General features: G+C 40.2%; 1 protein-coding gene across 2 annotated transcripts; it reads right to left on the bottom strand.

The window, feature by feature from the left end:
* Positions 1 to 12,004: 12,004 nt before the first annotated feature.
* Positions 12,005 to 71,121, bottom strand: SH3BGRL2 (SH3 domain binding glutamate rich protein like 2). Of its 2 annotated transcripts, XR_006789301.3 has the most exons (5): positions 70,898 to 71,121; positions 34,197 to 34,382; positions 18,456 to 18,536; positions 15,260 to 15,403; positions 12,005 to 14,013 (listed from the first exon to the last, which is right to left on the bottom strand). XR_006789301.3 is itself a non-coding variant. In XM_045867141.3 (4 exons), the coding sequence occupies exons 1-4, from the start codon at positions 70,940 to 70,942 to the stop codon at positions 15,392 to 15,394; spliced, it is 324 nt and encodes a 107-aa protein (XP_045723097.1). In that variant the 5' UTR covers positions 70,943 to 71,121; the 3' UTR covers positions 12,005 to 15,391. The 2 variants fall into 2 exon arrangements, 1 of the variants encoding a protein (XP_045723097.1); XM_045867141.3 differs by having other exon boundaries at positions 12,005 to 15,403.
* Positions 71,122 to 72,089: the final 968 nt, after the last annotated feature.

Genomic DNA, 72,089 nt, shown 5'->3' with positions numbered 1-72,089 from the left:
TACTTCTCGGGGTGGTCGTTCATTTTCTGCTCTCTAGGACTTCCTGAATTATCTCAGCCCAGCCACTGTGCCGTCCGATGGTAAATTTCACCACCTGGGTAGTTTCAGCTGCATGTTAAACTCAGCACCTGCAAGCAGCCTCATTATTTCCCCCGTTTTAGTTAATTGCATCCATCAACCAAACCAGAAAATACAGGCGTCACCTTCACTTCTCCCTCTCCTCGACAGCTAATGACACATCTTCCCCGCCATGACCCTAGTTCCAGTCCTCATCAACCCTGAGTTCACTTCCTACTTGGTCTCCACCTCTAGTCTTCCCCAGATCACCCTTCCCCACAGCCCATCTTCTCCTCTCATTGCCAGCTCTGTGATTTGATACAAATGCAAACATGATTCTCGGACATGCTTGCTTGAAATCTTCCAGAACGTTCTACTACCCAGGCGGTGCATCTCAAGCTCAGCGTGACTGAATCAGTAGGAGCTTGTTGAAATGTGATTTTCACTGGGGCTGGGGGGTGGCAGTGTTCGTTTGTTGCTGCTGCTCCTTGGACCACATTTCGAGTAGCAAGAGTTCCAGACTGATGGCCAAATCCCATAGCCCCATATAGTCTGCTCCCTGCTTATTGTGAAGCCGCAATTCCTGACGTTGTCAGGAAAACACCTGTGATGCCTCAGTCGCTCCAAACCATCATTCCACCTTGATCCCCTGACCCTCACGGTCTTCTAGCCACATTTCTCATTTCTTTTGTAGGCCAAGGCAAGAAGCACCAGCTGGGGATTAGTCTATATTCAGAAGATAAAAATCAAATAAAATTTCCATAATAGCAGGGAAATACATGTTTTACAAGCTCTTTAGTGTGAAATGGTTCAATAATATCACATTTGTTTCACATTTCTTAACAATTCACCTTTGGGTCTTTACCATGGCAATCTTTTTTTCTTAATGAAAATCTCACTAAAATTTTCATGAGGCCAGTGGTGAGAGAACAGAACTATATTAAGAGTCTTATGAAAAATATATTATATATCTCTCTCTACATATTGTCTTTTAATATTTTCATTGGATTATCAATTGCTTATCTTCATTCTAGCTTTATGACTCCTTTTTCTTTTATCATTAGAAGTGGCTAATAAAAAGGTAGATTAAAATACATTTGGCTGTTTGATCAGGGTTGAACATAATTTCCTACACCACAGACACTGGGAAGTAATGTTTATGTGAGAGAAGATCGACCTCCTCTTTCTCTGAGCCCAGAACAGATATTATCATAGGAAGAACAATCTCTCATAATGAAGCTGAGCCATTTAGGTTCAGCCTCATCTCCTGCCACTTCCAGCAGCACAACCCGACGTCTTATTAATCATGGAAACTGCTGCGCTGTTTTACACATTTCTGTACTTTTGCATATGCTGTTTGCTTTGCTTAAAACTCCCTTCCTCACCCCCGTAGCTAACACTCCCTGATCTTTCAGAGCTAGGTCAAATGGCACCTGGAATAGGAAGCCTGAACTGATTGCCTCAGCTGAGCTGGCTTCTGACTGAGTTCCCTACATAACCATTGCTGGTCCTGCTGAAAGATCTGATTTTTTGCACACTCCCCATCCCCACCTCATTAGAGGCAGGGACCTTACATCTCCCGTGCCTGTCTGGCTCAGTGTTCACCTATGATGTGCTGTGGTAGGCAGAATAATGCCCTCCCCCCTTGCAAAGATGTCCATGTCCTAATGCCCTGAACCCGTGACTGTGTTGCTCTACGCTGGCAAAAGGGAATTTGCAGCTGGAATTAATGATCTTGAAATGGAGAGTTTATCCTGGATTATTATGAGTGGGCCCAATGTCATCACGTGGATCCTCTTAAGATGGAAGAAGTGACAGAATCAAAGGAGATGTCAAGTGAAAGCAGAAGCCAAGTGATACAGCCCTGAGCTAAGGCCTGCAGGCAGCTTCTAGAAGCCTTTGGAAAAGGCAAGGAAATGGATTTTCTCCTAGAACCAGCAGAAAGGAACGCATCCCTGCCAACACCCTGATTTTAGTCTATAGGAACCCATTTTGGACTTCTGACTTCCTGAACCCCAAGACACATCTGTGTTGTTTTAAGTCACTACGTTTGGGTAATTTGCTGCAACAACAGCAGTAGGAACCTAACACAGGGCTCAATTAATATTCTTTTGTAGAACGCATGAATTAAAAAATGCCTCAGGGTCATCTTCTCTGTCCTTGTGTTCTTCTCTATCTGCTCTTTCTCCCCGAGCTGCGAGCTGCGAGGCCAGCTGCAGGCAATGGCTCTAGGAGATCTGTTAGCACAGCTGGGTCAGGGCTGGGCAGGGGGGCTTCCCAATATATCACTCCACCAAAACACAAAGTCACACTTAATTAGATATTTTCTATCACCTACTGGTGCAAGATCCTGTGGTTGGTGCTGTGGGAAATATTATTTGGCCCATAGTTTACTTTTAAGTTCCCTAGAACACTGAGAATGAGCACTTCAGTAAGGTAAATTCAAACATAACACGCCTGGCAATCAGCTCCTGCCTCCCCACCCCCAGCTCTCTCCCTGCCAGCCCCTAAGATGCAGGAATGCCCACCTCCTTTGAGAACACGTGTTTCCTGACCCACTTAAGTAACTTTCTGAAATACTGCAGTTTCCCCTTCCCCAGGCCTTCATTTCCAATTTAACATACATAAATATATACCGAAAAAGACTTTTTAAAAGGTAAATTTCCTTTTCACCATTATCCTCACAGGGCTTTTTAATCACTGTGGTGACAAGTGAAATGCAAACAGTCCACTCTGTAACTTGTACTCAGCTGTCAGGCCTCTAGGTGTCGCCACCAGCCAAGTCCTGTTGAAGGGTGCCTGGCCCTGTATATACATGCAGAGCATGGAGTATTTTTTTCAAGATTATCCGGAGGGAGGGGGGAAATATATATATATAATATATAGTTTTTCACCTGTTACATATAAATGTATATATTCCATTATAGCTCTAGTTTTCTGTGCAAAATTCAAACTAAGAGAATAAATGATATACTCAGCGACTTCTTAATTTTATTCTTTTGTTCTATTTTCCACATCAGCACTGGAACATGGGGGATTTTGTTGGACTCTCAGAATATTCATTAAAGATGCACCCACTTCCATAAATTCACAAAAAAATTGTTTTTCTTGTACAACACCATTTTAATGTTTTCCCTTCCTTTAGATCTGCAAACAGTTTTGGAGACTACTGAGTTGATTTTCAAAGCAAGTGAAAAGCAGCAAACACTGAAGAGAGGAGGCATTTAGATCTGGAAATACTCTGAAAGTTCACTAGTCACTAATATTTGGTTCTTCTCCCTTCTGAAATTTTACAACTTATGAATGTAAATATATGGGGCACCTGGGTGGCTCAGTCGGTTAAGCGTCTGCCTTCAGGTCATGATCCCAGGGTCCTGGGATCGAGCCCTGCATCGGGCTCCCTGCTCAGTGGGGAGTCTGCTTCTCCCTCTCCCACTCCCTTTCACCTTGCTCATGCTCGTTCTCTCTCTCAAAAATAAATAAAATCTTTTAAAAAATAAATAAATGTAAATATATAGTATTTCAAAATCTGGGTGGGAGAATTCAGAAGGGCTCAGGAAGATTGAAACCCTGCCCTCCAGTACTGCTCCTTTCTGATTTCATCGTTTTTCTCCATCTTGCCAAATCCAGAAGAGTTGTCTGTTTTGACTTCAAAACATGTGACAGACTTTGACAAAAATCATCAGTTCCGTTGTTCCCTTTTTTCTCCTTATGCTAGAATTGCCTCTGTTCACATGTCCTTATTTGTACCGTGGCTCCACCACCACCTTCTGCTGTTCTGCTTGTCACTCTCTCCCTGTGATTCTTGTGCCTGACTCTCTAATCACTGCAGCTTGCTTCTGATGGCTGCTATGGGTCACATTTCATAGGCTAGGGCAAGACTTACTTTGAAGAACTGGAAAGAACATTCCGTTTAAAGATACTTCTTGCCTTGTTTTTCTTTAAGCTAAGATTTAGTAGAACTAAAAATTGAGACAAATCTCCACTGAGATATATATAGATGGATGTGTATACACACAAAACCACACACACATACATACATATAAAGAAAATGAGAGCTTTCCAAATCTTGCATTTAATATTTATACAGTCATTTTCTGAAAGCTTTGAATATAACCAAAGCTACTGTTAGGCAAAGAACTTTGACTATAATGAAGGTTATTGTAAGACAAGAGAACATGCTGTTTTTATCATCCACCCACTTGCTCTCCCCAAGAAAAATACTGAACAGCAGTTAGCTCATTTTAAGGGCTATATCTAGTTACTGCTAAACTGGCAGACTTCTGTCAGGCTTCTAAAAGCGATTCGTATTGATTTCTGACTCTAGGGCTAAAATGAATAAGGAGCCCAGGAAGGCCAGGGGTTTTCCTTGAACAGAGAAACAACCCAAAGGTTATGTTAGTGACTGAATTTGCTGTGCTAGTTAAGGATTAAAAAAAAAAAAAAGTACACATATTAAAGAATATCAATCACATTGAAAAAATGGGTTGTTACATAATAAAAGTGAATATCAGATTTTGGTCCATTTTTATTGTAAGCCAGCGGTGACCCTTCCATTTGCCTGTTAGAGAAATTAGAATGTTTCATTACCTATTCGTTCTGGAAAATAATACCTCCCGGTGTGTGTATTAATGGGTGGCAAACTCTGGGTTTGTTGAGTAAGAGTAATTAAGTCCTGGAACTAAGACTAATGTTACTACTGATTTATAGACACTTGTAAAATCTGTGCCATAGAGCCCAAGAATTAAAAGGGTGCAGAGTCTCTCTAGTGAGGCTCCTCACCCACCACTGCAGAAATCCTTTCTGTGGGTGGGTTTGGTGGCACCACCATCACATCAACACTGGAAGCTCCTAATATGACAGAGCCGCACTGCAAGCTACTTCTATATTCCCAGTCAAGTCCAGAACGGTGTTGGTACTCTGAATATCTATCTATTACTCTTGATTTAGTAAACATGTCTCAGTGTCACACAAAACCCTCAAATACTGGTGAGAAAAATCAAAACAGAAAACAGGGGGCAAAGCAAGCGTTCCAGTAGCAAGGCTAGAGAGAGGCACAGGTAAGGAACGGAGTGTTCTGGAGTAGTCGTCCTTGGAAGCCAATTACTTTCTCAGCGAAATTAATTTCTCTTTCACTTCAGGTTCACTTAAAAGTTAATAAAAGGAAGAATATCTGGCAGAATCATCTATCTCTCCATCTACCCACCTGCTTAATCACTAGCCACCATGAACTGAGAGTCTGGGAATGCACATAATCATTGGATTTAATTGGATCTGGCATGTTCTATTTCCTAATAACCTCCTGTCTTGTCTTCCATTAGAGGTAAAATCTTTTAGGGTAAGTGAATAGGTCAGACTTTACAGAGAAGTTTTTCAATTTTCCGTTTGCCACAGGAGTAAATTAAAAACAAAAAGATTAAGAGCCAATAGCTATGCCCTTTATGGAAGTATTGGGTTCTTGGTGTTTATTGTTGAGGAATTAGAGATTCTAAGTTTTTTTTTTTTTTTTTTTTTTTTTAATGTATTTGATAGAGAGAAAGACACAGCCAGAGAGGGAACACAAGCAGGGGGGAGTGGGAGAGAGAGAAGCAGACTCCCCGCAGAGCAGGAAGCCCGATGCGGCACTCGATCCTAGGACCCTGGGATCATGACCCGAGCCGAAGGCAGACGCCTAATGACTGAGCCACCCAGATTCCCAGAGGAATTAGAGATTCTAGTGCAGGGCTAAGACCAATGCTCTAAAAATAGGTTGGTGCATATCCTCTGATAACTGATTACATGAAGAGTCATTTCTAGAAGCTTTAAATATACACTTCAGCATCATGCTTTTTCCTTTAAATAATATTTCAATTTCAATATGAAACTGAGAACCACAAAGTAAGGATGACTAGAAGTCATGGTTACGTCCTAAGATTTGCATCTTTCTGTAACATTTGTATTTGTGACATGATTCACCAGCTTAGTTAACAACTGAGTTGCCAACTTCCCACAAGGAAGTTTTGGATACTTGACAGCAAGGCATCAGTATTGCTCGTAATGTAAATTTTCACTTAAACTGCCTAAACTTCACAAAACACTGATAATCCTTTTGCTCTTAATGAACATGGCTAATTCCCGAAGCGAAGTCACTAAGAGAATTCATTTGTGATACATGCCAGCTATCGGTTTATCACGTCTTAGCTCCAAATTCACCCTCCAACACGTGTTCTGTAATCGTGGACAGAATTCCTTTAAGCACGTCTCCCTCACAGGAGTACGACATTGAGCTTTCTCAGCTGGAGGTGGGTCGGTGGTGTGGGTCTAATGGTGCTGCCTTCTCTCGGGGGTCGCAGAGCACAGGGTCCCACAGAGACCTGGAGCTCTGGCCCGGCGATCACCTCCCTGCAGCCCCCTTGACGTGGACACCCGGGTCTCCCGGTTGCCCTGGCATCTTTAGTCCCTCTGCAAGCGCGCAGGCCTGCCCATGGCTCCCGGGCCCTCTGACCGCACTCGGGTTGTTTGCTGTTGCACGTGACTGTAGACCAGCCCTGCCTGGGCATCCAGCGAACCTCTGTGCCCTCCAGTGAGCTACAAGCAGAACTCCCCCAGGAGCTCTGAAGCCCCGCCCCCTTCCCAAGTTTGTCCTTCTTGGGTATTCTCCCTTAGCCCCAGCGGTAAAATATACTATTCTTACATCTGATAATCACTCCTTTATCAGTGCTTGGGAATCCTTTATATTTAATTTCCTGTGCAAATAACCATGTGGTGTTTACCTCTTGCTTGGGTACAGACTGATAAAAACACACTTCACTTAGCAACTGGTAATTGTCAGCAGAAAGGACACAAGGAATAGACGTTACTAGTGATACAATAAGAAAAAAACTAGACTTTTCAGTTCATGGCCATACTTTTAATTATCAACTAGACTGTTGAACACATACTAATAAACCATGTATTTTATTTGACTGTAGGGTCAGCTTTTACGTAACAGATTTATTGTTTACAAGTTAAAAAAGGACATACAAGTAGTTTGTCTCTCTTAATACAAAGCTGACCCAAACCAAATGGTATAAAATAAAAAACACCAAGAAAAGCAGCTTCTGAGATACTAAGCAGGGAACATTTATGCTCACAGGTAAGTTACAAAGAGTACTACACTTTCACCAACATCATGCAAACATAAATATCAATACTGGGTATCAACAAACTCACGTAATGGTCTTCATACAGAAGAGATAATGGATTTGGTTTTTATAACATCATATTTGGGCTTAACTGACTGATGGTTATACCCTCACTGAAATGGGAAAGTGCTATTCTCTTTCTCAGATGTTTACCAGGTAAAAAATACAAGCTGAGGTACAAAGGGGGAAAAAAAAAAAGACTATTAGCACAGAGTTCTTGGGCTTTGGCTGGACAGCTTAACCACTGAGCCACCCAGGTGCCCTCTGGCTGGACAGCTTATTTGGTGACTCTTAGTTCTACCATAAATCATGCAAAGGATGCTCTTCCAATCAGCAAAAAATTAGAATGTAAATTATAACGCTTTTGAAAATACTATTCAATAAAGAGCTATTTGTAACGAAAATGCAATAAAGGTTTCAGTAATGGCGAAAACGTCGGAGAAAACAGATCTCCACCATTATTTAAAATCTATTCTCTGCTGAAATGACCCATTTTCAGGAAGACGGCCATCTCTTGAGGTAGACACCACTGCCACCCAAACTCCCCTATCACAACTTGTCCTTTTGCCTGCATATCCGTCTGATTCCAGCAGTAGGTCTGTTCACCCTCACTGCAGATTAACATTTACTTGTTGGGGTCTAGAGGATGGAGCCTCTCTGGAATTGTCTCAGACGCAGCCTGGTCTCTAAATGAGTCAATGATAGGGAACAGGTTTCCTGCTGTCATTCAGAAGCCACCCACAAGTCTGAATGCCATAGTCATTTCACTTGCCAGATATGTAACTGATAAAATTCTGTTTGCCCGGTCACCTCATGACTAGGATGGAAACCTGTCAGGATTCAGTTTCTCATTTGTGATTGTGATGGTGCAATGATAAGTACTTACTAGGCATGTAAAATCGAGGGAAGCTGCAGCTGGAGGCATTCCTTCTGCCTGCCAATCTGGGGGGTAAAAATATCACTGTTGTCATCCCTTCCGCTACCTGTACTAGTTGGTTAGGATGTGGCTAGGAGCAGATTGTTTAAGAGTGGTTTACCACTAAAGACAGGTGGGGAGAGAGAAGAGGGTAGGTTTGGTCTAGGATAACAGAGTCAAAGCCGAATTACTGGTCTTTTTGCCCCACCTATTGATCTCAGAGTCATCTTTCCATCTGGCTTTGAATCTAGAGCCCAGAATGTGTATTTCAACCTAGTGATGTTATTAGTATGTGGCATGAAATGGATTGATATGAAGAAAAATACTACCCAATTTAACAGATTGGGATAATAATATCAATAAGCTAAATCAAATTAACATGAGAAATGTTTGCCTATAATTTATCTCAGACAGATTCCATGGGGTCATTCCATCTGTCTTTGAAAGATAAATCCTATATACGTACGGTAGTTCATGAGAATGACAAATAATGAGCCCCAAAGCAACATGAAAACAGCTACGTGAAACACAGATAGTTGGCATCTGTTGACTTACAAGGGCTATAATACAAACACTCTCATTGGGAAGGGAAGGGTCCCAAACAAAATAATAAAAAAAAAAACACACAAAACCCCCCCAAAACCCAGGGTGCTGTTTGTCGGTTAAGCGTCTGCCTTCAGCTCAGGTCATGATCCCAGGGTCCTGGGATCGAGTCCCGCATCGGGGAGCTTGCTTCTCCCTCTGCCTGCCGCTCCCCTTGCTTGTGCTCACTCTCTCTCTGACAAGTAAATAAATAAAATCTTTAAAAAAACAAAACAAAACCCATTCTCCTACTTAACAACTACTGTCACCATCAATTATTTTAATGACAAAAGGGGTTCTCCCCCCAAAACTATTTTGCTGAGAGTAGCAACAAGAAAATGATTTAAAACCCTGGGCAAAAAAGGGAAGATATTTTTCCTTAATACTCACATTCTGTTTTAATCTTTGGCAATGAGACCAGAAAGAAACGTTCAAAAAGTAGATTATCTGTATATTCTTATGAGCTCAAATGAGTTTTACAGATACAGACAATTAACATTTTAGGAAATCTAGGATAAAATCCTGTTGATATTCATCACTGTTTTGCAGATTATAGATTCATCTGTATGGTTCATTAAATTTCCTCTTTAAAAAAAGGAAAACACACACACACACACACACACAACCCACCAAGACTCTGTTCACAGATGTGGACCAATTCAGCAGGAGACATCAACTTTGTAAGGCAATAAAGGAACAAGAGGTTGGATACACAGAGAGATGCCCCATATTACAACACACACAGATTACTATTTTTATCCCAGGAAAAAAAAGAACCTCCCTCTTCACTACAAAAGTGCTTCAAGCTAGAAGGACAAAAAAGCAAAATGAGAAAAACAGTTCTCTTGGCAGTAGTATTAGAAAATTATATTCCAAAAGATGTTCACATTTTCTTTCATTTTACAAATGAAAGAAGGAGCATTTTGCCAAAACCCCCAAAACCTTTTAAAGGTTTTGTAAATTCTATTGTTAAATTCAGGTAAAGAAGATGGTACAGAATAGTACTGTCCAAGAGAACTAGGTACAGAATAGTACCATCCAAGAGAACTATAACAAAAGCCATACATGTAATTTAACATTTTACAGTGGCCGTATTAAAAAAAAAAAGGTGAAATTTGTTTTACTATTTAACCCAATATATCCAAAATATTATCATTAAAAAATGCAATCAATACAAAAATTATTAATAAGATATTTTACATTCTTTCTTTCATAGTAAGTCTTCTAGTATGCCAGGTCCTTAGTCTATTAAAAATGCTGTTCCTGGGCAGCAGGAGCCTCAGAAGGTAAGACTACATTGTAGTTTCTCATTCTTATACCCACCAGTCAGTTCACACACATGAAAACATGCTATCAGCACAGCACACTGGGTTATATTTGCAGACTACAGATCTAGCTCATTCAGCTTAAGGATTATTTAATTACGAGTGTAGGTTCAAAACAGTCTCCTATGACTTAAGTGAACTTTTTTGATGTCCTTTTCAGTGTAACATCATTCTGTCCTAGTGTAAGTCTATGACATGTTGGTAAGCTAAGGAAATGTGCATATATAAACATGCAGTCTATATAAAGATTTCCTTTCGATAAAATTTTATAGCAGAAAACCTAATGTGACAATCTCCTACCAAATAACCAGAATTGATGGGCCTTAAGATAGCTTCAAAGAAAGAACCCTGCTAGAGCATAGAGGGGTTTCCAAAGTACATCTTCTCTGGGACAATATGCTGACAAGTTGAAAATTAGCACACAATAAGAACACACAATATATGCATTTAACTTTATTTTCTCCAAATAGAAGAAAGTTTCACATGCTTTTCATACTTCTGGAAATTGCTTCAGAAGATTATTCTACTCTAAATATAGTTTCTCTTTAATAGTTAAATATGCGTTAACCGATAAAAGGTTAAGTATTAAGAACTTTAAAAATTAATAATTAAAAAACAAAACACAATAGAAAAAAAGGTAAGAGACACGAAGAATTTCCGAATTCCTACTTAGGAATTACCATAATAAAACATGTTCAATTTATTAGTAATCAAATATGTACAAAATGAAACCACAATGAGATACCATTTTACATTTTTTGGCTTGGCAAAAATTTGATTCTGATGATCCTGAACGTTGGCGAGGATCTAGAGTACTGAAAATTCTAGGATACCAGTGAAAGTGTAAGCTGGTACCATGACTTTGGAAAACAATTTGGCCTTATCTGTTAAGAGTTGATAATGTGCTTTATTGTTCGACACAGCAATTCTATTCAAGGTATACATCCAGTCTTGGTTATGTGCACCAGAAGTCATATAAAAGAATGTTCATAGCAACACTGCCTTTTTCTATTTCAAAGAAAGATGCAGTTGAATACCCAGTGACCGGAGAAGGGAAAAACTGTGATACAGTCATACAGTGAAGTAGTACTTAGCCGTGAAAATAAACCAGGACACTTGTTACAAAATGATAATGCCCAACTGCAATGAACATAAAGTGATAGAAGAATACAGTTTAATGCCATTTATTATTATTTAAAGTACATATGATAAAGGAGGTAAAATGATAAAGGAGAGAAAGGCTACGATCCACAGAGTTCATGAGAGGGGCTCCCATTCTCAAACAGGGATGGGATAGGGCCCTAGAAGAGCACTCAGTGCCTCAGAGAAAAGGCAATGAGCTGGTGGCAGGCACACAGGGGTTTATTACTCTTTATATTTTAGTGTGTGTGTGTATAGATGTATGCGTATATATTTCACTGCATGAAATAATTTTAAAGCCTGGAAGGGTTGTAACAAACAAAGATTACACATAACGTCTCTCCAGATGACGAACGGAGCACTACGAACTGACCTCAATCATTCATCACTTGGCAGTAACTGCTGCCCTTGATTCCGTTTTTCTCCTTCTTCAGGATAGAGACTGCTGTCCTGCTCAAACAGTACCCATTACATTCCAGGAGCTCAACACATGCTGATTGAAAGGATGACCAAACCAACCTGACCTGCATTTCTAGAAGAACTAGGAAAACTGAAAATCTGGGGTATAAGTGGGCAGTGATTACCTGGCTTATTTGGTTTCACAATTTAGCACATTTCCTTCAAACTTACAGCCTGGTCTCTTTTATCTCCTCCTTTACCCTCCTTCGGTCTTGCTGTTTAAGGTCTGAAATAGTTCAGTGACGAGATCAGCCTCCGACTCTGCCTTCAGAAGTGTCTTCTGCTTTCAGAGAGGGCTACCTCAAGGGGGACCCTGCTATCTAAGGGTGGCAGCTACACTGTACTTGGGTTTTTGCACCCAATTAAGGGAACAAATCCACCAGTCCGTGGCTTCAGTGTACTCAGGAAACCACAATCATCTATTGGAACCAACCAAGGGAACAAGAGATTTAATGCTTCCCTGGCCCTGGTCACTGCCTGAGAGCATTCTGTGATCACCTCCCAACACACATGTACACAGGACCACACACATGTTTGTCTCCTCAAATGGGCAAATGATCCGTCCGCATTTTTACAACTAATCTGCAGCATTCAGGTATGAGATTCATGAGTGGGAGTAGAAGTATAACATCCCAACTAAACAGGAAGGTTTCAACCAAACACAGAACTAAAATTAGAAAAGGTATAAGAAATGGTAGGGAACAAACACTCCATTTTCAGAATATGTGTTTTCTGGAATTTATTTCTCTTTAATGCTGAATATAAAATCTGAGATTGCACCAGTGCCTTTAGAAACAAACGCATACACACTGAAATCTAAAAACAATTATGCACATCAAAGTGGGCCCTGACACTTAAGAAATGCTGTTAAATGGAAAGTATTTCTAGAAAAAGCAAAACCCTACATAGCAAAACCAAATTAAAAAAAAAAAAAACCAAACAAACAATAGAAAGAGGCTTTGGTACCTTTCAATAACAGAAGACAAAAATAAATTTAGTTCATTTTTAAATTCATGTAATACAAAAACAGCTAGGTGTCTGGAGGAATCTATAAAACAGAAACAAATCTAAAATATATTAGAATCTGAGAGAGAAAAAAATCTTCCTTTTCTCCTCTTTGATTTTAATAGAACACCAGAATTTGGAAAAATAAGTATTTCCCCAACTAAATTTTCTTTTGGTCTGCATATACCTAGCAGGATGGCACTCTGTATTTTATCTAATTTTAAACTGGCATAATTTTATTTTTAGCAGCACATTTCCTTTGTCCCAATAAGCCTACTACAGGAAATAAAAATTCTGTCTTGAAATGCCTTTGATATTACATCTACGTCTGTAACTCCCACCTAGTTCTTTCCTAGGTTTTTAAGACTGTGAATATTCAAATCTAAAGGCAGCTAGTTAAAGAAAGGAACAGGAAATCATTACATGTTTGGAACTTAGCGGGTAAAACAGTACAAGGAAAGAGACCGTATTCTCTGAACACAATGTGGTCCCAGAGGGCAATACCTCAGTACTCTGCAGAGCCTGGGTATTGCAGGAAATGCCACACAGTGTGCTTCCACCTCACTCATAACAAGTACAGTACCAGCCAGGGCTGGTCTCTCCTATTTCTATGCTGATTTTAAAATAATAATAATAATAATAATGATGATGATGAGCTGAGGGGAAGACGATGTGTGACTGGTAGCAATTTAGCAATATCCTCCATCTAGTCTGTTTAGGAAACCATTCTGGTCCTACAATAACCACAGTAATGCAAAAGCTTTAAGATGAACAAATCTGAATAGCTATCTTTGTCTAGCAAGTATCATGTTGATCCCCCAACCCCAGAATTTAACTTCCAAGGCCTCAATCTTACCAAGTTGGTTCTTGGTGCTCATTGGCAAGAATAGATTAAATGTAAGTTAGATCACTGTAGCATTACATTTTTAAAATTGTTGTATCTGCAAATGAAGTTCTAAGTCTTATCAGAAGACACATTTACTCAAACACAATATCCAGTTCAAAATAAAAGATTCCTGGATAGTCCCTGGGATTTCTCAAATGGAATTTGACCTGGATCTTATTTAATGCCAACTAAGCAGTAATACCCATGATTTCACAACAGCTTTCCTTGGAGAGAAAATTGTGGATCATGTATTGGTTCCAGTCAAGTTGAAATCTGTGGCATGTTCTTCTTCTGGTTGTAGTCCTGGGCTGCAAATCTCAGGCTGGGATTTCAGTGTCCGCATTCAACAAGTCCTTCAGAGTGGTCCGCATTTACTTAGTTGAGGGTGAGGGAACACAGGGGACAGGACTTTCATTCTTATGTCCTTTCAATTTCTTACATCCTGCTCAGCATCTGAATGACAGGTCCAGCATCAGGATGCTGAGAAAAGCAGAATATTTTAGGCAAACCTCTAAGAATTTATCCTATTCAAGACTGTTTATGTATGGCAACTAAAAACTCTAAAGACCATAAGGGACAAGGATGGAGAAAAGCAGCCTCTGTCTGAAGGAAGTCGACATGTTCAGCATCCGCTCCAAAGGGAGTAGAGATTCTGCATGCCAAGTACAATTCAGAGCTATTCTCTGACAGCCCCTTTCTCATATACACTGCTCTGAAAGCTCACTGGTATCCATGTATAGAATGGGAACATGTATCTGCAGTATTCTGAAAAAGCTGGGACTGTACATTGGCCAGAAATAAGAGCAAGCCGTTAGAGGTCCGGTGAAAAGCAACTGAGGAAAAAAATGAACATTGTACCCCAATATTAGTATCTTTTCATATGCCTCATCAAGGGCTCATAAAATATATCTAACCAAGATCTTCCTTTCTCAAAAAAAAAAAAATATATAATCCATTCACAAAATAGAATAAGCAGCTGTTAGGGAAGCTGCATTTAAAAATATGTTACTTGTGCATAAATAAGTTGCTAGAGCTGAAAATCCCTTCAGATAGGAGTCAGATCATTTCCCTCTAAATTTACTGTCTAATTAGTACACCTCCTAAAATATACCTTTTACTCTGTCTTTTACATTTAAATGAAACTTTTCCCTTGCAAGAGATGCAGAACCCTTTATTTTCCAAAATACCAACTATTTTTATCCCTGTACCTTGGTCCTGATCACACATTGTTGTGACAGTGATTTTTGGAAACATCTGGAGGAGTTTGGAGGATTTATGGAAATAAGAGTGTCCATTACCAAAGGAGGCTAGAACATCTTTTTCTATAGGTGCTATTACAAAGCACTGGAATAGTGATGGCTGCGACTTTTGCAGCAAAACTCTTCAGCCCTTTGTCAACCAGCATTGCTTTTTTTCTGTCTGATCAAAAGATTCTAATAGTCTGGCAAACTAATTTCAAGGATACAATCCAGGCCACTTAAAGAGAGGCAGGTCTGAGCAATACTGCCACCAGCTACAACCTAGCGCAGATTCAGCATTTTCTCTCCAATGGTGCTACCCATTTATCTTTCAGTCATTAAGGAAGCACACCTGTAACAGGTTAGAGTACCTCCAGGTGAATGAGGCAACTGCAGGCAATTCTGAAAATAAGAAAAAAACCACCACAGTCCTGATTTGGTTTAAAGCAATCATGCAATCCCATTATACCCATGTCTTCCAAAAACACCTTTTCCATGGCAAGCAGTGTTACTGATGATGCACGTGGCTTTAGTCACAGTGACGTATTAGGTAAGCAGGTGTGTGCTGAGTACCAGGGGGCGCTCCAAAATACATCTCTGTTATCTTCCACTGGTCTTCTCTAAGGTTCTGCCTATAATTTAAAAAAAGAAAAAAAAAAAAAAAAGGTCAGTTGTTGCATTGGGTTGACAAGAAAATTCAGCCTGGTGATGATATTTTAAATGTCAGGAATGGAGATGTTGGAAATCACAATAAATCACCCCCATGTGATTGATGACAGCAAATCCTAGGTTTCAGGAGCAGCACAGATTTCAATCACAGCCACCCAACCTGCCAAATGTCAAAGTGGAAAGGAAGCCACATGTTTCCAAAGACTGAGACTCCTCTCAGAGGCACTACTCCCCCCGTACCCAGGTGAGTGGGGTGTGTGTGGGTGCTTCACTTGGGGCCTGCGGAGGGCCACCAGAGCTGAAGAACAGCACCGGTATGGCCAAAACTCTTAGTAAATAAGCTGCTGCCCCAATCCCCCCAGGGCCACCTCTGGCCCTCCTCCCAGGAGAGCTCCATGTTTCAGCCACTAAACAGACACCTGCCATGGCGGGGGGTGGGGGAGGGTGGGACTTCCAAGACATGCTCAAGCTAGCTCTGGCTGGTCAGTGCCCAGGATTTACTAGCTGTTACATTACTTTGAATATCACCCCTGAATGGTAGGGATCGCAAAGCAGAAACTTCTACTCCAGGTCCTGCTTTGAGTCTAATTAAACAACAAACTTGATGGTTTTCTACCTGAAAATTATTGGTGAAAAGGCCTCCTTTTCTCTTAGGTATGTACCATGATGGGTTGGCTTCTACTGGCTCCAATCAGCCAAAGGAGGAAGTGGGCTCCCCCAGGATTTCCATACTTTCAATTTCTTGAGAAAAGTGAGAAATCTATATTTTAAATATTAGCAACACATTTAAATTCTTTTCAAAGTTCTGTGTAGGAGAGACGCATCCAGAGCCAATGTGGCCTATAGGCCACCATTTTGTGACCTCTTACCTTCTTCTGCCCTGTCCATTTTTGAGAACTGCCCAGAGTCTACCTTATACCTGGGCCTGTTGGGCTTGTGAACATTCTTCTCCTACCATCTCTCTACTCTCTCCTCACTGTGTATGAGCAATTACAGATGCTAATGTTGTTTTATATGTTCATTGGCAGGCTTTCTAGCCCTATTGTTTATGTATGTATACTGCAGAGAGTGAGGGAAAGGAAAGGAGAAAAGGGGGCTTCCACCTTTTAGTATATTATACCCGTGAATACTCTGTCTAGGCCTTTGAGTGTGGACTGTGGATTGAGTATGTATTACTACCAAGGTAAAAAAATAAATAGATAATTGGGGGGTGGGGCGGGGAAGCTGAATTGCTCTTAAACATATTTTCACCTCTCTCCTATGCAGTGTTAGTTGCTATTAACCCTTAAGGCCCTGAATGATTCATGAGAGAGGGTTGCACAAACACTGCACCATGGACTTCCACTCTGGTTCCATGTGCTCCTGCTCATACGATTGACTCAGGGGCTGGAATATGGTGTGCTGAATGGGTGGGGTTGCCCAGAGCCTTTAATGCCCTTGGAACGGTCTACTGAAATCAAGTAGTTGTCAATGGCATCAGAAGACCAGCTTTAATACTGTGACCACAAGTCATGTGAAAATGCATATTTTATGGATTATAGGCTTCCTGGGAAATTTATGAGAGAATAAATATTTTTAAAGAGTAAAAAAATCAGCCTTCAGAATCTCTAAGGAATCTACATCTTCAGGGGAAAATGAGAACAAAGACGGCAAGCGCACAGTTTTTTTTTTTTTAAGGTTTTTGCATAGATAATGATGTCCACTAGATTTATGCATACTTTAGATTACTCCTACCCATGTTTTTTCCAGGTCTTTGAAGATAAATCTGGATTGTTTAATATCTTTGGATGAAATATGTTATAAAAATACTACAATTTTCCTAACAAGTATTCCAATGTTCCATCTTTATAAAAATAGTTGTAAGAACCTTTAAATATTATATGTGTGGGTTTTGCCACTGTTTAAAACATATGCATGGAAACCACCCACAACCATCTGTGGACTTAGTAATGTAAAAACAAAGCAAGATTTCACATCGGCTATGAACTGCGGGTGCTGGTGTATAATTTATATTATTGATAGTCTCTGCTTTCCTCCCATAGGTGTTCCAGAAACGGTACAGATCCTGAGTAGCCTCAAAAGACCTATTGCTGACAGACATCAAAGTACCCAGTAATGTACTTTCATTTCAATTCAGTGTTAAAAATAGATACTTTAGAATTCAGTCTCAATGTGAAATATGGCCAAAACCTCAACTGCCTTGTATATAAAGATTACAAGAAAATACACCCAAAAAAGTTAATATGCTTATCTCTGGGTGGTGGAATAATAGGTGATTTTTATTTTCTACTCTATACTTTGGTATTTTCCTAAATGAACCTTTCCTAAATAAGGCTACTTTCATAATCAGAAGAAAATAATATCTTTAAAGGGGGAAATAATCAAAATATTACCTTATTTAATAAAGAAATTCTGTTTTTTATTTTGAAAGTGAATCTATACACTTCACAAACTTGTAATAATATATATATCTTCTGGTCTAAATATTAGAAAAGCTTGAGCCTTTTATGTTCCATCAAAGACATATGACATAATAAAGTAGCTTCAAAAAACATTTTGACTTAGTTCAGGAATTATAGTGTTTTTTTTTAAGGTTGACCATTTATTATTACAGGCCATCTCCCTTCCAATGTAAAGGAGTTAAATGTGCAAAAAACCTTAAAGATATGGCTTTGATTCTGCTATTTCAAAAAATGTAAAGTAATGTAAACTTGCACTTTAAAACAGAAAGCACTTACTACCTTAAATTTTTCTTGGAAGAAGGGGGGTATAGATTTTAAATAAAGTAAATGATAGATAAAAATAAACTCTAATATACAACAATTGAAAATTAGAGGAAAATACCCTGGGCTTCTTCATGCATTTTTACACCAGGCAGTCCCTGACTATGCATTTGAGCGAGTGAAATTTAAAAATTTAGGAGACTTACACATGCATTCTTCTAACATCTTCAATCTCAACCCCTCGAGACAATTCAAGAAAGATGAATTTTAAAAAAAGAAAAGATTTACCTACCTTTGATGCCAACCGTGGTTTCAGGCCTAAGAATGAATAGACTGTGTTGCTTTCCTTTGCTTCAAAAAAACTGTCATAATCCTAGAAAAAAGAGGAAGAGAAAAGAAAAAAAAAAGCAAAAATTATCAGTATTTGGTGCTTTTGAAAAATTCTTTATGGAAACAAGAAAATGTACCATTGCTCCATGCAGGCCAGGGAAGGGCTACATAAATCTACTGGATTTGCTCTGCTTGAGCATAAAAATTTCTCTGAGTATGATGATGTGTGTACCGTGTTTTTAATGCAAGGCCTGTGATAGGACTAAAATGTAAAACACTGACAAGACCAGTGAAATCGGAACACGTTCCCTTTCCCTCTTGTGCCAAACTAGCATTTATTTGTGTGAAATCACTCTGATCAAAGATTTCACTTCTAGTGCTTCAATATGAAAGGCTGACTCCCAATTCCATTCTTGGTATTTTGTTATCTAGGGCTTTAAAAAAAAATCACTGGGTAAACAGAAAGCCATAAAGATCTCCATGTGTCAGAACAAGTGCTTCTATTCTGCTTTTGAAGTTTTCCACATTCTTTCAGACTATGTCTTCAGAGAGAATAAAAAGATCAAATAAAACCTAGAGGAAACTATATCCTCTGTAACATTTATCTTTGCCTCAGACACAGAATCATCTTTTTCTTCCTACTTTCACAAGAGAGACCAATAAGGAATTCTGGTCAATGTGTTCATCAATTTTTTCTTTTCAAATGTTTGCCTAGATATAACTCTATGGTTTCTAAATTGAGGTAAAGCAGTCTTAAAATTTGGTAGAAGTCCCTTTGATCACTTTATCCGAAGGATAAATCCGAAGGATAAATGTAAGCAGACAATGATCAGAATCATTTGTAGCCATTTGCTCTGTGCCAGGCGCCTTACAATCAGTACTTCATTTAATCCCCACCACAGACCACCAGGTTGGAGACTGGCTCGGAGCAAAGAAATATTTTGCCCAAGCTTAACAGGCAATCCGTGAAAGAGCTGAGATTTGGGGCCAATTCTCATTGACATAGAAATCAATGCTTTTTGGACTCTGTGATGCTTCTTGGCCAAGAGGAAACCAGGTATGGGGCACCCTGTATATCAGTCACTGAGCTGAGCCAATGGATCCACTGCTGAGCTGAGCCAATGGCATCACAAATATTTTTGAAACCTGTCTAGGAATCTAAATGAGAGTCCATGACTTAGAGAATGGAGATTTGCTTCTTGCAAAGGATGCCTCAATGATGAAAAAAATCTTTGAGTTATTTCACTCTGTATAGAGACTCTCTTGTTCAAATGCTTTAGCAAGTTGAATCTCACGTGGTTTTGGAGGTAGCTTGATTTTAATTCACAATCATCTCAGCCTCAGGCCTTCCACTCCCTGCTCCTTCCATAGATCTTCAGGTGGTAGCTCCCTCTGCAATTCAGGAGTGGGCCTAATACAGTGCACCGCCAAAGAGAGCCTTCTTGACCTGACGAGAAGGAGCAATTCATCTGAAAAGGGAGGCTCAGCAAAAAATGTACTTCAAAAATGGCATTTTAAGCTGAAATCTGAAGGGGGAGAAGAGTTGACCAAGCAAAGGGTTGGGACAGGGGTATTCAGGACAGAAAACAGCACTGGTGAAGAGGGAAGCTGGCAAGTCTGACAGGGACAAGCATATGCCAGACTGTATCAAACCAAGAAAGAAATTTTGAATTTTATCTTAAGTACAAAAGGAAATCATGTATAGGTTCTGAGCAAGGGAGCAGAATGAGCTAGTTTTCCTTAAGAAAATAGCTAAGTTAGGGGCACCTGGGTGGCTCAGTCGGTTAAGCGTCCAACTCTCTTGATTTCAGCTCAGGTCATGATCTCAGGGTCCTGGGATCGAGCCCCACATTGTACTCTGTGCTCAGAGGGGAGTCTGCTAGAGATTCTCTCTCTTGCCCTCTGCCCCTCTCCCCTGCTCACGTGCACACTCTCTAAATAAATGGATAAAATCTTAGGAAGAAAGGAAGGAAGGAAGGAAGGAAGGAAGGAAGGAAGGAAGGAAGGAAGGAAGGAAGGAAGGAAGGAAGGAAGGAAGGAGGGAAGAAAGAAAGAAAGAAAGAGAAAGAAAGAAAGAAAGAAAGAAAGAAAGAAAGAAAGAAAGAAAGAAAGAAAGAAAGAAAGAAAGAAAGAAAATAGCTAAGTTATCTGTGTGGAGAATGGCTGAGACAGGCCAACAAGAAGGAAAGCAGGAAGAAAAATCAAAAGAGTATTGTGGTAATCCAGGTAAGATGGCAGCCTGAACCCGACCAATGATAATGGAGATAGAGAAAAGTAGACAGACTAGAGATAGATTTTGGAGGAAGAACTGATCATACTCAACTGTGGAACTGACCTTTGTAACTTGACAGGAAAGACCAGAGAAAAAGCAGATGTGAGAGTAAGGCTGAAGCTGTTTCAAAATGTTCAGTTTGAGCAACTGTATGAGACATCTAAGTGAAGAAGATACCAGCTGGGCAGCTGGAGGTTTCTAGTGACTCTAGGATATTACAGATTTCATACAATTTTATGGAGAATTTTACAATTTTTTATAAAAAAAATTATGTCACAAATAATACAGGTCTAACAGAATTTAGGCAAAATCCTATGAACTGAAAATGTTACGAATATTCTTTGTAACAAAGGTATTTCCAAATAGTTGAATACCATTTCACTGATCTGGGTTCAAGAAATAATCCTGTTCAATGCCTACTTTCTCTGCCTTTAACATCACTATGGCTAGGGGATTTCCTACCTGCATATTGAATTGGATCCTCCCAACAGTTTAGAAATTGTCACTTCAGGTAATTAACTCCTTTCAGAGCAACATATATAAGATTTGGTAATTAACTTTAAAAGCAGAATAATTTAAAGTCATTAATTTTTAAAAATGAACGTTAGAATAGTACCTGACACACACCAGATTACCAATATTTGTCAAGTGGATGAATGAGTTGTGTTTGCCAATTAATGACTGATGTGTCATGTTTTAGGTAATCTCATGCTAATAACGTAATTTGAGTAACGGGTTTTTAAAAACTAAATAAAAAATTTGTTTTTTGATATTTAAAGGTCTGATGAATCTCAAAGTGTAAAAGGTTTTATTTTTTTGTCATATTTAGGCAAAGAGTAGGTGGTTGATAATTTAAAATCTAGGATTTCTTACTAGTTAATACCTCCTCTTAGAGATAATAAATTAAATAGTATGACTGAAATAATTTAAGCATAAAATTGTATTAGAAATTTTAAAATCACATTCTATTAAGATGTAAGTTCTTATGGCCTTAGGCATTCCCCAATAAAAGAGAAAGATCTGCTTTCTTATCAAGTTCATTTCACTTATGAGGCTTCTACTTTTAAAAATGTATTAAGGTTTATACTGAAAAAGTTAAAAGCATCGTATTTTAAAAACTCACTATAAAGCTTCGAAATAGGCTTGCTGAATTCCTTATAGTCAAAGACACTCTCTCTGAAGTGTCTGTAAATACACATCTGCAAATTATACATTTCAGCACAATCAACCTTCTGTAACTATACAATATAATGATCAGTTAATATTACCTTTGGAGAAGGTTACAAATATACAAGGCATATTCAAGATAAAATTGCCCAGTTTCAGAAGCTGGTACATTTGTATTACACGTAAGACAAAAGATGAAAAGAGAAATTTCTGGACTACGTAGGTATCAACATAACTGAGCACTATTACTAATGGAACATCTATCTAAATGCTGCAATTTTAAGAAAAATAAAGCAAACTGAACAGCCGTTAAGAAGGAAAAAACAAAAGCTTCTGTCACCTACACTTCTGTGTGCGTTCAAGTCAGAAAATTTAGAAGCTCATGATAAAATCTACAACAGGTAAAGTGTACAATAGCCTCATTCTTCCACAGAGCTCACGTAAGCACATTACCCGTATACCATGATGAGACTATTATGGACTAGACAAGCATTTGAGACAAAGACGTTAAAGTTCTTTGCCCTCTCAGTGTTCCCTAGGAGAACCGTGAGGAAAACCCACAGCAGCCACACTGCTACGCCGCATCACTTCCCACGCCATGTCAATGACAATTAAGTGACAGACCTGTATTATTTCTACATGCCAAGGGCATATCCAAACAGGAGGCTGTGGGGAATAAAAACAATACATGGCTTATAAGGAAATGGTGGCAGCAACTGGTCCTAGCTGAGCCAAAGCAAATTTGGTTTACCCAAAAGAAGAAAAAAAAATCTTAAATTCTTTCTAAGACGACCAGCGTTACTGCTGCTGCAGCTGAAAAAATGCACAGAGGCTCCTTCTTAAAATCTTTCAAGCCTGAGGGTAGCCTCTGAGCAGCATATCTTGATTCAGTGGTTAAGGACCATGAATGCTATGTTCTATTTTGTAAAATCTTGGTATAGAAGGAAAAAATAGTTGACAGTTCCAATCTTGGTAGGGTATGTAAGATGTATTTTTCTGAAACAGCTTCATTCAGCAATTTCTATGCCAAACACCAAAAATATGGGTAAGCCCAAAGCTGAGGATTTTAAGTTCCTAATTCCTGTTTAACATTTCTGACCATGCTGGTACAAGATGGCAGAGCAAGCACATACATCTACCCAAGCACCAAATGAAATTGAATGGAAAAAAAAAAAAAATTGTGTTGAACATAGGAAAAGGAACCAGCAATAACATTTTAAGAAATACCCAAAGCAGTTAAGTGAAGAGGCTAAAATTAAGAGAATCTCGTGGATATTGACATTTATGTCATTCTCCTTTAAGCCACAGGGATTTAGTAAAATAGGATAATATACCCTCCTCTATGACTACGCACACAACTAAACAGCTCTATAGAGATTAGCATTTTTGGTTTATAACAAAATAAATGTTTATATATTATATTTTATAATAATTATTACAGTCACAGAGGAGAATGTGATGTATAAACTTAGCAATGCTGTGTGTGCGTGTGTGTGAATCAACATGGGGAGAAATGAGAGGAGCTATTAAGAATGATTTCTCTTCATCTTTCAAAGAAAAATGTGCTGTCTAAAGCTTTAAATCCAGGAATATAGGCACAGGCTGGTGATAACTAAGAAAACTACAAAGCAGAACCTCACAGGAGAGGCTATCTCTTGGGAATCCAAGGGAGGGCACATATAGCCGGGCAGAGGAAACGTGACTTTTCACTTTTGACCCTCCTCTATTGTCTTAACATTGATAGTATTAACATGGCCTTAGTGTCTTAACAGTTTTGTTTTCTTTTCATTAACTCTAACTGCATAAGGCTCAGAAAGAGAAACACTTTAACCTAAAGAAAACCTCCAGTGTGGACCCTATTTAAGATACACCATGAAACATGCAACTGGGGCAGCCTGAGCCTGTCTGAATGAAGGTTTTCAATATTCACAGCACAAGCCATCGTTTTCATGAAAGACACGTCCCAGGGATTCATCACTGTAGAATATTGCAGCAAACATCTCAGTGAGGTGAAAATGGGAGATTAAACATTTATAGACAGAAGAATAAAAACTGCGATTATATAAAAGAGATAAAACCGCAAAGAATATCTAATTAAATTGTTATGCTTCTGGGCATACAGCTGATCAGCAAGCGATAAAGAGGAATTTATATCACCCCTTCCCCACCCCCGGACTTTTTCCTTTCCTAGTATCTGTGAGGATGTCATATAAGATTATTTACAGTAAAACATGTGAAGAAGATTCTCCTTGATTAGATAAGTTATCTTTTAGACAGGAGGCCTTGGAATACAGATCTTCAAATTCAAATTAAGTTTCTTAAGGAAATTCTACCTGTAGGATAGGTGAGTTTCTAATAGAGGTGATTTTCCCAATAGATTTCATTGTAAAATTTAGAAGAAGGTTCAATGAGCTTCCTCTTCAGACATCTGACTGACTTTTAGTAATAAAATGAGAATGCAAATGCTCAGAACTTTGACAAGGCAGGACCCGACAGAACAGGTTAGCTACCTGCTCAGCTGAAAACATCTGTGTAGCTAGTCACCCATTCACATAACCAATTTTTGGTAAGTATGTTCTGGGTTCCTAGCATTATGCAGAGACTAAGATAAATGTGCCACAGAGCCTGCTGAGGTGAACACAAGGAACCTCAGAAAGGAAAGACATGAAAAAAAATTCTATGAGATAAAGGTCATAATAGGAATGAGGCACAGGTTTGCTGGGCTTAGGGGAGGGGCAGTCCTAGTTAGAGAAAGCTCAATAACAAGGCCTGTTTGAATTGAATTCTGAGAGAGAAATAGGGTGGAATTACACAGGAGACAAAAATTACAGGATTTGGTAACCAAGTGGGTATTGAGGTGAGGAAAATGAGTTTGGGGTAACTTTCAGGGCTTTGCCTTACTATCATATAGATGATGTAGTCATTAAGCCTACAAAAATAACATCCATATTTTAGAGACAGAGCACAATCTCCTGTGAATAATGAAAATTTTAAACTTTAGCTTTCCTTTTTTTCTTTTCCTTATTGACTCCAACAACCAGAGTTCTAGTAACACAAAATTACTGCAAGTCAGGCTTCAACATAGGTCAAAATTCTCTGACCATGTTCTACTCCATCCTGCCAGAGGATATACTTTATTTTCACAAAGGAGACTTGGAAATCAGCTAATCCTGTGTTTCTCAAATGTGACCACTAAAGAACTCCGGGAGGTGGAGGCAACATTGGACCATCTAGAAGGGGAGTAAACTATGGAGGGGGCCTCTGAGCTAAGCATGGTTTGACATTCTTAAATGGTTAGAAAACAAAACAAAGAAAACCAAACAAAAAAGAAGATGTAGCAGAGAACTGGTGGTCTGAAAAGACTAAAGTATTTGCCAGGTGGTCCAACCCCTGATCTAGAACACTGGAGGATACATTTTGAGGCAGCCCCTATAAAAGTGAAATTTCTTTGAAGCCTTGTTCAATCTAAAAATTCATGGAAATCAGGCATCCTGCCCGATAATATACCAGTGTTTCTTTGGCTATTAAAAAATGTTTTGCAATGTACTCAAAATCTTCAAGCCAAATGCTGCTTTGGGCAGATAGGCAGTCTTTATTCTATGACTTTGGGCACCCCAGAGCCCTGAGAAACTCAACTTGTTTTAACTTTTACTAGTTTTCATTTCACCAAGTGATTTTTTTCTTCACCTTGGACCCAGATTCTGGGGCCACCAACAATAACCCTTCGTATCTTGATAACAGTACACCCCAAAATATTTTTGTTATTTGACAGAAGACTCTTAAAAGAAAGAAAAATGACTTTAAGGAAAAGAAAAAGTGGAAGAGCTTAAATGAGAATGTACCTTATGAAATAACATTCAATTTAATGCATTCTTCAAAACAGCTTGCCAGTTGCAAACTATTATTTCAAGTGACTGGAAACAAACTAAATAGCCCACACTGAGGGAATGATTAATTATAATATTCCACCCAAGGGAATAAGATGCAACTTCTAAAAAATAAGCTTATAAGGACATGGAAACTATTTTTGTTAGAGAACAAAGCAGGGCACAAAATGGTATATATAGTATGATCAACAAATGTGATTTTAAAAATTTAAATCAGCTTGTAAGAAAACAGAATGTGCATAGATCAAATGTTTACAGTTGTATTTGAAAGGTAGTATTTATTGTTCCCCCTTTCTCATTCTCATTTTTTAAATATTCTCTACTTCCATATTCATTTTAGTGCTGGGAAAAAAAGAAACAACAACAATAATAATGTTGGATAACCAATTCAGTATGAAAATCTCTTTAAATATCTCTTTTTTAAAGATTTTATTTATTTATTTGAGCTAGAGAGTGAGAGAGAGAGTGCGCATGAGACGGGGGACAGAGGGAGAGGGAGTAGGGAACCTGACTCAGGGCTTCATTCCAGGACCCTGGATCATGACCTGAGCCAAAGGCAGATGCTTAACTGACTGCCTCACCCAGGCGCCCCATCTTTAAATATCTCTTTCCAACAACTTCTTATGAGACTTTTGGCTGAAAATCATTTCTTATATTTATATGTGGAGATATATATATATATATATATATTCAATTTCAATATATTCAAATTTAAATATATGATTTTTAAAAAATAAAAATATGTATGAATCAGGGACTTGAAAACTGATAATTAAGGGAGTTGGTTCTGCATGCTTCAAAAAGATGCCCAAACACACTTAAAATGTATTATCCCAAGACAATCTTCTCAAAAGTCTTACATAAATACTGCACTTGGAAACAATACAACTACATACATTTAGGTGTTCTGTGGTGTGCTTCTGAGCCTCCACCAATGGTTAGAAGACACTAACACATCTCCTTGTCTCCTTTGATGGGAAAGAAAGAAGAGGAGAGGCCCAAGGAACTATTGCTGTCTTTCTGCACCTCCTTGAGATCAATCTAACCCATCTCTAGTCTACTTTTAGGCATTAACCAAGGTAGTATGGGGAAAGGCAGTCAGAGTTGGCCCCCAAATCATTACTTAAACCAAACTTATCAACAGCTTTAATATAATCTTATTTGATTAACAGTAGACCCAATGCTTAGGTATAAATTTAACATTCTACAAGTATCACCTAAAGTACCAAAATAGTAATTCAATAGTTTTAAAATACAAACAATCTTATAAGTTGCCCCATGGAAAATGATCAAAATGGTTATTTTTCTATAAAAATATTCTGCCATCTATCTCTCAGCAAACTGTCATCTCTTCCTTGTAAGACAGGACTTACATGAGTAACTCCAGCCACACATTCTACCTCACCCCATCTCTTCTCACCATCATCCAATGGCCAATTCTGAGTATTGGCATCCTTAGCCAAACCTGCACCAACTTGTCTTGACTATCTAAATGGTCACTATCTTCTCCCCTTTTGATGGTTAATCCACAAACTGGTTAATGTGAACCCAGTTAAATGAAATTTGGTTGCATTCCCATTTCTAACTACCATTTTTTAAATAAAATAATTAATAAATTCAACAAAGTCACAGGACCAAAAAGCAACATATAAAGATCACCTGTGTCTCTATACATGAATAAATAAACAATTGGGAAAGGAAATTTAAAAAATAATTCTATTTACAATACCAAAAGAGTAAAACACTTAGGTGTAAATCTAACTAAGGAGGTTAAAGATTGTATGTTAAAAACTATGAAATATTGCTGAAAGAAATGAACAGAGACACATAGCAATGGAAAGACAACCTATGTTCATGGATTAGATGATTTAATATTGTTAAGATGTCAATATTACCCAAAACTATCTAAAGATTCAACATAATCCCTATCAAAATCCCAACAGCATTTTTTGCAAAAATAGAAAAAAAAAACAACTAAAAACTAAAATTTACATGGAATGTCAAGGGACTCCAAATAGCCAAAACAAGTTTGAAAAAGGACAAAGTTGGAGGATTCACATTTCCTGGTTTCAAAACATATTACAAAGCTACAGTAATCAAAACAGTATGGTACTGGCATAAAGATAAGACACTGAATAGAGTCCAAAAAAATAAACCCTCATGTATATGATCAAATGATCTTCAACAAAGGTGCCAAGACCACTCATTGGGGACAGGACAGTTCCTTCAACACATAGTGCTAGGAAAACTGGATATCCAAATGCAAATGAATGAATTTGAACCCTTATCTTATACCACATACAAAAAGTAACTAAAAATGAATTAAAGACTAAATATAAGACCCCAAACTATAAAACTTCTAGAAGAAAACATAAGGGGAAAGCTTCATGACACTGTATTTGGCAAGTAATGATTTCTTAGCTATGACTCCAAAAGTATAATCAACAGAAGCAAAAATAGACAAATGGGACTACATCAAATATTAAAACTTTGTTCATCAGAGAATATAATCAACAGAGTGAAAGGCAACCTAAGAATGGGAGAAAATATTTGCAAATTAGATATCTGCTAAGGGGTTAATATCCAGAATATACAAAGAACTCTTAAAACTCAACAACAAAAAATCAAATAACCTAATTTAAAAATGGGCAAAGGATTTGAATAGACATTTCTTCAAAAATGATATACAAATGGACAATAAGTGTATGAAATGCTCAATATCACTAACCATCAGAGAAATGCAAATCAAAATCACAGTGAGATACTACCTCACACCTATTAGAACAGCTGCTCTCAAAACAAGATAAAACCAAAAAAAAAAAAAGAAAAGAAAATAACAAGTATTGGTGGGGATGTGGAGAAGTTGGAATCCTTGTGTACTGCTGATGGGACTGTAAAATGGCATAACCACTATGACGATTCTTCAAAAAATTAAAAATAGAACTACCATATGATGCAGCAATCCCACATCTATGTATATATCCAAAACAATTTAAAGTGGAATCTCAGATATTTGCAAACCCATGTTCAAAGCAGTACCATTCACAACAGCCAAGAGGTGGAAGCAACCCAATCCATCAACAAATGTAGTATATACACACAATGGAAGCCTTAAAAAGAAATGAAATCTTGTCACATGCTTCAATGCTCTAGGCTAAATGTTTTCATCCCCACAAAATTCATATGTTGAAATCCTGATGCCCAAACACCTTTAGGAGATGATTAGGCCATGAGGGTAGAGCCCTCAAGGATAGGATTAATGCCCTTATAAAACAGCTCTCTTGTCCCCTTTTACTATATAAGGGCACTTCAGGAAGTTGGCAGTCTGCAATTCAGAAGAGCATCTTCATCAGAACTCAACTATGCTATCACCCTGATCTTAGACTTCCAGCTTCCAGAACTGTAAGAAATAAATTTCTGTTGTTTGCAAAATACCCAGGCTGTGGCATTTTGTTATAGCAGCCTTGATGGACTAAGACATACAACAACATGGATGAACCTTGAGGACATTATACTAAGTGAAATAAGCTAGTCACAAAAGGACAGACTTTGTATAATTTCACTTCTATGAGGTATCTAACATAGTCAAATTCAGGGGTAGAAAGCAGAATGACTGTTATCAAGGTCTGGGGTGGGGTACAAATGGGAGTTGTTTAATGGGTATAGAGTTTCAGTTCTGCAAGATGAAAAAGTTCTGGATATCTGTTTTACAACAACGAATACTTACTACTAAACTGTACACTTAAAAGATAGTAACTTTTACAATGTACGTTTTTATCAAACATTTTTTAATAAAAAATAAAATAAAAACATATTTTAAAAATCCAAATCTTTTTTTTTTTTTTTTTTTCCCCTGAATAAGGAGGGAGAAAAGAAATGAAAAGGGAGTAAATACTTTTCTTTAGGGCAGATGTGTGCATTTTCATTTCTGGTGCACTCCACACATACCAGTTCCACAGAGAGAGAACAAAGTTTAAACCTTGAACATGAGGACCCAGAGCTTTCAAAATCCAAATCAGACACCATAAAACCCATCAGAAAAGCCTAAGGTTGGGGATGTTTACCTTTAGGTTACTCATTACCTTGCTTATGGTAGGGATACTCCCAGGAAATAGCAAGAACAACCAGTCTACGCAATTTGGGTTCTTGATTACAAATAACTCAAATGGACATTAGCAACGTAACAAGAAAGGAATTTGTGGCAGTATAGTGGGAAGCTTTGAATCCACATTAAAGCTGAAGAACCAGTTTATAAGACAAGTTTCTATGTCTGGGTGGCCAAGAACACACCGAGGCCACACCACAGGATCAGTCCCATTAGGATACCTGCCATGGCTATGGCTATTCCTGACTCCAAGACCCCTGTCTAACTGGTCCTGTATTGCTGCATTATCCCCTCAATGTTCAAATTCTGGGGTGAGAAGAACTGACTAGACATGCCAGGGAGCTTCCATTCAGTGGGGCATTCTTCCCAACAAGCAGATTATTCAAATACTAAAGGGCAGAGAGAAGGAAACTGTCTACGTTGATTACCAAGTAGCTTAGCAGCTATTTATGTCTCCCAGTTTAAAATAAAGTAGTAAGTTTCCAGCCAATTCCAGGAAATAGGTGAATCTTCATGCTTACTGGATCCCATCACCTGCAATGTGGCAGGTTTCCACAAGTTATCCAACCAGGTAAGACCACTGATAAACTTTATCACTAGGTAAAGCAAGGTGCACAGAAGCAGGTAGGATGAATGAGACCATGGTTAGTTGCCCTCTAATGCTTTTGCTTTTGTCAAAGTCAAATTTACTTGACCGTGGTAAGAGCAGACACTGCCTTCAAAACTCCTGCTAGCACAAACTATAAAGACAGAGCGCATACCAGTGCTGTTCTGTCAACATCCCCACGGGACTAACATTGCTTAAGCAGAGAAGATGCCATTTATCCAGCACAGTGTAATCAATGTGTAAGCCTCTAGCCAGTTCCCAGTCTATCTGAAAAAATTTCCATAGACTGTAGGGCAAAGGTACACAGAGATGTAGAAAGTCATAAAGAAGTGAAAGCAAGGGTAAGGAATTAACTTCATTTCACATTACACTCTTTTATTCATTCAATACATTCCTGTATTCAAAGGGCTCTGAACACTTCTACTTTCACGATGATAGAGGAAAGATGTCTTTTCCTCCTTTATCTTGAAAAATCAACAAAACAAGAATTTTTTTAAAGAACCAGAAACACCATTTAAAAAAAAATAAAACTAAGAGACATCTATAGCTCTGAACCACAACATATGTAGGAAGTGAGGAGAGAAATGGTGAGGGGCATTAGAGAGCAGAGGATGGTCAAACCTCAGTGTCTGAACAAGCTGCGGGGGCTCCCCAGGAAACGTCAGGAACTGGAGGCATCAGCTATTGTGAAGGTGAGGTGAGTGGGCAAAGGCAGAAAACAGGGAGACTGTTTGAAAATCTACATAAGCAGCAATTAGATTCCCAGGGTGCTCACTCTCCCCAAAGGAACTAGAAGGTACACCATTAATAAATACAGCTTCTGGGAAGCAACAAACTTATAAACAGCAGCATGGAATAAACAGGAGCATGGAAGACAGAGTGGAGGTGAAAACAGATATGAAGGGAAACTGTGCATGGCAGAGAGTGAGACCCTCTAGCCCTCTCACCCTACAGGTCCAGAACTCCAGTAGCGAGGCTGATATCCCCAAGCAAGAGACTGAAGGGCAATTCTCTGGAAAAATTAAATTATCACCTGAGTAAAGACCTGCAGATTTTATTATCTGAATCTACAACAAGAATGTAATAGGCTACCCAGTCAACCTAGAGAGAAGTCCTCTGGGAAACAAGCCCACACACATATATAAGCACACACACAACTTCTAATTAATTAGCTTTCTAGTGCCTCACCTCTTAAACAAAAGACAAGGATCACCAGACATCTGAGGAAAGCCCACCACAGTTGAGAGAAAAGACCAAAATAAGTAAAGTGAAAAAAAAAAAGGCGGGGGTTGGGAATTAGTAGAACAGGGACTGGTAAGAGAAGAAAACCTCAAAGAAATCATATTTAGTATCTCCACTGAGCTAAAATCTGTACTCATCTTATAAAAGCACATTATTAAAAAGAAAAAATCAGAATGTAAGAAAGGAAGAAAAAGATTACATAAAAATTCAATGAAAAAATTCAAAGGTAAGTTGAAGAAATCTCCCAGAAAGTAGAATAAAAAGTTAAAGAAGACAATACAAAAGAAAAAGATAAGACTATTAGAAAATTGGTGTAATAAGTTCACATCTAAATTAATATGTATTCTATTTTTTTTTTAAGATTTTATTTCTTTAGGGGCACCTGGGTGGCTCAGTTGTTACATGTCTGCCTTCGGCTCAGGTCATGATCCCAGGGTCCTGGGATCGAGCCCCACATCGGGTTCCCTGCTCGGCAGGAAGCCTGCTTCTCCCTCTCCGACTCCCCCTACTTGTGTTCCCTCTCTCGCTGTGTCTTTCTGTGAAGCAAATAAATAAAATCTTTAAAAAAAAAAAAAAAAGATTTTATTTCTTTATTTGACAGAGAGAGACACAGTGAGAGAGGGAACACAAGTAGGGAGAGTGGGAGAGGGAGAAGCAGGCTCCCCGCAGAGCAGGGAGCCCGATGCGGGACTCGATCCCAGGACCCTGGGATCATGACCTGAGCCAAAGGCAGACATTTAACGACTGAGCCACCCAGGTGCCCAATATGTATTCTAGATAAAGAGAACAGAGTGAAAAAGCAGGGAGAACTTTTTCAAAGAAAATAATATAAAAACATATTTAATAATCATGCAATTCTTGGATAATAGGGACCTACTGAGCACTCAGCACAGTGAATGAAAAATAGATTACATTATGGTAATTCACCAAAAAATTTTAGGATACACATATGAATAAGAGACATTAAAAACCTGGAAAAAAGAAACTGGCAAAAACATACAAAAGATCAAGGAAAATGGCATTAGACTTCTCCATCGCAGCACTAGAAACCAGATGATAATGAAGCAAAACGATCAAAATTCTTTCCAACTTAGAATTCTATACCCAGCCGAATTACCACTCAACAAGACCAGAACAAAGAAATTCTCGTACCTGAGAAGTCTGAGGGACAGAAAACTGCTAAATTTTTGTTTTAAGTCTTCTAGCACTATCTGACTAATAGTTTTGCTTTGAACAGTACAGTTTATACACAGTTTCAACTATACCTCCTTTTGGTTTGCAGACACAAGAGTACATTTTCTAGGGTCTGTAATTGTGAATGGGATACACCTTCAGTTGCCACATACTCCCCTAATAAAATATGAGATCAACAATGTAAAATATTCCACAGTTAAAACAATAAGCTTTATTCTTAAAAAGTACTTTACAGTCACAAAATATCCTGGGAAGTAAGGCAGATATTATCATCCTTTGCTTAAAGATAAGAAAATCGATGCTTTAAGAGAGGTGACTTTACAAAGGTGTCAAAGCCAACATAAAGTGGTACAAGAACTCATATCTGAATCTAGTGCCATGTGCAGGATTCTCCTCTGACATGAATGCAAGAACTCTGTGCACAATCTTTATGGCTTTCCGTTTCAGCATCTCCTTCTCTCTTATGCACATGGAAACTGTTTCCTTTCAAGGTATCAAAAGCATTGTTATCCCTTTTCTCCACTCCAGTACAACCCAGCTATTTATTTCACCTTAAGCACTTCAGCACTATAGCCCCTTCCCCTTCTCCAGGCCATCCTTAAAGAACTGTAGTACAGGTACCAAAATAAACACACACTTAACACTTAGAGTATGACAAAGGGCAAATCCTAGCTACTCATTAGAAGTTTCTTGATTTTTTTTTTTCTTAAGCCAGTGAGAAGGAAAATAGATAATCAGACAAATGTGACTTCATCTTCTCGTATGCTACATACAGGAGGAAGGCACCTAATATATTTCAGAGGTTCATAATGATCCATCTGGCTCATTATCACAAAAGAAACAAAGTCTGGTGTATAATCAGCTATTAGTTTTTTATACTATAGAGAGGTGAAGATCCAAGAATAACTATCCCTTCCACTCTGCCCCCAAAATATATTAATCAAAAAATCTGCTTTAAAATTTAGAACACAATAAACACACACACACATACCCCTTCCCCTACCCACCACTTTCCCCAAACAAAGATACAGGAAGACTGACAGACATGTACGCACTCACATTCACACACCGTCTGTGTCGTTGTACCCACATCCCCTCTATTAAACTGTGAACCTGAGTGGCAGAGGGTAAAGAGGTCACAGTCCTCACTGAAAAAACCCAACGTCACTCTAGGTAACTGTGTTCTGAATCACCCAAAGAAATAGTGTGGTAACAATCTGGCTACTTACTCCACAGTATCGGTCACCATTAAATATCTGAGGCGGCAGAGGGTTGCCCTGAGCAGGCTTCTTTTCTGGGGGAATGTTTTTGTACATCCATTGTCTCTGTTCTTCTGACATTGTGATATCCACCTCCTCAAACTCTATCTTGTTGGCTTCCAGAAATCTAACCACATCCTGCTGCTTCTTCTTTATCTAAAGAGGGAAGACAAATAAAGAAGGAGAAATGCTCAACTGAAACAATATGTAGATATTTCCAAATTGAACTAGATTTGATTTCTCATTGTCAGAGGTCACTGATGCAAAAAAAAAAAAAAAAAAAAAAGAGAGAGAGAGAGAGAGATTTTCCAGGCACCATGCACCATTGACTACACTGGATATCCAGCAGAAGTCTAGGCAAATCCTGACATGATGATTTCTTCACCTAGACTCCCCAGAACTCCGGGGCACAAATTGGAAGGATCAGATTATGTATGGGGTGAGGGACTCAGTTCTCAGTAGGCCATATCCATTCTCCCTCCCACTTACAGAAGTTGACATTTATAGTCATGAAAGCTCCCTCTGCCAAAACCATTTGAAAACCATGTATAGCCCATCTGAGATGTCAACATTTCATTGATTCCTGGGAGCAGCAACATTTTTATTCCCTTCAGCAGTCTCTTTCAGATATTCCACAGCTGTAGCCACTGTCATGAAAGCATCCTTTCATCAATTCACAAGAGAAAAATGTTCTCTGCTTCTAAGGTGAGAGTAAACAAGCATCATCTTAGTTTGAACTCTATTTCTTAACCCTTTTTGTTCTTCTCACCTTCATGTTTCCTTCTTCAGTCACTAGGGGTCAGGTGTGCTCTTGAAGAGCTGCAAACACATCTGTACATTTTCAAAATCTTATCAATCTTATTTAAGGGTTCATATTAAATAATTCAGACAAGGTGACAATATTCAATATCTTAAACACAGCATGTAAAACATGGCTCAACAAAGTTCCTTTTTCTAAGTGATTCTGGGAAATGTACATAGAGAACAAACTTAAACGGTGAAGTAATTTTATAACTGGCAATGAAAAGAATCCTTTTGAGAGGTCAAGCCACCATTTTATAAAAATAAAGTGCTTGAAGAACAAACTTTCACATACTGACTGCCCCTACCAATTTCCTCCAACTTTCCCCCAAAAGCCTCAATGACATGTGCATCCGAGATGGAAATCCATTGCATGTCATGAGCACAGAGATTCTGATCACTGGATTGAAGTCTATGAATGACTAACAAGACTGCACAGTTAGTATGGACAGAAATGCAAAGCTAGCCAAATAGGACATCTTTACACTCAGTGATATCAGAAAACAAGGAAACTACTGTATGGTAGTTTGATGCATTATCTTGGTTTCTTGAATTAAGCTTTTTCTCATTTCCGAAAAAGTTAACCTTTTTCCCTCATTGGTACAAAATTCCGGAAATGTAGTTATATTATTCTGAAACTGTGGCTTGCAAAAAAAGTATTATTCATCCTACTTAATTTCCCTTTATAACCATATAAGGCAGATAAACAAAGTTGATGCTGAAGTCAAAAGTGGTCACCTATTTTGATCAAGGTCTTGGTATGTGTTCTTGTTAAGACAATCATGTCATTCTCCTATTTATTTAGTGGGTCCCCACTGCCCTTGGAAGACCACACACACATTTCTTAGCATAGCACAATGTCCTTCATGATCCAGTTCCTTTGACTATGAAAGCAATGTATCTGCATTTTTAAAAGTCTAGAAATTGTAAAAACAAGCGAACAAGAAGTTACCTACAATCCTCTCAAAATTTAATTAGAGGAAAGGGTTTGGATTTAACGTCCATATGTAGAACTTTACATATCCAACACATTTCAAATGTTCATGAGAGTGATCAAAAATGAAACTGACAGTCAAACCTGAGTTTTCCATATAATATATATACACATAATATCCATCCCACCTCTACATCTTCCCCAAAGTGTGAGTGCCTAAAAACTCATATGCTCTCAATACTAGGATACATCAAAGACACGTACACAACTTCTTTACTCCCCAGCCCCCTAGATCCCCCACCCCATACACACAGCATTTACTGCTGGACTATAATCCCCTACAGCTCAACTGGTCATTCCTTTCATAGGATCACACTCAACAAAAACAGCTGCATCTTGCCGCTTTCACTCAAAATATATACCCTGTGTCATTAAAAATTTTTCAAAAGCATGAATTTTAATATCTGCTTAGCAATCCATCATGTACATGTTTTTCGTTAACTACTTCTCAATTATTGGTATTTAGAATACTTGTAACTTTCACCACCAGAAGTATCATGTGGTGAACATCTTTATTTAGAAATCTTTAACTGTAACCTCAACACTATTTTAGACATAGCCCTATGAATGAAACTCAGATCAAAGGGTAGAGACATTTTTCAGGCTCCTGATGGACCCATGCTAAACTGCTTTTCAAAAAGTCCACGTCAATTTACGTTTCCATTAGCGATGTATGAAAGTATCCATGTCTCAACACCCTTCCCTCCTTACAGCCAATATTTGAAAGATGTATCACAGAATATTAAAATTCAAATGATGTGAGTGATGGATGTGTTAACTAACTGTGGTAATCATTTCACTATATATATATCATTGTGTTGTATACCTTACACTTATGCAATATTATATGTCAATTGTATCTCAATAAAACTGAGGGAGAGGGAAAGGAACAATGCTCAAGAAGCAAAGGATAGTTACTAACAAAGGTGATAACTGACAGTAGTATAAGGAGTAAAATGTAAATAATTCTATCTCTGGTTTAAAAGAGGAAAGCGGGGGAGACAGGACCAGGTTTACATTTCAAAAAGGTCACTTTAATACTGCACAACTGAAGAAAAAAAAAAGGAGTTCTGTATATACTGTTAACACTGCTATGAAAAGATCTCCAAGGTACATTAGTAAATGGGAAAAAAAAAATTAAGGAACAGAACTGTGCATAGACTAGGAACATTTCTTTAAAAATAGAGGAAATAAAGGAACACATTTGTATTTGCTTGTATTTATGTTAAAAAATGAACTCTTGAAAGTTACATAAAAAAATAACAGAAATAGCTGTCTAGGGGCTGGGGGAGTGGGAACTGGGCGACAGGGACAAAGTAGGAGCAAGAGGTTTCCCTCTCTGCATGTGTGAACTTGAAACGTTTTTGAACAGTGTGAATATGTCAATATTCAATAGATTAAATAGAGGAAAGTTATGTTGAGAAAGAGAGCTTCACACAGAAGGGAACAGGAGTATATGGCCATAGACATGTGGTGTTTTATATAAATCAGGTTTTCCAACAGGACCTGAAGCCCCAGGAGTCAGAGCATGTTGTTACTCACTGGCCTCCACGTTTACTCAAACTTGTAAGAAAAGCCAGATGATTAAAAAGAAATTTTTTCTTGGGACGCCTGGGTGGCTCAGTCGGTTGAGCGTCTGCCTTCGGCTCAGGTCATGATCCCAGGGTCCTGGGATCGAGTCCCGCATCGGGCTCCCTGCTCTGCGGGGAGCCTGCTTGTCCCTCTGCCTCTGTCTTTCATGAATAAATAAATAAAATCTTAAAAAAAAAAAAAAAAAGAAATTTTTTCTTAAAAAAGAGCTAAGGCCACAGAAAATTAACTAATACTACAGCGAATGATTTGAATAAACAAAGGGCAGAAATTTAACCCAGAGCAGGAAGTTTTCAAGTAGGTATCTGTGGCATTAGCATCAGGAAGGAAGACAAGTCACGAGCTGCCACAACCAGCTATTTTTAAGATCTGCTGGGGTGAACGTGGCCTGGAGCTGTGGGAGCCCAGGCTTACCTGGCAGGGAGACAGGCCAGCTCGGGCGGAAGGGACGGCTGGTTGGGTGGGTACCCAGGTAATAGAAAGGATTCCTATGTGGCAACAGGAAGCGGCCAAGGGCACTGCATGTGCCGGTACAAACCCAGAGTTCAAATAACAATAACATATACCACCGCTTCCTTGACACAAAGAGCTCTCTCCTCCCCACATTTCAACTATACTGAAGCAAAATGTACCCAACAGTCAATATCAAAAGACATGTGAGGAGCAAGTGGAAGAGAAGTAAACTGTGGGACAACAGTCACTGCCTTTACCCATGTCAATTCAGCCATGATGGAAGGACCTATAACTCAGGTGTTTTTTGTTTCTTTACACACCTAGAAGCCATGGCAGTTAATGCTAGTTTTTTACCCAGTAGCCAATCTCCCTTTCTTAATAACAGAAGGCTGGGTTTTGTTTGGAAAAGCGATGCGCTCTGCTACAAAACGTGTTTTACCCAGACTCCTCTGGAGCCGGGAGTCATCACATGACACGGTTCTGGCCCATAAGAGAGAAGGCAGATGTTCTCCGGAAGGCTCCCCTTAATGAATAAAAACACAAAGCCCATTATATCCTTCTCCCTCCTCTCTTGAAGAAACGCAGAAGTGGTGCCTGGAGGTGCAGAAACCATTTTGCAATTGTGAAAACAAACTCCATATGCTAAGGATGGTCAAGCAGAAAGACAGGAGCTTGGGTCCTTGATATTGTACAGCTGCCACACCAGTCTTGTGCGGCCCACTCTAAACCTTTCTGTATTAGACAAATTAACCCTTAATTGCTTAAGCCGCTCTACTGAGTTTTTCTATAGCTTTACCTGAAGAAAATTCTTAACTGCTACTTAAAATGTCTTCAGAAATACTATAGTATGATGGATTGAAAATAAAGCTATTATTGCATAGCAGAGCCTAGAAATAAAAGCTGTAAGACATAAATTTAAGTGAAATGAATATATGTCACTGAACAGATGAATTTTCATTACGACCACAAAAAAAAAAAAAAAAAAAAGCAGCAGCAGGAAAAAAAGGTGTTGGACCCAAAATAGATATCTACAAAAGCATGACAGTTGGATTTTATTATTCAAACATATACCATTACATATTATCCAAAGCAATTAAAAGGAACAGATACTCCAAAATCTCTTAGGCTAGATTATGGGAAGGCAAACTATGGCCCACAGGCTAAATCTAGCTCATAACAGTTTTTGTATAGCCCCCAGTCAAAAATGGGGTATTTTGAATTGGGGTTGAAAAAAAAATAAATAGTATTTCATGACAAGTAAAAATCATATGAAATACAAATCTCAGTGTCCGTAAATAAAGTTGTATTGGAAGACAGCTCCACCCACTCATTTCCATACTGTCCCAGGCAGAGCTGAGGGCTGCAACGGAGGCCCAGGGCGCCCAAAGCCTGAAGAAAAAGGCTGTCCTTTACAAAGTTCCAGCCCTGGGCTAGACCAAACATCTCCATTTCTGGCTCAAAGTTCAATTTGTTAATGAGGCCTTCCCTGACAACCAGGTTTTATATTTTTCCAGTGCCCCACCCCCCAACTCCCTACTTCCCTTCAAGGCTTCATTTGTCACCATAGCACTTAGCATCTGACATACTGTACGTTTTCCGTATTTATTTCTCTCTCTCCCCTAATAGAATATAAATTCCACAAGGCCAGGGATTTTGTCTCCTGTTTTGTTCACTGTTGTATCCCCAGGGCCTCGAAGCATGTCTGGCATGTGGCAAACACTCACTACCCAGTTGTTAGCGAACAGACAGGATTTTCACACATGGAAGGGCCAGGGTGACAGAAAGGCTTCATCCCGACTCTCAGTGGTGTTGGTACTCTCGTCATTTAGGATGATCTACCATGGAGAGTCCTCTCTAACCACCTTAGCTGAAGTTCTATTGTCTAAATTTATTAAAATTTTATTTGTTCATCTGTGTACTTGACTTTATGCTCATCTGTCTCCACAATGTCAGTTCTGTAAGCACAGAGACTGGCAACGCAGGAGGCCCTCAGTAAATATTAACCAAATGGATGATTAAAGAACTATCACTCCAGCGCCGAACATCAAAGATTTCCAGGTGATGTTCTAGAGATCAAACTGAGTTGGTAATTTAATTTAGGAACAAATGTAACGAAGTTTAGCCAAAAAGCAATGTAGATCAAACGCCAATATTTCTCAATTAATGCTAAAGCTGTATGATTTTAAAAAGCAGTGCGTCTAGGATGCTACATGTAACTGTAAATTGCCTAAATAATTCAGAACAGTCTGTAGACCCTGAATGTGAAAAAGGCTTTGCTTTTAACATTGACAATGATATTGAAGAAGAAAGTTGTATGTGACTATATGTTTAAATAAATGCTCTTGTCAGTTAATTTTAAAAATTGCAAGCGTATAATGTAGTATTTTGTTTGGCCCAAATGTCTTAATTAAATTGTTGATATATTTGCAAATTGATGGCAATTGAGAATGAAGCAAATATACCAGTATTTCCCTGACTCTGCTTCTAACAGCTACCTTGGGATTCTATCACCCCCATCCACTTCCCCTAATATCTCCAGAAGTTCTGAAGCAAGCTTTTTAAGGGGTCCTGCATTAATAAATGATCTGTGTTCCCCTTAAAATTCGTATGTTGAAACCTAACCCCCAAGGTGATGGTATTACAAGGTGGGGAGCCTATGGAAGGTGATTAGTTTAGGAGGACAGAACCCTCATGAATGGGATTAGTGTCCTTATGAAAGAGACCCAATAATATCCCTACCCCTTTCCACCATGTGAGGACACAGCAAGGAATCTGCAGTCTGCAACCAGCAGAGGGCTTTTACCAGATCCCAACCATGCTGGCACCCTGATCTTGAACATCCAGCCTTCAGAACTGTGAGAAATAAATTTATACTGTTTATAAGCTACCCAATTTTGTTATCGCAGCCCAAACAAAGACAATGAACGTTTACCCTTTCAACTCCAAACCCCTGCAAGACAAGACCCAGCCCCACTGAGGACCCCAAGGCCTGCACCCAAGCCCTGGTGACCCACCCCCACAGGCGCCCAGGCGATAAACTGCCTGGGCTGGTGCTGCTGAATCTGCTGACCTGGCATGAACACTCAATGACCCATGAAAATCATAGTGAAGATGTCTGTAGCTCTTTCACTAGCAACCTCCTGGCTCCAGGAGTCCCTCAGGATTGGATCAGAGGACAGGCTAAATAAATTACATTGTACTTGAGTCAGATTTACCCCTACTCGGTGGCACTTTTAAGTAAACTTGCACTCCTCCACTCTCTCTTCTCCTCTGATTAGTTCTTTCCCAGAGGCTGACGGTTAATTTAGGTAATGAAGTAGCCCCTGCTAGAATCCTTCCATAGGCTTCTAGACATGTCTAATTATGTTTGAATTCTGGGGTATACACAGCTGATGCTGCACCTTTGGACCTTGGGAGTGAATAGCAAATAAAAAGAAATAATCAATTTGAAGAAGATAGGTTTTTTTTTTTTTAAGATTTTATTTATTTATTTGACAGAGAGAGAGACAGCGAGAGAGGGAACACAAGCAGGGAGAGTGGGAGAGGGAGAAGCAGGCTTCCCGCCAAGCAGGGAGCTGTATTCGGGGCTTGATCCCAGGACTCCGGGATCATGACCTGAGCCGAAGGCAGATGCTTAACGACTGAGCCACCCAGCACCCTGATAGTTGTTGTTGTTTTTTTTTAATTGAGATTTGTTTTAAATTGAGATTTAATGTGCGTAATTGTGGGAAAGCAAGTTTAAAGACAAAGTACAAATGGAAGACAACAAGCAAAACTGGGGGGAGGATGGGGAGTGTGTACTTTTGAGTTAGACTCTCCACAGTTTAATCCTGGCCCTGTCAGTTGGGTAGCCTTGGGGAAATTACAAAGCTTCTAATCTGTGAAATGGACCCAATTTTTTTTTCCCATAGATTCAATGAGAGGATTAAATACAAAAAGAGCTAAGCAATACCAGGCACTTGCTCAATTGTTTCATTCAATTCAAACACATGAGCTTTTTTTTCTTTGCCCTAGATGGGGCCCTCTGCAAAAAATATAAAGTGACTTTTGGGTACTTTCAAAGGCTTTAGGTATTCGATGTAACAGTTCTTTATTTCACTTACTTTCACACTTCAGATACACAGTTTTCTTTTTTCTGACTTGAGGTAATGTAGGACTGATTAGGACCTTTTATGCATCTCTCATGGAAAAAGTCAAAGGCAGAGGAAAGAAAACAGAAAGTAAAAATTTACTTATAATGGAGGGGCTGGACTGAACTAAGGAGAAGGAGAGGGCCCTAAGACAACTCCTTTCCACCACAGAGGGAGGAAAGGACTCAGGATCTTTCCCTTGTCAAAGACCCTAGGAACTTCCCAGCAAGTGAACAGAGTATCTCAAAGATACAAAATTTCATGGCAAACTCTTTAACTAAGACCTCACTGTTGGACTCACTAGGCATTATACTGACATAAAGAGGAGGCAGATGGCTGAAAGTATGTGGCAGACGCTATACTAGTTACCCCTCCTGTGTGAAGGCTGAAAAACCAAAGTTCCCAGTTTGGTCAGGTACCCTTGCAGCTGGGCAGCCCTGTGACCCAGCTCTGGCCCCTGAGGTGTGAGCCCACATCTGCTGAGTGGAGCTTCTGGACAAGGCTTTGCTCTCTTGATCAAGCACATGGAATCAGATGCTAGGCCCTTTGTCCCTGCCCTTTGTCCTCCTTTCTGCTTGGAACCTCAGTGTGAGGGCTAGAGGTATGGAGGCAGCTTTTCTACCCTGAGCCAGTAAGCATCAGGAAAAGGCCAAGAGAATCCTCAAAACACAGGCGCTGAACAAATCAGCCTGCAGACTTACGGAGAGGCCAAAACTTCTGTTCTTTTAAGCTCACATTAGCCAGGTTCTCCCTTGCCGCAGGTGAACACATTCCTAACTAGAACACTCACCAATATGTTTCATTGTTGGGGAGTAGGGCAGGGTGGAGAATAAACCCCAACAAGCCATCTGCTAACTGTCAACGTTCTAGCACTGTGTAACTAAACATGAGGTTACATGTAAAGGACTGTGTGTCTGGTGTCTGTTGCAGGTTATCTTACTGGAAAGCAAATACCAGGTTACCAAGTCAAAGATAACAATGAGAGAGGCTGTCTGGCAAGAGATTGAAACTTGAGTTTTAAGGAATCAGAGTGTCAGAAAGAGATGGATTATGAAATACTGGACAATTCTTGAAACAGCCAGTATTATATGGTATAAATTAAAGCAATAAAATTTTAATGATGGAAAAAATTGTGCTTTTACATCTGTGTATTATTAGTACAGTCCCTGCTACTTAACAGGCACTCAGTATGTTTATGTTAACCACATAAACATTACTGAGTTTGAATACATACTTTTAATGTTTTCTTTTGAATCAGTCCACATTTTTGGTCCTGTTTTCTTAAACAATTTGCATTGGTTTCTTTTTTCCATTTTTGTAAGTCATCTTTGCAATTTAATAATTTTTTATTTAAAAAAAAACACCATCATCTCATCATCCCTGAAGCAATTGTTTTTTATACTCTCTTCCAAGGACACAAGACTTAGAAACAAACTTTATATAGTTGCCATAACATACACACTTGGGTTAGGATATTTCAGTTGCATTACAAGTATTTTGTTTTTATAATCTTCAGAGTTATCTTATTGCATGCATAAATTCTATTAAGTACTTACTTTAATGTTTAGAACATTATCATACCATTAGAAATTTAAGTATGTTCTAAGGATTTTTTTTTTTTTATTAAAGAAGAAAACTGTTCCAAAGTGCTGACTTTTTTCATGATGACAAGTGTATCAGTAGTAAGCTACCTAACATATTAACATACACCGGACTCTCTCTTACACATACACACACCCTCTTCTTTCTTGACTCAACCATTCAAGGTAAATATGATACTTTATCAAGTAACTATTTTACAGAATGGATTTTAGGAAATGTTTGATATTATTATTTTATTATTGAAAACAATGCTTGTCATCTATAAAACTGTCAGTATAAAAACCCAGAAATATAACTTTCTAACTTAAAAATCTTTCAAATGGAAAATTTCACAGAGTTTTTAAAATTTTCAGTGTAAAAATGTAAAATCCTTCAACTGGTTTTCAGAACAACTCACTGACATCAGGGAAGACAGTATAATTTTAGCTATCAAATTTTAACAGCTTTTGCATGACTAATGAATGGAATCAGAAAAGTGATTACCACTGTTCTTTAATTATAATGATGTTAATCCTCATCTAAATCTATGTATTCTTGGGGAGTTACCTTTTGATCAATGACAACTGTTAAAGCTGACCTGCAAATTGTAGTATTGTTAGCTCACACTGTTCTCGCTAAGAAAAACTGTTTTTGATGAGAGAAAATTTTTATCATTAAAAAGTAAAATCAACAATATTGTTTGAACTGTATCCCATGACTTTTATTGCTATTTTGTGGACATTTTATGATGCACATCTTTTATTAGTATAGGTAGTATATACACAGCATTTATTTAAAACACACATGTATTAGGGATAATTATTATTAGGGTATGTGATCAAAAACTCCAGAAATGACTACACTAAAAAAGCCGTGAGGACCAGAGGAAACACGTGTGGGCATGCACACAAGATTATAACACATAAGTCTTTATAATGCTGGAGTCTAAGTAACTTCTAAGCCAGAAGGCAAATCTCTGCTCCAAATATGAGAAACATTAAATTCTATTATTCTAATCTTTCAGTGCCATTTTTCTTATACTAGGTTTTAAAAAAAGTTAAGTTTGCAAATTCCTATTTTTCAAAACCAGCAAAAATGGAGGGAATAAAATCCCAGCATATTTTCTAAAAGTATGGCTTAAATCTTGATATCCTTTGCCTAGAAGTATTCTAGCAGGCCTGGGAGTGGAAAAGTTACCACCAGACTGATAAAGAAATCCCAAAAATCTAATCTGAGCTTCACTGTAAATATAGTAGCATGTTATACTGCTAATATATTTTCTATGGGTTAACTTAAATGAAACATGGTACTAAATCTAGAGTCAGAAAAGGCAGGAATATTAGCACACACAGCGCTTGAATCTGGCAAAATAGAGACATCTTAACGTCTGGGCAATATCCTTTATAATCTGTTTTCTCTTCATAGTAGTACTTTTGCCCTTGAAGACATCACCTACTTCCACAACTTCAACTATCACCTCTATGAAAACATACCTAAAGTTTGCATTTCAAAATTGGCCTCTTTCACAGGGTCAATCTCACGGTTCCAAAGCCTTTCGGGAAATTTATGCTTAAATGTCCCAACATCACCTCAAACTTGACAGCTAAAACAAAACAACAAAAACAATGCTGTCACAAATTCAACCCACCAATCCACCTCCCTCCCCTAACGTTCCTGTTTGTATTAACAAAACACAACTTTATTGATGACTCAGTATGACAAGAGAACTGCCTACAAGTCCAAAACTTAACATTGTTACAAAAATACCCTACCTAAATGAAAACCACACACTCTGTGATTAAACCTGATGAAGGGAGCCTCTTGTGCTCAGTTTGGTAGCACTAAAAACAGAGGTAGTGTAAAGAATAAAGAAGGTGGGGAGGTAAGTCTGACCACAGCAAGCTGGGCCCTGAGGTCTGTGCGGGGCCCAGGTTCATCTGGCACTTTGTTCATGATGGTTAGAATACTGAGATAATGATGCCAAGGGCAGTGCCCTGATCCTCATATGGGCCACGTAGCTCTGAGTCATGTTCTAGTCCTGCGCAGGCAGAAAGGGAAGGATCCACCCTGGACAAGTTCCTTATTCTGTCAAAGCCTCAGTTTCCCCATCTGTGAAATGCAGATCATAATTCAGCTCAGAGGGCAGCGATGAAAATTAAATGACATAACGCTCCCAGAGTTGTATCTGGCCCAATGAAAGAACTCAATACACGTTTACTATTATTATAATTTTTATTTTTTTAAGATTTTATTTATTTGACAGAGAGAGACAGAGTGCACAAGCAGAGGGAGTGGCAGGCAAGGAAGAGGGAGAAGCAGGCTCCCCACTGAGCAGGGAGCCCGATGCCGGGCTCGATCCCAGGACCCCGGAATCATCACCTGAGCCAAAGGCAGACGCTTAACTGACTGAGCCACCCAGGTGCCCCCTTATTATTTTTATTCTAAGGCCACAAACCTCATCCTCTATTCTGTTCTTTAGCAAGCGTATTCTGCTGGTCACTGGGGATACCTGGACCCAGTACAACTCTGCAGTCACCTGGCTTCTCTTTCTCCATTCATTCCTTGATTCACTCATTTGTTCGTTCCGCGAGGATATTTTGAAGATCTCCCAGGTGTCAGGCACTGTACCAGGCACAGGGGTAAACATTTGCCTCTGCCTTACTTCAGCTCATTTCCCAAGTGAGCTGTGAGTTACAGGGGGCCAATATTCAAGCACTGACAGTGCCCGAACTTTAATACTTGATTTAAACGCAGGATCCACTCTTTGGGATTGTACATTTTAGTAAGAACGGGTTTCCCTTTAAATACGAATACTTTCTCCCTCCAGGGGTTACTTTCCACCCAGGCTCATGCTCACACACATGCTCCTGTCCTCACCCAGGCAGGCAGCAGGCTGAAGCAGCCTGAGACGGAGGAGCAGAGCGGAGCAGAGCTCCCTGCAGGGGTTGTTGAGAGCAGAACGGAGTTCAACAAACAGGCGCTAGTCGTTGCTGTGTGTTCACAAGAATAACCTTTTGACTTTCCCATCTCTGCTGCACGCAGGAACTGAGAAAAGGAATGCGAAAGTTAAAACTAGAAAGTGGAACAGGGAGAACAAAAGGTATCAGTCAAGGAAAGAGGAATTAAATGTCCTCACGCTTTGCCCTTGGACTTAAAGTCAGTACTGGTGTATTTATTTTAACACTGAGAGCCAATGTCAATTTAAACACCTTTTTTATTGTGAGTCACAGCTGTCTCTCGTTTGGAATTACAGATTAAGACCAAGAAGGTTTATATGTAATTAAGCCCAATCACTTCATTTAGCTCCCTAACTGAAACTTAGGCGGGTGTCAGAGTTTATGGTCTATTGTTCTTGAGTTTAAGAAATAATTCAGAACGGATCAGAGAGAGGTTGCTACTGCCCAGCCACTGGCCAAACAATTCCTCCCATGAACTCAGATCTAACCACCATTAATGAAAATGTTACCTGTATGTCTTTCCTGACTAGGAACAAATATTTTTAGAACAGTTTAGTCAACTCCTTTCACATTCCAGATCATAGGTTAGTGAGACACTATTTGCTTCTAATTCTTGGCATAATTTTAAAAGATAACTAAGTAGGACAATACCAGAACTGAATTAAAATTAAAAAGACAAAGGAGTCTCTAAAATCTGCCACCTCGAGCTTAGTAACTTTAGTTTTCAAAACCACACTTACATGTTTAATCCTACATAATTCCTTGTTCATGTTAAAAACTAAGCCAGTGTGTCTCCCAGCAGCCCCCTTTCTCCATAACTGCTTCATCAGGAGCTCTAACAGCCAGATCTTCCTCCAGTTTCCTAGTAATCATGAGGTCATCTCCTCCTTTCTTTCCTTTAGCTGTCAAGTCCTGAAACTTCTGCCCCTCCTATCTTGCCCATTTCTCCCCATTTCTAAAGTCCCTATTCTGCTGCTGGCCATACCTCCCAGAAATTTACTGTCCTACCCACTCCCTTCTAAGGTGGACAAGAATGTTCTTCTCAAGCACATCATCACTATCTTTTCAGAATTTTACAGTTCCTCCTTGACTCTTAATAAACATTGTAGAAAGACGGGTACACGGTCTCATGTTCTTCGATTTCTGGAATCCTGGAATCCTGACGTATACTGGATCACATACACCGCCATCCAGCCACAGGACCTCAGCCCACACCCTAGGCCCACTGACAACTGAATGCGGCTTGAAATCTCTTCTCTCAACAAAACACTCCATCATCTCTTTTCTCTAAATTATGCAAATTGACCTTGTTTGGCAAGACTTCTACACACACCACAGTCCAAACATCTTGCTTACATCTTTATTTTCTACCTTCTCAGACACTTTATGCTTTTTGTAGGAGCTACACAATATTAGTACATATTAATGTCACTTAGGGTTCTAGATGTGTGTGGCACATCTCCCAAGAGAATTCTCCAGATAGTATATACTCAGATGTCATCCAATATGTTGTCTCTGGGGCTTGTCAGAAAAAACAGATTCTAGGGGGAGGAATGAGTGCTTAAGATTTACTCACATATGGGGTGCCTGGGTGGCTCAGTCGGTTAAGCGTCTGCCTTCTGCTCAGGTCATGGTCCCAGGGTCCTGGGATTGAGCACCACATCAGGTTCCCTGCTCAGCAGGGAGTCTGCTTCTCCCTCTCCCTGCCCCTCCTCCCTTGTGTGTGTGCATGCGTGTGTGTGTGCACTCTCTAATAAAATCTTTTTTAAAAAATTTACTCATGTATCAGAAAATCAGAAAATTCAGAAGATCTTAGTAATGGTACCACCACCCATTTACCTGTCCAACACAGAAACCTGGAGTTCATCTTTGACTCTCCCTGATGATGCAATTAATCAAGTCATGGCCTTTCTGCTTTCAAAATTTTTCTTGAACCCATCCACATTTCTCCATTTTCACTCCCATTAACCCATGCCAAGCCATTGTCTCATCTACAGTTTCCTGTGTCTTCTTTATTTTTATTTATTTATTTATTTTGACAGAGAGAGACACAGCAAGAGAGGGAACACAAGCAGGGGGAGTGGGAGAGGGAGCAGCAGGCTTCCCGCTGAGCAGGGAGCCCGATGTGGGGCTCGATCCCAGGACCCTGGGACCATGACCTGAGCTGAAGGCAGACCCTTAATGACTGAACCACCCAGGTGCCCCTCCTGTGTCTTCTAACCAGATTCCCTCAAACTACTTTTCACAGAGAAGCTAAAATATTTTTATTAAAGCATAAACCTAACGGCTTCATATGGCTGTTTAAAAACCTCTCAGTAACTTCCAATTATTCTTGAGATGAAAGAAAAAATCCATGCCCAGCCTCATGCCCCTCCCCTACTCCCCCTGCAGCAATGGCTCTCCACCCAGAGGTACATCTGGATCACCTAGAAGGCTAATCGAAGCAGACTGGGGAAAGGAGGTCAACCCCAAAGTTCCTCACTCAGTAAGGCCTGGGTGGGGCTCAAGAATTTGCATTATGTAGCCATAGAATTGAGCATTATTTGGCCATAAATATGAATGAAGTACTGATACATGCCACAACATGGTCGAACCTTGAAAACATGTTCAGTGAAAGAAGCTAGTCGTAAAGGACCATATACCACATGATTCACTTTATATAAAATGTCCAGAATAGGCCAGTCTATAGACAGAAAGTACTCCAGCCTAGTGCTGGAGTGAGGAGGATGGGGGCTGTGGTAGAATGGCTAATTTATGTGTGGGATTGGCATCTGAGGTCCCAACTTCTTCATGCCATCTCCCACCTCTCTTTTCCCTACATTTACTTTCTCCCCACAGCTACCGAACCTTGTTTCCCTCACGGGGAATGCCCTCTTGCCTTTTCAACATTTAAGTCCCACTCTTCCTACAAGGCCCAACTTAGAGCCCACTGCTCACAGTCTCATCCCATCCAGAATATTCTCCACTTCCTCTGAACTTGCAGAGAACACACTACTCAAATTCCTATTGTGTCTAAGAGTGAGTGGGTTTTGTCTAGTCAAGTAGACAAGACTTTTAGACAGAATTTTAAATTCTGGAGGGCAGGGAACATACGCTATACCTCTTTGACGTTAAAGGACCTTGCACACTACGTCAGCAAATGATGAAGTTGCAGAAACAATGAATTTGTGAAATTGCCGATGCCTGGACCACGATCCTGATATCAGTCAGTTGCCCTACAATTATTCAATGGCCTGTCAATCTAGTCTCTTGACAAAATGGTAAAACTGAGACACAGAGAGGTCAATTAAGTAACTTGCCCCCAGTAATTCACTATGGAAGCAGCACAAGTCAGGGTTGGAACTGAGATTTCCGAACAAGCAGCCTCCCACCCACTTCTCTGCTCTGCTAAATGACTGACGTTTAGGAGTTGGGAAACCAAGAACTCTTGTCCCATTATATCATCCCGAGTGAAATTACAAAGCCTTAAGCTCCACATATTATTTCAAGCAATTAGTTTTAAGGTATTAGAAAGGAAACAGCTAAAATTCAAGAATTAAGCATACCAAGAAGCATGACACAATCATGAGCCAGAGCTACAGAAATAGAAGGGAGAAAAAAAAAAAACCCCAGAAACACTTCAGATATTGAAATTATCAGATATAGATTATAAAATAAATATGTTTATTAAGTCCAATGAAAGAAAAGTAAGTGGCAGATGGGAGTCTCAGCAAACTAAGTCTCCAAACCTTCTAGAGAAGACATGAGCACAGGCCTGTGGCCACTGGCTAAGCAGTCAGCTTCCATAAGCTCACATCAGTGCTGTCCACCGTCCAAGTAAGACCCCATATGACAAACACAGGGGCATCAACACCAGCATAAACCCACAAAGGGCACAGACCTTTTCCACTTAGAGAAGATGCAAAGGGACCGAACCGTACTCTCCTTCATTTCTTTCTTTCAGGTACAGGCATAGGCCCTGCCAGATAATAACAAAAGTTACTTTGTGCCCAAGACGTTGAAGTGTTTACAAATCCCGAAAGGAAATGACACCCAAAATCTGACACACAAGGTTTAACATGTATAAATTAAAGTTTCAAATGGGCAATGAACCAGTTCAAAATTATGGTTCAAGGGCAAGTAATTAGAAAAGGTTTCTAACTGGAGATAAACAGATAACTGAAAGACAAAAACTATAGAGACAGCCTAAATGACATTAACATTCCCTTCTAAAAGTTACTCCCATCTCAAAAATATCCACTGGACCTCCTCTTCCTACTTCTCGGTCCATTCTGTTCTACTTGGAGGCTTTCCTGGCCTTCATTCATTCATCGTGAAAAGATTTGAGAATGAGGTCTAAGGTGTGTCAGGCTCCCTGCAAGGTCTCACAAACCAGTCTGCCTTCACATTCCATCTGAACCATACCTAGCCCATCCTACTTCCCCACCATCACACTAAATTCAGTCTGGTCACAGCGTTAGTGCTTCTCCCCCAGTATCAGTGGTAAAGGATCAGTTTGCTATTGTTCTCATTTTAATGTTCCAATCTGTCATAGACTGATACTTGCAGAAAATAAATTTCTAGAAAAACAAAATAACAAAAACATACAAAAGAGAAGCCTGGGGGCGCCTGGCTGCCTCAGTCAGTAGAGCATGCGACTCTTGATCTCGGGGTCATGAGTTGAAGCCCCACGCTGGGCAGAGTTTACTTTAAAAGAAGAAAAAAGAGAGACAGAAAAGCCTAAAGTTTTTATTATTCTAGCAAAAAAAAACTAAACTCATAAAATTACTCTGTAAACTTGCTATAAAAGTTTCTAAATGTTTACCTTCAATTGCAGTGCTAATACCAGCAACAAAGTTTGGCCCGCAAGTCATACTCTAAGTAGCTCTACTCCAAGACTGACATTGGTACAAACTGACTGGGTCTTTACATAAATGGTTCCTGCCACCTAAAACCATCCCCATACTATCCACACTTCCTAAACAAGTTCTATTTATTCTTCACAGCTTAGCCCCAAATCCACACTGTGCTCAACTATGCCTACCCAGTGGTTCTCAACTGGGAACAATTTTATCCCCCATCAGGGACATTCGTTAATGTCTGTAGACATTTTTGGTTCTCACAACTAGGTGGTACTACTGGCATTTAGTGGGCAGTGGCCAGAGATGCTCTTAAACATCCTACGATGCACAGGAAAGCCGTCCACAACAAAGTCAATAGTACCAAGGTCGAGAAAGCCTGACTTACACCAACCACTGCCTTCCCAGATCATCTCCTTCACCAAACTCCCGTTATACTCCTAGTCACTGCCAACCCAACACAGAATGACACACAGCCTGGCCTGGTTTCATAACAGTTGCATGGATCTGCGATGTTCCCCAACTCAACCATAATTTCTCTGAAGGATGAAGACCATGAGAGAGCATCATGTCGGTATCCCCAATGGGATTCAGTAGGGTAGCTTTCATCACATATACCTGTCAGCTAATTTGTCTCCTTTCCCACCTGCTTGATGCAATGTAAACAGCTCTAATTTCGCCATCAACACCTGTATTAAACTACTTTTCATTTGCATTTAAAAAAACAAAACAAAACAGAAGCACCTGGCTGGTTCAGTCAATACAGCATATGACTCTTGATCTCAGGGTCATGAGTTCAAGCCCCACACTGGGCATAGAGCTTACTTAAATAATTAATTAATTAATTAATTAATTAATTAAACAACTTGTATTACTTAGCAATGTGAGGCCATAATAAAACATTAGCAAAGAGAACGAAAGATGTGTTTGGTTTGGTTTTACTGTGTTTACATTTTCTGTCAAGACTACATGCTTACTTCCTTAAAGAAAAAAATCAGTCAAGTATAATATATGAATTTAGGATGCCACTATTTTACAAGACTATCTATGAAAGTTATACACAATTGCTCATACACGTGCCTCCTGTTAATTAGAGAATACTTGGCAGAAGAGCTGGTCTAGCAAAACTTGCTGTAATAGTCAAAATCCTCCGCAGTAAGGAGGAAATCCTGCTGAGGACAGTATTTTCCACAGGCAAGAATTACCGGCCTTCAGCCAAACGCCATGCCTTTGTCAATGGCCGGAGATGCTACTATGTACACAGTGTGTTTTTGAGTATGTTGTTCCCATTTCTGCATCAGTTAATCCTCCATTGTGTGGAAAGTGATCCTAAGAGATGATCTGGAAACTACTTCTACTTACATTTGAAAAGTAATTTGAGGGACACCAGATGATTTTCACAATTACATTTTATAAGGCATCATATAGTGAGTTCACATTCCCTTTGTAGGCACAAACTGATACCTCTAAGAGAAAGTCTGGATGCTCTTTTTTTTTTTTTTTTTAAGATTTTATGTATTTATTTATTTGTCAGAGAGAGCGAGCGAGCAAGCGAGCACACAAGCCGGGGGAGTGGCAGGCAGAGAGAGAAGCAGACTCTGCAAGGAGCCTGATGTGGGACTAGATCCCAGGGCCCTGGGATCATGACCTGAGCTGAAGGCAGACGCTTAACCCACTGAGCCACCCAGGTGCCCCTGAATGCTGTTACCTGCATTCTATGGACCCATCCTGTCTTGGATTGGCCATGTCATCAGCTTAATCTTCCCTCCTTGAGCTACTGAGCAAAGCTAGGTGCCTGTCTGCTAAAAACGTGAATCATCTAGCTTCAGCTAGACTTGATTCTGTTTGAATCCCACACAACTGCCACTGGGATTTCATAGCTTTCTCAAATCTCCACAGGTCCTCACCCTTCCCACAGATGACCCTAACTCCTGCATTTCAGATAAAATGAAGTCTTGAAGAGTACTCCAAATTCTGGTGTTTCCACCTCAAATTTCTCTGTATTTTCAGCCATATAATTCTCCCTTCCATCTTGACTCAAGAAAGTAAGTGGAGAAATTAACAAAGGAGAAAGGGGGGGGGCGGGGAGGGAGAGAGAGAGAATGCACAGGTAGCCAGCACAAAGAAAAATTAAAGTCTCTTTAAAAGGTCAAGGAGTCATTGTTTACTCAGAGGTTTCTATGAGACCTTGTGGAGACCCTGCAATGTGCTCGGCTGTCTTAGGAACTACAGGAACATAGGTGACAAAACAAGGCCTCTAATTTGATGCAGTGCTTAGTCTAATAGGGGCGTGGAGGGAGATAGGGCTTGCCAACCATGAACTTCCATATGAAATTGGCAGTCACAGAGGGTGCCTCTAGGACCCGACAGTACTCTGTGGGGAAGGGTGGGAGGAGGGGAGCTATGAAGCTCAGTGATGTGTAAGCAAAGAACAAAAGCACAGTATCAGAAATATAAAAGGAAGGAATATAAATCAAACAGCTCCTAGGATGATGAGGGAAAAGAGCCTGCAGGTAGGTATTATACCCGAAGGTAGAGAGAAAGGAAGATGGAAGGCAAAAGAGGAGATGCAACAAGAGGGACAGAGGTAGGAGCAAATAAGTTACCTTCTCCTGGAATTGGAGACTGTGGTTTTCTGTATAACTGAAGCTCATCCCTTTAAAACCAAACCTATTTTGACTTTATTTTAAATTAATTTTAGTTTAGAAATCTTTCTAAAATGCACCCCATATGTTCCTGCATTGTTTAGCAGAGTACGTCAAAGCAAAACACGCCAAACCTGATTTAATCTGTTCTGGATGAAGAATCATCATTATAATCCATTTTTGTACTTTGATGTGGTGCACTGACATTCTCAGAGTCCACTTATGTGTAAAATGTAAAAGTCCGCTGTTTTACTTTACACCAACGAGCGCAGGAAACCGTGCTTCTGGAATTCTCTCATTCTGCTTCCAGGAGGCAGTCGGCACTTCTCAGAGCTTCCCTTTGTGGCTCCCTCAGTGGAGCCCAAGACTGCTGCGGGCCTGTGTCACTAAGCTGTCTGAGGCGAGGCTCTGAAGGGCGGCCCCCAGCCCAGCCCCCCAGGATGTGGGCTAGCCAAGTGCCTCTCAGAGGCCCCCTGCTTCCCTCCAGGTCTCCAGCTTCATTCCACATAGGGGTTCTAGAATTCCGATATCTGCATAGGAGAAGTAACAGTATAATAAAACTACCTCTAATTACATAGATTCTTCATGCCACTTATTTAAGAAGCAGTAAAATAAAGGTATCGCTGCTTTTTCAAAGTTCACGGTACGCCACTTCACTTTTATATGAAAGGCCTACATTAGTACCTATTTTCACTAACTGAAAAAAATCCAAAGAGGATTTTTCACCTTCACGTAAAAGGCAAAAAGCGAAAATAGTATTCAGCGTTTGTTTGGCAGCGAGCGAGCCTTTATAGAAGCCGAGTGCACCCCAGCTGCGAGTGGCGCCCCCAAGCTCCTGCCCCGGAACTACACTGAGCAGCTCAGCATCAAGCCACCATAGCTTTGAACCGTGTCTATGAGCATCTGTGCTTTATCTCTATTTGTTTTATGCATCTGTTAGCAATATTTGTCTTAAGGTATCCAAAAAAGCCTAAGAGAGGTTATTTTCTTGGGTTTGGGATCACTCAAAATTGTTTTCATATAAATGAATGTAATTGCTTCTTTGTTTGATGCCATTTCAGCTTATGAAAAGTTTCATAGGAATGCTCTACTTTTGGATAGCAGTGGAAACCTGTAAATCATGTCCCTCGCTGCCTTTTATGTTTTCCAGAGCAGACTCCCGTGTACGTGCTCCATGCCAGTCCCACTCTGCCATGGTCTTGAACTCTCAATAAGCTTGATGATGCGGAAGCCACAGAAACAGTATTTCTTGTTCATTCATTCAGCAAATGCTACATGCCAAGTTCTTTAGTAGGAAACGCGGAGGTATAGAAAGATGAATGCCAACAGCCCTGACCTCAAAGAACTTAGAACTTGTAGTTCAAACAACCTGGGTACTAAATAATTATAACCAAGGGTGGAATGTGTCGAGGCCCCAGGGTAGCAGTTCCATAGGCTGCACCATGTTGGGTTGGAGAAGCAGAGTCCTCCCAGTTTGGAGGGAGGAGGAGAAAGGGAGGGCCGTGGGGAAGACTTCACTGGGAAATGGTACAGGCTTCAAAGAAAGCAGGGGAATCTGGTCACAATGCAGGGTGAGCACAGGCAGAGGGGATGTTAGGAGAAAAGGCATAGAAGGCAGAAGGTAAAAAAGCCTGGTGTATTTATATAGTAGTCAAAGGAACAGAAAGAGAAAATGCTGCAAACGTAGGTCAGAATCAGATAACAGAGGGCCCCAATTGCCAGGCCAAAAAGTTAGGCCTTGATCGGGAGCCAATAAGGTTCTTCTAAGCTCTCTGAACCCAACACACAGACTTAATCTTGTTAAAAGGATGAAGCCCTTTTCTCCCCTTTAATGGAAAAGGAATTCAAAAAGTGAATTATTAATCATCTCCTCCCTGTTAATTATCTCTTAAAACCAAGCTTGCTATTAAAACAGCACTGTGGAACTAACTAGAGGACCTCCATTTGTCTTGCTCTCACACTACAGGAATTACATATTGGTGGAAAAGGAGTCATCTAGTCTAAAAGGGTGGCACAGACATACAAATCAAATTCATTCTTTTGACAAAAAAGAACAGGGTGGGTGATATCTATTCCAGTTCACAAGCTCATATAAACTATTTTGGGGAAAAAAAATAAACTCTTACTTTTTCCACTGGCCATTTTTATTTAAGTGAAATTTTCTAGAATCTTAAAAACAGCCACCTTCCCAAGAGGATGCTATTTTTTTTGTCTAGCTCTGATATGACTTTCTTTGTCCTCATCCAAATCAACATACCTGCCCTTGAGACTTACCGACAAGATAGATCATTTCAGCCTTACATTCCATAGGACTCTGTGTTACCCTCTGTTTTCCATGTTAACCTTTTTTCCTCAGATTAGGAGTTACATGGGAGGGGAAAGGATCATGCCATGTACCCATTCTGCATCCTGAATATGGCTAAACACTGTGCAATAAAAGGTACTCATAAATATAGGAGAACGGATTAATCCAATCAATTTCCAAAACAGATATCCCTAAAGACTCAATTCTGTGTTACTCATATTGGTTCATATGTAGAATAGAAGAAAAACTTAAAAACTCAAAGCTAGAAGAGCTCTTCAAAAGAAGGATCTAAACCGGTTCTTAAGAAGCATCAACATTATTAGTTATTAGAGAGATGCAAGTCAAAACCACACAGAGATACCACTACACACCCATGAAAATGGTTGTAAGCGAAAAGACAGACAATAACAAGTGTTGGTGGGGATGCAGAGAAACTGGAACCCTCCTACCCTGCTAAGAGGAATATGAAATGGAACAGCTACTTAGGAAGACAGCTTGGCAATTCCTCACAAAGTTAAAGACAGAATTACCATATGAGCCACCATTTCTTCTCCTGGGTCTCTATCCCAGGGAACTGAACACATATGATCACACAAATGTTCACAGCAGCATTATTCATAATAGAGCCAAGGTGGGAACAATACAGATGTCCATCAACTGATGAATGAATAAACAAAATGTGGTATATTGATGCAATGGAATATTATTCAGCCATAAAAAGAAATGAAGTACTGATACATACTATGACATACATAGACTTTGAAAACATTATGCTAAATAAAAGAAGCCAGACACAAAAGGCGACATATTGTGGGATTCCATTTATGTGAAAAGTCCAGAATAGGCAAATCCATAGAGACAGAAAGGAGATCAGTGGTTGCCAGGGGCTGGGGGCAGGAAGGAATGGAGGGTGACTGCTAATGGACATAAGCTTTTTGGGGTGAGGAAAGGTTCTGGAATTAGATAGTGGTGATAACACAGGGAATATACTAAAACCCACTGAAAGGTACAATTGAAAAGGATGAATTTTATGGTATGTGAATTATATCTCACTTAAAAACAACAATAACAGGGCGCCTGGGTGGCTCAGTTGGTTGGGCGACTGCCTTCGGCTCAGGTCATGATCCTGGAGTTCCTGGATCGAGTCCCGCATCGGGCTCCCTGCTCGGCGGGGAGTCTGCTTCTCCCTCTGACCCTCCCCCCTCTCATGTGCTTGCTCTCTCTCATTCTCTCTCTCTCAAATAAATAAATTTAAAAAAAAAATCTAAAAAAAAAACAACAATAACAGCCTGATGAGAAACCTGAAGCCCAGAGAAGCTAAGTTTCTTGTCTAAAAACAGCACGCTGATTAAATGGCAGCAAAAAGGGTGGGGGGAGGGCACCTGGCTGACTCAATCGGTAGAGCATGTGATTCTTGATCTTGGGGTTGTGAGTTCAAACCCCATGTTGGGCACAGAGTTAACAAAAAAGAAAAAAAAATGTCATCACCAGAACCAGACTCAGTCTCCCAACTCCCAATGTGATAGTCTAGGTCCAGAGTGCACTGTCCTAGAAATACCAGGGCAAGCAGTGTAGACTTGAACTATTAATTTAACAGCTCACACCTCATCAGAAGAGAAGGATGAATCCAATGATCTCTTCAGTTTTTAAAGCAATCTTTGTGAGCATTTCCTCTCTGCTACTATAGATTGGAGCAAGGGTTCCCTCCCAGGGGCGATTTTGCCCCCTAGGAGACATTTGGGAGTATCTGGAGACATTTTTCATGGTCACAACTGCAGGCAGGGGGTACTACTAGCAACCAGTGAGTAGAGACCAGGCATGGTGCTCAGTGTCTGCAATGCACAGGACGACCCCACAATAAAGAATTCCCACACCAAAATGACAACGGTGATGCTGGTGATACAACCTGGCTTAGGGTATGATCAAGTTCATCTTTAAGCTTTTCCAGGAAGTTCTGACCTAGAGTATAATGACTTCAAGCAGCAGTTCAGAGATTAGAGCGACTAAGAGGCCAGCACCAAGCAGACAGGAAATAGACACTTTATTCTTCCCATAATAATTAGTTTCCACAGTCATTCAAATGCCCATAGGAGTCAGGTAGTTAACATAAAGGAATGAAGCCAGCAAGCACCAAATAACCATTTAGGACTATTATTTCCACCTTTCCACAAAAAAACTTTCACTGGCTTCCATTCTTCATGAAACATATAGAACCCTCTCAATATAATCTTGTGGTTTCCCACTTTTGATAAACATACATGCCAAGAAATACTTCATACTATAGGAAAAAGAAGAGCACAAGCTCAGTAACAAGTGGCTCAGAGTTGGGAAGACAGCAGGAATGGTAGGGGGTGTAGGGGCCCGCAAGGGCACATGCCCCGATGAAGGGGTCACCACTAATCAACTCTGATGCGTCCATGCCATGATATAAGGCACTGGGGTCAAAGAGATCTTCAGATGTCTCAAGAAGAGTAGGAATTCTAGATTGTATGTTTGTGAGAAAGACATCTCCCACACAAAGATTTAAAATCTTTGCTCAAAAACATTTTAAAACACTGTGTTAACTCAAAAGGGGTTCTAGCCTCTACAACTAGACTGTGACCTCTAGCCTACACTGACCCTAATAAACAATGCCAGCTTCAGGTCTTCCTACAGATGTGTTCCATCTAACTCTGGACCTATTCTCTGACTAGAACAGTATTTTTTTTCCTTAATTAAATCTGAATAGCTTATTTAGAGTTGAAAATTCACAAAGATCAGAGAATTATTATAGACTTAAATGTAAATGAAATTCATGAGATTATTAATGGCTGCCTTGTCATTAAGTTCCAACAACTTTACAAATGGGGATACTGAGATCCAGAGAAGTTAAAAGACTTGTTATGCCACCTTGCCACTGCGGACACCGGAGCCATAACTTGAACCCAGGTCCTTCTACTCCTAAAGTTCACCTTTTTCCACTTACCATCTTGTTTGTATCACACAAATTTCTTCTACCAACCATACTTACAAGGTTCTCTCTGTAAATTACATGTAAAGAATCTGATCTTAGAGAGAGAGATGGCTGACAATAAGGGAAGCACAAAAATTACAATTATTAAACTGGGCAGATGAGGTGTATGAATGTACTCCTATTCCGGCGGGCCCTCCTGCCTTCCTGTGCATGTTGACTGCATCTTTCCCTCTACACACAGTGTAAGTCTACACTCACACAGGCCCTCCTTCCCTCCCCTACAACCACTAATAACAGCCCTGCCCCTGGCCTCCCACTTTCTACCCACTCTTGCATTGAACTTCCACAGGAGGCTGCAATATACTAATAAACTCTTTCCATCCAAAAGGACACATTATTTACAGGGTAGAAAACAGGGAATGATGAGCCCATGGAGAAAATGTCTCCCAAGAACAGAGGATCCCGGATGGAAAGAATGAGAGTACACACTTCCACCACCATCATTTGTCTCAGTAGATCTCATGTTGCCCAAAAGATCCCAAGAGATTAAATATCTCTGCCCTGGACCTCTTCCCGGCCAGCCTTTCCTTCTCCCATATTACCCTATGACTTTCCCCTTCCATTCTGCTCCTTCCAGCTCAACACATCAAGTCAGTTCTACTCTACCACACAAAGCAAGAGAATTGCATTTGAGGTAAATCATACATTTGGGGGGTGCCTAGGTGGCTCAGTTGGTTAAGTAACTACCTTCAGCTCAGGTCATGATTCCAGGGTCCTGGGATCGAGCCCCGCATTGGGCTCCTTGTTAGGTGGGAAGCCTGCTTCTCCCTCTCCCACTCCCCCTGCTTGTGTTCCCTCTCTAGCTGTCTCTCTCTCTCTCTCTCGTCAGTTAAATAAATAAATAAATTCTTAAAAAAAATATCATTTGGTTTCAGGATATCCAACAAAACATTCAACAGTGTCTTCAAAGACCATCTATTCCAATTTCTCTTTAACCTCTGACTCCTTCTTCTGGGACATGGCCATTAGCAAAATGGATGACACAGATCTAGTGTCTGTACCTTCTAGATTCTATGACAAGGCAAGTTATTTGAAATTTCTGAGTTTCAGTTTCCTATTTTGCTAGAGAGAGTGAAGGGGGGTGAGAATGAATATGAATGCCATGCCAAGTTTCTTTGAGGAATACAAACAACAAACATAAAGCCTTGAGTAAACTTCCTGTACATGGTGCGAATGATAGGTGTTGTTCTCATTACTATTATAATCTTTATGAAATATTAGCTTTCCATTTCAATCCATATTCCTTATATCTTTTATTCGTCTCTGCAGGAGCAAAGTCATTGCTTTCACATGCCAAGGACACTGTGGCTACAATTACCTGCTCAACAGCTGAGTGGGGACCCCTGGAACTGCTCTTTAGCAGTCCTGCCCCTTCCCCTCTCTTTAACTTGAGCTCACACACTGTTATCCTAGCCTGTTTCTGGGTCTGCAAGACCCGGATTCTCACTGGCCTCTGAGCAGGGGCTTTTCTCATGAGTAATGTGGGATAAAAGTACTGGACACAAAATCTTAAGACAGGGAGGAGTTCAAATCTGGATTCATTGAATTGAATGATCCTAGGCATGTTACTTAATCACCCTGTACCTCAATAGTCTCATCTGAAAAATGGATATAATAAACACAGTTTGTAGAGGCATTATAAGGATTAAGTAATCTGTAGGAAAAATCCTACCACATTCTGGGCACAGGTAAAAACTAACTGTTCACCTGACCTTCCAGGGCTCTAAGGCTCAGCAAGGTAGACAGGCATATCCCAGAGTCCCCCTACTCCAGTATCTTTCTCCCCTTCTGTTTCTACCAACTTCTCCCACAAAGCCCCCAACCTCCTTTACCACAATCCGCCTGCCCATCTGCCTAGGAAAGCTCCCCACAAATGTTTCACAAAGCATCCAAATTCAGTGTTCAGTTTCACGGTCATGATAATCACTTTCTTCACTCACCTTCATTAAACACAGAGATCCTGGCCCTTCTCTACCACCCTCCCCCTAGATTTGGGGTGAGATGTTTGCAGAGGACATTGTCCATCCATTAATTCAACTTGGTGTCTCCTATTTCTTTTCCCTTTTACTCCCAGACTCAAAATACTCTACATTCAGTTATGCAAATCTGAAAGAGTCTAAGACAGGGCTGGCAAATACATGGCATAAACCCTGGTCCTCCCTCCTCTGGTGCCAGATCAGACATCAACAGTCAGTCACACTGTTTGTTTCCCAGCTGATCCCAGACAAAGTTCCAAAACCCCTCTCCCAGCTTCACCATCCATCAGTCAAAGCTATCATTTGGGATGAAATCTACTTGCTAAGTATAGGAAGCCTTAAATCAAACCAGGACTCTAAATTCACGTACTAGGTACAGCACAGAATAGTGACCAATTGCATACTAGTCAGCACTCTGTAGGTAATGAATAAATATGGTTTAGTGCCTCAGGCATGACATGCTGTGTACCTATAAAATGCTAAAAAATTACAGAACTCTAAGTGATTTGTTTGGGGGAATGACCTCAAATTGTAATGTTCTTATTAATTATTCAATTCAAACTTCAAATTTCAGTTAAAAAAAAAAAACCTCTTTATACTTAAATTTACTAAAAACTCTAAAATTACACCAGCATGCATCCTTGGCTTAGTAAGTACTATGTACTATAATTTTTTTGGTGATTAAAGATCTTACATGATCCAAGGTTATAATTTTTTAATTGTTTTATTACTGCTATTACTACTATGCTGCTGTTGATGAGAACAGAACAGAGATAATAGATAATATGCACTGAGTACTTACTATGTACCTAGCACTCTGCTAACTACCTCCTATGGAAGACTTATTCATTCAGTGCTCAAAGCAGTCATATACAGAAGGTACTGTTCCTATCCCATTTTTACAAATGAAGAGTCCGAGGTTACTTGCCTAAGGCCATGTCCTTCACGAATGGCAGAGCTAGGATTTGGACAGCCCCTGCCTTAACCATGAGACTACACTGCCTTCCAATGATAGATAATCCGTGATGGGGCCGAAGTAGGTGCTTGGCTTGAATATAAGCTAACTCCAGAATTAAATAAAATCAGCAAATGTTCAACCCAAACACTTACTTTAGGCTAGTAAGTAGTTTATCATAAAATGTCAGTGCAACCCGAAACTCCTGTCAATAGCGGACCCAGGCTTATGGAAGTGGCCAATTCCCATTCAAAGAACTATCCTAATGACTATAATTACTAAGGCAGAGAACTAGTAAGCTTCAAATCACATGGGAATGTCATGAATGAAGAAGACCATACTCCCACTCCTTGTGTAACACTAAAAGGAAAACTAACTCAAAAGCTATGTTGGTTGTGTTGCTTTGGGTTTTCTGTTTTGCTTTGTTTTGTTTTCAATATAGGACTGGTATGTAGTAATAGCTGCTGACTTTAACTATACTTGCAATTACCAAATACCACTGACTGACCTGTCAAAGCAAGTCACTTAATTGGGTCTCTCTTCTTCTCAGCCCTCTACTCCCAAATCCACTAGGCCCACACTGACAAAAAGCCAATTCCAGATCCGAGCCATCACTGGTAGGAAATGGAAAACACATCCTGAAGTACCTAAAACCCTTTGCCCTCAGTCACAGCCAACATTCCATTTCCGGCTTCAGGAGCTCTGAAGAAATGTTGGCAGAGAGCCCACAAAGGTCCCACAAGGAGGCAGACACGCCCTGATATACACCACGCCCTGCCCTTCCACTTTCAGGGGTCAGTTCCAGGAAAACCCCCTTTGGGGTTTTTCCAGGGACTGAGCCAGCCCAAAAGAGTTCGGCCCCTTCAGGAATGAATAAGCTGTCAATGGTAACAGAGGGAACCAGATCGGGGACCAACCACATTGTTCTAGTCTCCAGGGGCTGCACCAGCCTAAAAGTACCTGGGTTTGTTGGTAGGGGGCCCCCTATCTGCCAGCATCCAGTTCAACTTTCAGTCCTACAGCAAAGCCATCATGAAGGTGCTTTTCCTAGGTTGATTTCTTTTTTAGAGTTCAGAAAAAAATAATCAAACATAAAAGAAATAACAACACTTTTAGTTACCATTGTTCAGTTCCTGAGTAATTAGTCAGTGCTGGCAGATAAACTCAGATAAGCCTATTTTTAAAAGAGGACAGACAGAAGGGAGGCTGCACAGCCTCAAACTACATTGCTGGGTTGCGGCTGCTTGTTGGCTTCTGGTCTCCAAACCCCACCTCTCCTGGCCCCGCAACCACCCCCATTCCAGACAACACTGATCACTACTGGGCTCAACAATCACTCAAAAGAAAGGCTCAACAACATGTTTTCATTTTTTTTTTTTTAAGATTTTATTTATTTGAGAGAGAGTGCGAGAATTTCAAGCAGACTCCCTGCTGAATGCAGGGCTGGATCTCAGGGCCCTGCAGTCATGACCTGAACAGAAATCAAGAGTCCCACACTTAACCACTGAGCCACTCAGGTGCCCCTCAATGACATGTCTTAAAAAACAACTAGAAAAAGGACCCCCCCAAAAACAATTATATATAATCAGAAGTGGATATTTTCCATCAAATATTAATAAGCATTTGCCATTTCATAGGGCAAAAAAGTTGTTTTCACTAAATTTCTAATTTGGAAAGCTAAGGTCCTTTTACTGAATAGACAGTGTAACAAAAGCTAATCACAGAAAAATAATCTCTATAGGAATGTAATTTGAATCAGAATAACTTCTATTGCTAGCTAACTCTGCAACGACCATAGCACCCATTAAAGCAGTCCCGACTGAAAATCTGCTGAAACCTGAAAGGGTCTCCGTTTGAGGTTAGAGTTTAGAGCTCAGTCATTTAAGTGTCTGCCTTCAGCTCAGGTCACGATCTCGGGGTTTTGGGATCGAGCCCCACATTAAGCTCCCTGCTCAGCAGGGACTCTGCTTCTCCCTCTCCCTCTGCCCCTCCCCCCGCTCGTGCTCCCACAAATCTCTCTCAAATAAATAAAATCTTAAATAAATGAATCAAGAAAAAAAATCTAAAGAAGAAACATTATTTAATTCGGTATCATACTTTTTTTCTTTTTTAAGATTTTATTTATTCATGAGAGACAGAGAGAGAGAGAGGCAGAGCAAGAAGCAGGCTCCCCAAGGAGCAGGGAGTCCGATGCGGGGCTCGATCCCAGGACCCCAGAATCATGACCTGAGCCGAAGGCAGACACTTAACCATCTGAGCCACCTAGGCGCCCGGGTATCATATTGCTTCTTACTAAACTGTTTTTGTTTCTTTTTCACTATACTTGTTTTCCTTTTCTGTTTTGACCAAAAAATTGAAAAACACAGAAAAAAAATGAGATTCAAATAGTCTTAAATTCCTGCAATATTGAAACCACATTATAATACAAATGCTTTTCAAAATTTCATTTCCTCAAATAGAAATGTTTATTAAAAGTATCCCAATACAAATGGATAAAAAGCCCCTAATTTTGTAAGAGTCCATGCTCTTGATAAAATATTATTGTAGAATAGGAAAATATCAAATTTGGGAAATAGTAAAATGAACTAGAAAAACTGAGGTCAGATCTTCAGTTGGGATATTGCTAAATCTCCCTTCCTAGCAACAGAACTTATACATTAACTGAACTCCATACAATTCCATATCCAGCTGCTAACTTTAAGATTCAAGAAATGTGCCTACAGTCTTTCCAATTAAAGGGGGAAATTCCATTAATTAGTGTTTCTATTTCAACCCTCATATTCCATGTTGTGATGAGTTGAATTGTGCTCCCCCAAGATGTTGAAATCCTAACCCCCAGTACCTATGAATGTGACTTTATTTGGAAATAGGATCTTTGCAGATGATCAATTAAGATTAAGTCATTAGGGTAGGCTCTATTCAATAGGACTGTATCCTTATAAAAAGGAGAAATCTGGACACTGTGTCCAAGGAGAACGGCATGTGAACATGAAGGCAGATATCAAAATCATCTATCTACATGCCAAGGAATGTCAAAGATTGTCAGCAAACCATCAGAAGCTAGGAGAGAGTCATGGAACACAGTCTCCATCACAGCCCTAAGAAGAAGGCAATCCTGCCAACACTTTGAGCTAGCTTCCAGAACTGTGAGACAAATTCCTGTTGTTTAAGCCCCCGGTTTTGGTACTTTGTTAATGGCAGCCCTTAGGAAATTAAATGAACTTGCCTTCCCTTACAATCACATCCTTGTGCTTGCACCCCCAACTTACTCTTGCTTCTCCTGGTCATTTCTTATATGCTCCCACCTCCCTAACCTCACTCCACACCCTCACTTGCCAATGCTCTTCAGCACCATTTCTCATCAAGGGTACCTCTGGCATTTTTGCAAGGGTAGTTCTTAGGGGGGACTGTCTAGCACACTATAGGATGTCAAGCATCCCTGGTACTCCCATTCCCCCAGGGTGCCATGGTGCCCACAGAGGAGAACTGCTCTGGAAACTGCCAGCTGGAGTTTGACTCAGGATCCCACCATCTACTATGTCTGATCTCATCAGGGCAGTTAACTTCAGCTTCTTCATCTGTAAAAATGGGAATAAATAACCACCTTGCCCTGTGACTCTGAAGATCCAATGAGTTAAAGAGGCTAATGAGGCATGCCTGAGTGGCTCAGTCAGTTAAGGGTTGGCTCTGATCATGATCTCAGCATCCTGGGATGGAGCCCCTGCATCAGGCTCTGTGCTCAGTGGGGAGTCTGCTTGTCCCACTCTCTCTCCCTCTGCCCCTCCCCCTGTTCATGCTTGCTGGCTCATGCGCATGCTTGTGCACTTTCTCTCTCAAATAAATGAAAGAAAGAAAGAAAGAAAGAGGCTGATGACCCAGACTTACCCTCACTAGCTTCTTCTGGCATTAGAATCACTTAGGAATTACTGCCCAGTCTTAGTCTATTCTACATGGTCATATCCTGACTTTAACTGCCTTGGAACTCCTTGCCGGGGCCTCCTCACACAGTGAAGCTTCACTGAATACATTCTGTGGAGATGCAACAGCTTCACTGGTTATTACATGTTTTAAAATAGTTATGCCATGCAAACCAGTAGGGTATGCCTTCTACAGTTGCAAAGATCCAGACAACTCTGAGCATAGTCTCTATGAGTTCTGCTGGCTACTCTCATCCCCCCTGGAAAATATAGCAGCGGCCATGGGCAAAGCTCTATGTTTATCAACTTGGCTTCCAATTTCTTTGTATCTTTTCCTCCCAGTGATGGCCCCTCTCCAATATCCAAGGATATACCATCCATTTCACCGTGCTCACGCTAACACTGCCCAAGCTCATATCAGCCCTTCATGCTCCTTGCTGAAATGGTTTGTATCCCAAGTCTTTGAGCTGTGGAGAGTTAGCCCTGATTTGTGCCATAAGGCCGGCATTTAAGTCTTTCTCCTGGCGCTCACATACACCTAGCACCTAGTAGCACCTAATAGCACCTAACACAGAGCCTGGTACTTAGTAGGTTTTCAATGATTGATGAATGCCAGAGTCAATCAATGCATGAATGAATGCATTGCTGAATGAACACAGGCATGAATACCTTCAGGAAGTCAGGAGACCTGGTGTCCATTTAACCCTTCCTTAGTTCTGCAGTGACTGACATAAATGACCTCAGAGTAAGCCCCTTAATCTCTATGCCCAAATTTCCTTCTCTGTGATTTTAGGTGGTTGGATGTTGCAAGAAAACCACTTTAGGTTTTCCTCCAGCTCAACTGAGCCCAGAAACTTTAACAAAGAGTGAAAGATTGTATTTCTTTTTTTGAGACATTTTAGTCAAAGCAAGCACAGGGGTAAAGATTTTTCTAAAATCACATACCAGGGGTCCCTCCCTGCCAGAAAGTCCCTTGTTCCCTGGGGACAAAAGGCTCCAGACAGCACGCAAGCCGTAAATACTGAAGACATCTCTGAGATGCTGAGCACTACAGAGCTTGTTATCATGGGCTTCTTGCAGGAACTGAAAGTCTACCCCGTCCTCAAATGAGGTCCACAGGGACATCCACTGCCTGCCCTCTTCTACCCAAAACTCCTCCCTTTCCAGCCTGAACAAGGTGGGCCCTGCACTCTCTCCCGGGCTCCAAATCTAACTCAATTCCTCTCCCTGCCATCTGCCTAAGGCTCCCACATGCATATTTTATGATTTCTGGCACATTTCCTCCTTATCTGACATCCTGCAATGTATCCCTCTGCCCCTATATTATTCCTATCTCTGATAAATGTGTTCTGAAAGAGGCAAGTGTCCTTGGGCTGTACTTTATTACTGGTGGTTTTAGCTTTCCTATCTTATTGCCCCACCCGGTCCCCACCTAAATTTCTTGAGAGCAGAGACCACATCCTCTATTCTTCTCCAGTTCCCCACAAGAACAAGGACAGAGCTGGGCAAGCTGCAGACCCTTAGAAAATACTTGTTGAATGAATAAAATAATGAATGAGTGAAGTAACTGATGGATTTCAATATTTTTAAATTTAAAAGTCATATTAATATACTTCCTGAATAAAGTTACCAGGACACCCCCTTCTGGGTATACAACCAGAATAAATTAAATTTTAAAATGGCACTTTTGGAATATACTCTTTTCTGAGGACTGAAATAAACGTCCTTCACTACAATATGAATGAGAGCAACATTATCAGCTGCATAAGAAATCTGCTTTTTAGGTATCCACAGCATAATAATGTGGCATGTCTTTTATTTCCTAGTAAAAGCAGATTTTACCTGGAGCTGGGGCGGATAAAAGGGCAACCTTCCATCCCTTGGTGTTAATTATCCCAAATATCATTGTTATGTGTTAAAGCTGGAGAATTCAGGGAAGTCAGACAAGATATGAGGATTTTCTCTAGATTGTTTAAATCTACTGCTGACTGGGGCAGAACACCTTTTTGGTAATACCAGGGACTGACTTAGCAAAGTCAATTTCTAGTTACATACTTCCTTGTGGGTTAAAAAAATTCAGCTAGAACCAAACCGATTTGGAAATCAAATTACTTGTTCTCCCATGCACTTGCTAGTCACAGCTGGTCACCAGATAAAACAGTGCCAATGGTCAACACAACACTGCTGGAGGGAAAACATTATGGCTATGCCATCAAAGCTTAATATAGTTTAATGCTACAAGCCCCATTAACCTCCCCAGGCCAACAGTTAACCTAAACAACTTCATTATCTCTTAGAAATCATTATTCTTGCATATAAGCATATACTTATCATCACCAAAAGTATCAACATTACATTATTACAGAAAAACTGTGTATTAAGGTAAGAGATAATATTGCAATTGGACTTACTGACTGACGATTGTCTGAGACCTAAAAAAGTTAGGTCCATTAAAATAGACAATTACAGTTTATGGGCTGTACATACGTGATAACAAATTATGCCTTCCAGCTCAAATCAAACCATGTCAGAACACATACTACCGGGCAGGGCAGTGAGGGAACCTGAAACATCACAGTAAAACACCAAAGCACAAGAATAAACTCACTTTGAGGTTAATATGTATAAATTTAAAGTAAAAAAAAAAGCTGTTACAAGGATTTATCCACATTTACCCAACTGATGAAATCAGAACAGGTTAAAGTTAGAATGTAATTCTGAGTTATACATCACAATCCTTCAGGACCTACACATCCTACAGCCTATACATCACAGCCTACAGAAGAGAAACTTAGGCAGAGATGGAGCACCTTAGCCAAGCTTACACTACTAGCCAGAGCCTGAATTAAAACTTAGGTCTCTTAAGTCTAGCTTCATGTGCAAAACGCATAACAGTGTATTTAAAAATTAAAAAAGGACATATGCAGACAAGAAATACTTCTTAATGGATTTCAGGAAATAGAGATACAAAATTGCAGAACTATCTTGGGATATTACCTGCTGACAGGATAAGCCAAGTAATTTGACTTTGACTTATCCAACATAACCTAGGCTTAATACTACAGATCAGCCCTTCCATAATCAATAAAATGCTACTGTAATAATTACTTACTGTAATAATTACTGAAGCATACAAGTTGTGGTGAAACCAAAAGCTTTGTAGCATTCTTATGAAGAAGTGCATTTGAAAAAAATCTATCCACAAAACAGTATGAGTTTCCTGACACTGAAGTGTAGTTCAGTAGAGAAATCTGTAAAAGATAGGTATGACTAAGCAACCACAAATAACTAGAAATAACCAAAACTATCAGGAGTATGGGGACCACCACACGCCTGCATATAAAGATAAGGTGGAGTTTCCCATCTATTGTTCCTAATGAAAAGGGGGTCTTTTTTGTACTACAGTGTTGATTTCTTTTTAAATAAAGAGTCTCCATGGTTTATAAGGATTTACAAACAATATTTTATTCCATCCTCCACCCCACCTGCTTCAGAAACAAATTTTGGGACAATCTGATTGTTGCTGGGCAGGCAACTGACCAGATCAAATTTAAGCAATCAATATTGCGTTTTTGATGTATTTGATTATATATCTCACCAAAGAACGTCTTAAATCTATAGCTTCTTACTAAGGAAACCAAGTCTTAATAATCATGTAAAACATGTCTTACTCAGTGGGCTATCAAGTATACTACTGAATTTTTCCTTACAGTCTGACACCCAGCTATTTAATTTCTCTTCCCAAAAAAAAAGAAAAAAAATCAATAATATCGACCAAACAAAACAGCTTAAGATAATTAGACCACAATTTATACATCCTTAAGATGAAATTGACCACGGCACTACAAAGGTAAAGAAACCAAACACACACATTTACATAAAGATGTAAAAATATTCATAGCATCCAAGGCAGGGAAAAAAAAAAAAAAAAGACTAAACAAGAAAATCCTGGCACGACAGGACAAACCTAGTTTACAGTTCTCTTTGCGCAGGTATAAAACTAAAGAAATGTACTGGGTGGCGAGGAAGGGAGGGTGGAGAGCAATTACTACTTAAACTTGTTTCATTCAGGAGCTAGGTAGCTAAGCAGCCTAGATAAAAGCTGGTTATACAAAATATAAGCAGGCTGAATGTCCCAAATCGGGAAGAACTAACACCAAGGGAAGCGGGACCCCCGAAGCTCTCAGACTAGCCCTTCTCCAAATTCCCGAGCCACACTACTGGAGCCGGGGGCTTCCCGCAGCCTCCATTTTCCCGCAGCGCTGTCTCCCTCTCAGACCGCGCAGAGTGGGCCTGTGGGGGAGCTGGGGTCCCCCACCCACCTTTGCTCCCCGCCCTGTTCATTGTTGTGCAAGCGTGATGGATCACCTGCCGGGCGCGAGCTCCCGCGTCCTGACGCGCTGCGCACCGAGACGCGCAGGGGCGAGCGGGGCGCGCCTCCCGCAGGACCCGCGCCTGGCGCCGGCGACCCCCCGAGACCCGACCCCGGCCCGCTGCCAGCCCCCGCAGTGCTCACCGCCACGAAACCCGAGGAGGAGGCGATGAACACGCGGATCACCATCCTCTCGCACGCCGGGACGGACCGTCTGCCCCCGCGGGCTCGGGGCTGGCGGGGACGCGGAGGCAAAACTCGGCTAAGAGCCGCCGCCGCCGCCGCCGCCGCCGGGCAGAACGCTCGGGTCGGGGAAGCTCGCGGGGACCTGACTCCCTCCCGCCCGTCCGCAAATAAAAGCCCAGAGCCTCCCGGCCGTTGGCCGAGGGAGGAAGGGGGAGGGGAAGAGGAGGAGGGAACAGGCTGCGGGGCGTGATGGGAGTTGTAGTTTCGTTCTCTGCATGGAGTGCTTAGTGGACTGAGCTCTTTCCAGCCCCTTATTGCGTGAGAATCGCTTACGCGCGCAGGTGGTTGGAGGGGAGAGGCTGGGGAGACGCTGTGACAAGGGGTAGCGAGGATCCCTGCGAGACCGAGAAAAAGAAAACTAGGCAAGAGGGTTTGGTTCAGAGTCCAAGCTTGGGTTCTATGTTGTGGTTTACTGATTTGGAGCATCCCCACGCAGAAACGCCGACACACGGGATCGAGCCTCGCAGACCTGGGGTTTTGAGGCCGCTGTCGCGCGGGGCAAGCCCTAACCTGCGGCCGGCGGGTGGGGCGGGGTGGGATGCAGCGGGCCGGCTCTCTAGAGGCGGCCGCGTTGGGGGCGGTGGGGCTGAGCGAGCTTCTGTTTTTCCAGCGGCCCTGGAGATTGCAGAAAGGTGATTCTTTTAGTTAAATGAGACATCTTCTTCATCTGTAGACGCTGAAAATTAGAAGCCAGCTGGGAGCACAAGCGATATTCTATTTTTCTTAGCAAGACTGTAATTGTAGTAGAAAAAATAAATTCCAAGCGAAATTAGAATCCTTCTATCAACATTGGGCATCAGGACCCCACCCGCCCCACCCCCTACTCTACACAATGGCTTCGCCTCTGTGCACCTAATATTTACAACTGAGCCAAATCTGTGCCTTTTTCAGACCCGATGCACATTCCAAGCGCAGTCTCCCAGGAGGATGCTGTTAAATAAAAAAACTTTCATGTAGTTGCTAATAGTTTAGGAATAGTTATTTAACAAGTGTTTTCTGTTTCACAAAAGCCCAAGCCTCTCACTGTTTGGTGGAAATGAACCAGTTTTCTCTGCAGTTACTGTATTTACTTTCCGCGTTTCAGCAGGGG

This window comes from Mirounga angustirostris, unplaced genomic scaffold (assembly GCF_029215605.1).
Source record: "Mirounga angustirostris isolate CCGP_5_RB_7025 unplaced genomic scaffold, mMirAng1.0.hap1 SCAF_8, whole genome shotgun sequence".
Lineage (NCBI taxonomy): Eukaryota > Metazoa > Chordata > Mammalia > Carnivora > Phocidae > Mirounga > Mirounga angustirostris.
The sequence above is the reverse complement of the archived record's forward strand: the minus strand, read 5'-3'. Positions and strand labels throughout refer to the sequence as shown.

What these genes read in the sequence shown, in the direction of transcription:
- SH3BGRL2 (XM_045867141.3), bottom strand. Translation starts at nt 70,942, where the DNA reads ATGGTGATCCGCGTGTTCATCGCCTCCTCCTCGGGTTTCGTGGCG. An exon ending in CCTCCTCGGGTTTCGTGGCG is followed by an intron (nt 34,383 to 70,897) that starts GTGAGCACTGCG and finishes TTCCCTCTTTAG; the next exon opens with ATAAAGAAGAAGCAGCAGGA. An exon ending in ATGGTGACCGATACTGTGGA is followed by an intron (nt 18,537 to 34,196) that starts GTAAGTAGCCAG and finishes TCTTTTTTCTAG; the next exon opens with GATTATGACAGTTTTTTTGA.